A 72,089-nucleotide genomic window follows, 5' to 3' on the forward strand; every position below is an offset into this window, starting at 1 on the left:
TAATCGCTCATATCTCCGTCACCGTTTGTCCTAGATGCCCTTTCATCTGGAAGCTGAGATCCTAGGCTGTCCTAGGACCCCAAAACGATAGTGCTAGTCCTTGTAGTTCCTCTGTAATCGCGAAAAACGCACGCGTGAATTTTGCCGTGATTTGCAAATTTCTCCACGTGTGAAAACAGAAGTTTTCTTGCTTTCCTTGCTAAAAATTCGTTTGCCTCGTAAGAACCATCCCTGACATTGCTAGAGTGAGCCTGGACTAATATTAACTTGACACCACTCACCCTGAACCTCTAGAGGGTATTAAAAGCATTTTAGCATATTTTTCACTTCATTGCCAGCACATGTTGGGCCTGTGTTTAAAACTCCGATCTGTACTCTAAGCTTGCTGGGGTGAACTGAATTACATTTGATTGCATTTCTGAGAACTGTGTGCTTTCCTTCCATTTCCTTGCATTGCATAAAGGGGGGAGGGGATTGCCAGAGAAAAGTGATTACATTGTTTTGTTGAAATCATATTGAGTATTTTCTGTATTGCATTTTCATTCAACATTACAGCCATCTGAACTTATATAAAGCATTCTCTACCACCTTATTCTTCTGTTCCGATTCACAAGTGTGCTAGTGCCAGACTATCCATTATTGATTACTGCTCAGATTAAGTGTGATATTCAATTATTAATTTATTATAAAGTGTGATATATATATCTATTGTTTAAATTATCAAATAAACCTTTTAAACTTGCAAAACAGAACTACTTCTTGGCTCAGTGGGGTCAGGGGGATTCCAAGAGAGGGGTGTTATATAGGGGTAGTCATCCAGAACGTATGAACTGGACATAAAGATATATTAATAAGGGTTTCCATTCAGTATCCCAGACTAGGCGTTGATTTAGCTGTAGTGTTGAATTGAATCCCCTTACAAATTGGGGGCTCGTGCCGGACGTTTGGGTTAGATCTATCACTTGTGCAGATTAATACAGTGTGCCAGCTGACCAGATACACATATCCGGTCGGATCACCACGGTGTGTTACGCTGTAAAGCACTCCTCAAAGGAACGCTCTAAGAAAAAGGTCTGTTTTGCAAAAATAAAATACAAACTTCTGTAAGTCAGGAAGGAACTCAAATCTCTAGAATGACGACCTTAGTAGACATGAAAATAGCCAGAGAGCACTTCTTACATAAGTTATTTGTGAGAGGTGAGTGGACTCATCAGGACCAGACGGTCTGGTTGCAAGCAGTTGCACCCCAGATCACGGAAACAGGGTCAGATATATGGAGAGACCAGGGTCCCTTACATGTGGCCCTGAGTGAACTATATATGTCCTCTAAGGCCAAGGATGAGCACAACAAGATTGCCAGGGTAGCGGCATATTTATATTTACATATAGGAGCCATGCAGGACAAATGTGCTGAAGGCCAAGATCTGGCGAGTAGGCAACTGCTGGCATTACAGAAGGCCCAATCTGATCTGGACTCTTCTGAGCAGAGGCTGCAGAGGAGCCAGGAGTCAGAAAATGATAGAAGGCAGTATATCATTAAAATAAAGGAGGATATGGACATCCTGCAACAGGAAAAGGCTGACCAGGATACCAGATTTCTGGCCTTGCAGAGGGAGTACCAAGAAGGTTTGGACTCCCTACTGCAGAGCCAGAAAAAGCTGGAGCAACAATTAGACTTTAACAGGGCATGCACGGAGCAGGTAGCCACCCTGCAAAGTCATCTAGATAGAGTGAAGGCAGAGAGCAACAAGCTGATTTTGAAAGACCTGGATACCCAGGCAGAGTTTGATGAAGAACGCCAGAAAGCTGGTGCCTTTCAAAGGCAGAGGGACGACCTGGCGGCACAAATGCAGGCTCTTAGCCAGGAAAGAGACGCCTTAGGCCAGGAAGTCTGCCATTTAAAAAGAAAAACAGAAGAAAATCACTTGGCCCTCCAGGGGCTGGGTGACCTCCAAAAAGAACGCCAGAACTTGTTAGAACACACCAGGAGGGTGGAGGATGCTCTGGCAAGAAAGGAGCAGGCCAATAGGGACACAGCTCAGGAGGTAACCCTCATGCAGCAAAGACTGGCCCAGTGATCCAGGACCAATCAGGAGGCACAGAGAGAGAATGAGGCTCTCTGCCAGCACAATGAAAGACTCCAACAACAGGTAGCGATGCAGGAGAGACTGATAGAGGCTAGTAAGGCCTTAACTGAGGAACTGAAGGCGCAGGCTCTTGCATTGCAACAGGGAGCAGGGGCGGATAGAGATGAGGTTCGCTGGGAAAGAGAAACTCCTGAGCATAACCCCAGGAGCCCTAGTACCAGAGGCCTTTATTTCTCTCAGTCCCTGGACTCTGCCACCCCCCATGTCCCCTGGCGCACATGAGCACAGGGCCACAGGGATGGCAGATTACTATCCAGCCAGAAGCATGGGGCTCATAGGCCTGTACCTCCCAGGAATGGATGGGCGGGCATCCGGGTATGGGCACCCAAGCACAGTGCAATTTAGTGGGGAACCCCAGGAGAATAGGCCCATTAAGGGCATCCTGAAAACTTCTGCCCAGTTAGGTCAGTGGGGGGGGTACCCATCAAATCCTGGCAGCAAGGAGGAATCTGAAGACTCCTCTGAATGGCGCAGGACACAGGAGAACAGGTCCCCACATTCTGCCAGCCATTCCCAGGCTCGCAGAATCCGGGAAAACCTGGAAGAACAGACGGGAACCTCTGGGAGCAGTGCCTCTGAGTCAGAAGATGAATGGACCAGGGTTACCCGGACCAAAAGGGCCAATAAGACAAAAAGGGCCTTGCTTAAGGACCCCTTAAAGCAGATTAAGGCAATCAGGAGCGTCATCACGCCTTATCATAAGAACGCCAAGTATTCTGTTTGGGAGCACTTAGAGTTGTTTGAGCAAATGATGGAGACTTTCCATTTGAAGGACAGCCAAAGCTGTATTCAATATGTAAAGTGGACCTTCTCCCCGGAATACTCCAGTTTCTTTGCGGGGCTGGAGGACCAAAATCATTTAAGATGGTCCACCTATAAGGCGGCCATCTTGAAACATTTTTCTACTCATAGAAATCCTCAAGAGGCTCGCAAGGCAGGCCCCACAAGAATTTGTGCAGGAGTTAAAGCGTGCTTTTGCACAGACCACAAGAAGGGTGCGCACGGATAGCAGAGAATTTATTAATACGTTTTTCCATGCCTTGCCCAAATACATAATGACCCAGCTCGTGAGGGATTTTCACGAGAAAAGATCTTTAGACTGGGTCATTGAACAGGCGACCTGGATCTATGAGGTGCAGAAGCCAATAGAAAATAAAAATAATGCGCCCAAAAACCCCAAAGCCAAAAACACCCCTGCTGCTGCCAAGGTGGCAGAGGTAAAGATCACCCCCGTTTTAGAGTTGGAGATGGGGGGGCCTAAAAACCTACCTGCACCTAATAATGCTAGGCCCAGAAGGTCCTCGGGCCAGTCACAGACAGGGGGCCAGGGAGGCAGCCCCACAAATGGGGTCCCTCGCTCTCCTGATTATGTAAGCCCCCGGTACAAGGGAAACAGACCCATCCTGAGTTATGTGTGGACTCCTCCAGCCCAAGGGGGGGGATCCAGCCAAGCACCTAACCCAGGGAACTTCCCTCCTAACTTCCCACCGGAGGGCAGAAATTCTCCAAATCCTGGGCAGAACTTTTTCCCCAGGTATCCACCCAACTTCCAACCCCAAAATCCTCCACCCTTCTTTCCCCAATTCCCTGAGCCCAGACAACCGAATCCGGGAGAGGGGAGGCCAAGGGTGGAGGGGTATCCAAATCTTCCCAACCAGGGATACTACCAAAGAAGGGATAGCTACCCTTCCCGGGATCAGCCCAGGGGAGAAAACAGGGCCCCGTATCAGCCTGAGCGGGTTTCCCAGTTAGAGCGCCAGGTTCAAAACATGGCACGGGATCTGGGTCACATACTGAGGGCTCAGCAGAACCCTCAGATCGGCATGCCGGCGCAGAACGCACCCAACTCTGGACCTGGTGCTCCAGAACAATGACGGGGGCAGCACCCCGATAACTCACCGGTTCCCAGGGAGGAGGCACAAGGGGAAGGGGGGTGTAAAGCCTTGGAGGAAGCTTCCTTCCTCACTTGTAAACAGCCCCTGGAAACCCAAGAACCGGAAACAAAATCTCTTGCCCCTGAAAGTCTGCCTCCTAAGGAGCAGAGGGGGGGTAGGAGAAACAAAAGACCCAAACAGATTCAGTTTGAGGAGGAGGTACAGATCTTCCAATTTGAGGGAGAGGGATCCTCAGAGGATCCTGGGAAAAGGATCTTCTCCTTCAGAGAGGTTGGAACTCCTCCCAAAGAAAAATGGGTCCCTAGGGATGCAAATCCAGACTGGGGAGATGTGGAGACTGAGCTACCGCCGCCCACCATCTCATCCCAGAACCAACAGCAAAAAATCCCCTGGTTCAAACCCATCCTGATGACTGCCTCCAAAAAGGGGGGGGCGGCCCAGAACCGGAACCAGGGGAACCTACAATGGCTCTGATCTCCAGTTGCCAACTTTTTCTTTCAGATTCCCAAGGCTCTCCACAGAATTCTGCCCAAATCTCTTCGCTAGCGATGTCCAAAACCAGAAAGTTAGCCCACCAGTTGTCCAGAAATGTGCATTATCTGTGCCCCCTTGAGAAGGAGGGAAGATACTATGCCCCGGTACAAGTACAGGGGCAGGGTACAATTTTGGCACTGGTGGACACTGGATCTCAAGCTACCCTTCTGTCCAGAAGGGCCTTTGACGAACTGAATGCAGGAAGGGGAGAGAATTACCAAATTCCTCTCACCTCTCTTCCTGGACAACTGCAGAACTTTGACGGGAAGGAAATTCCCGTTGAGGGGACTGCAGACTTGGACATTAAGATCGGGCGACACAAGGTGAAACACCCGGTCATAGTAGTGACTCCAGAGGGCACCCCTTGTTTACTGGGGAATGACCTCCTGAGGAGGTTGTCACCCTTAATAGATTGCGTAAACAAGGTCCTCTGGACCCAGACTAGCCGACCAATAAAATTAAAACAGAGTGTCAACCATGTTAGTTTAAACGGCACCTGCCACATGGTTGAACAAAAATCTGACCAAGTAGAATTTCACTTCCAGAATAACCAAATTCCAGACGTGACAGTAATAGCAGTAGGACAACAGACTGGTGATGGGGGGTCCTCTCTATTTCTGAAAATCAACCTTCCTTCCAGTCTAAAGTGGTACTCCACGCTGGAAGGAAACACTCTGAGATTCTATACTAATCCACAATCAGAAACTCCCACTCCTATAGTCCAGAAAGATGTGAAATCAGCTCAGAGCCTGGCTGATATTCAGCAAATTGGAGAGCAGTTGTTCATCCCCGTTCAGTTAAATGATGGGAAGGACTCTGTTCTCGCTCGAGTGTGCGTGAACAATGGTAAGAGCTTCATCAGCGAAGCCATGTTTCGCCAACTCCCAAAAGATCCAGCCATTCCCACATTCAAACTGATAGACAAATGGGAAATGGACTTGGAAGCACCCAATTCCAAACATCTCCTGCCAAGCAGGTGTATGCTCAAAATCTCCATTGGCAACAAGAGCATAGTCCACAATTGTTGGGTCGTGCGAGACGTCCCTGCCGCCTTTTACCTAGGCAGTGACATTCTCAATCGCTTTGCCATTAGTTTGGACCTAATAAACTTCAAAGTTTGGTCCCGATTAGCGGATAATCCCATGGGCTTTGATGATCCAGAAAAAGCATTTAGGTCAGCTCAATTGCTACCTTATGCAGTTGAAATTCAGATCAAAGAGGAAGTCACCATCCCAGAAAGGACCCGACAATTCTCCCTGGAAGTGAAAGTTAAAAGAGGACAACATTTGAAAAACCCTGATGCTTACATACATCTAAACGCTTCTCTCCAACAGCAAGGGTTGGGGGTAAACCCAACTCCATTAGTCAACATAGAACATGACACCATTCTAATAGAGGTGGATAACAGCGACTTAAAGAGTATTACTCTAGCCGCAGGCACCATTATTGGAATGGCGGTTGATGACCGACATTTTTCCATAGATTTAGGTAATGAACTGTTAGGGCCAATCCCCAAGGACTGCTTTGACAGTGACAGTGATGACAATACAACACCAGACAGGATTTTTACCCGGCATGGGGGGAACTTCCTGGTGTACACTTCTTGCCCTTATGGTAAGGAAGATGTGACTTGTGACTTCAGGAGGGATGAGGTGATTTTCCAGGTCCATGAGGGCTGCCTTTCCCACCTGAAGCCTCCAGTCCAAATCAGCACTCTGACCAGGGACTTCTCCACCCAGCTGGAGGAGGCCGCTGAGATAGCCAAACCAGAAGTCTTTCCAGGCTTCAGGCAGATGGTGGAAGAGAGAGTCAACCTAGCTGATGCCTGTGTGACTCTGGAACAAAAGCAAAAGTTGAAACAAGTTTTCTTGGATTTCCAAGATCTCTTTGCGGTAGACTCATATGACTGTGGTCGCACTGACATCCACACAACAACAATCCCCACGGACCCTGGCATGACTCCTGTGTTTGTGAAGCAATATCGCTTGCCTCTCGCATCAATGGAGTCCCTTAGTGAAATAATTAAGAACCTTGAGTCCCGGGGAATAATCCGTCCAGTCCACAGCACCTTCAATAATCCGGTGCTGGGAATATTGAAGCCAAACGGCCAGTGGAGACTCTGCGCCGACCTCAGGGAGCTCAACAAACGGGTCCATACTTCCCGATGGCCTCTGCCCTACATTGACCAAGGGCTGGCCCAGATCCAGGGGTCACAGGTATTCACTGCAATAGACCTGACCAATGGATACTGGACCGTGCCGGTCAGTAGGGAGGACCAATACAAGCTGGCTTTTACCTTTGGGGGCCAGCAGTATACATGGACCCGGACTCCCTTCGGATACCTCAACTCCGGCAATGAATTCAACATTTTCCTACATAAGGCCATGCCCGACCTGGGTGCGAGGGGTAACCTGGCTTATGTAGATGATGTCCTCATCAAAAGTTCATCTGTGGAGGAACACATAGCGGAGATCCGTTATGTTCTGACCCAGTTGAGGGCCGCCGGAGCAAAACTTTCCTTTCAGAAAGCACAGTGGTGTAGAACCCGTGTTAATTTCTTGGGGCATGAGATTACTCCTCAGGGTCTCTGTCCCCAGGAAAAGAAAGTGGAAGCACTTCAGAAACTGAAAGACCCCACAACTCTGCGGGAACTAAGGAGCCTCCTTGGACTGACTAATTACAGCAGAAAGTTCATTGAGGGCTACGCAGAGATCACCAGACCCCTGATTCATCTCCTGAAGGGGGGGGTCATGTGGGAATGGGGTCCAGAACAAGCCGAGGCGGTAAGACAACTCAAAAGAAGCCTCTCACAAGCACCTTGCCTAGCTTACCCTGTCAGAAACAAGGAGTTCTTCCTGGAGACGGGGTTCTCTAATACGTGCTTGATGGCAGTATTATACCAAAAGCATGACAAGGTCAATAAAGTAATCTCCTATGCGAGCAAAACTTTATCCTCTGTGGAGGAAAAATTCAACAATTGTGAGAAGGCACTCCTGGCAACGGTGTGGGCATTGAAGAATTACCACCCGTTTATCCAGGGGGAACACATCATAGTGGAGACTCCACACCAGCCTCTGCAATATCTCCAAAGTGACAGAATCCGGGCCGGAAATGTGAGTAATTCCAGAATTACTTGCTGGATTCTGTCAATGCAAGGCTTTCCTGTGGAGGTCAGATATGGCCAAAACAAGAAGAGTCCCCTCGCGCAAGGTCTGGCTGACTTGCATGATTGTGCCAGAGAAAACTGTCTCGAAGACGAAAGTCTAAAAATCAAGGACAACACGGAGGCATACCTTAATTCCCCACACAAAGTCTTTGAAGAGGACAAGTGTGAGGGAATGCCCACCGTGTATGTGGATGGATGCTCTTACCATGTTGACAACGACGGGGAGAAAGAACTGGTGGCCGGCGTAGGGAATGCATGGGTGAATGAGTCCTCAGAACCCTCCGCTGGATACAAAATTGGTCCCCGAAGTAGTCAGGTGGCAGAATTGATGGCTGTGCATCAGGCCATCCTCACTGCTGTCCAGCATCAACTCCATGAACTGGTCATAATCACAGATTCGGATTATGTACGGAATGGGTTCGTGGAGCACCTGGTTAATTGGAAAACCAGAGGCATGTTATGTGCTAACAACAAACCCTTGAAACAGGTTGACGATCTGGTCACCTCGAATGAGATGACCATCTATTGGAAAAAGATCAAGGGTCATTCCAAAGTAGAGGGACCAGACAAAACTGGAAATGACTTAGCTGATCAGTTGGCCAAAACCGGGGCCATCCAAGGGGATCTAATTGAGATTGAGTCCCTGTTGGGGGAAATCCAGGTCACTGCTATCACTAGGTCCCAGACAAATGCTCACAACGACCTTTCAATTGCACAATGGAGCAAGGAGACCCCTGATGCTGATTTGATTACCGCTCAGAAGGGGGATCCAATAATTGGTAAATTTTACCAGCACATTGAGGACCCTGAGAACTTTCCCCTGACGGATACCGATTACACTGGGAAAGAGGACCTACGAGTGTTGATGAAATGTCTAAAAATGTTCCGGATCCAAGACGGTTTGTTGGTAAGGAAATCCAAAGCTGGCCACGATCAGTGGGTGGTTCCTACCTCATTCAGAAGCCTGATGTTAAGTCACGCCCATGATGCAGCCACCGCCGGTCATAGGGGTTTCACACAACATTGGAAATCTTAAGAGAGGTTGCATACTGGCCACACATGGGGCAGAACCTCGACCAATACTTGAAGGGGTGTCCTGTGTGTGCACAATTTCAGCCATCATCCCTCACGCATCGTGCACCCCTCCAAAAGAGGGGGATGACACTGCCATGGTCAGATTTACAAATCGACTTTGTAGGCCCCGTGATTCGCTCTGCTAGGGGGAATAAGTACATGTTGACTGTGACATGCTTGTTTACCAAGTGGGTGGAATGTCTCCCAGCCCCAAATTGCAAGGCAGAAACTGCAGCTGCCCTGATGATTAACCACATCTTTTCCCGATTTGGTCTACCTCAAAGGATTGAGTCAGACAGAGGTAGCCACTTCACCAGTGAAGTAATGACAAAGATGTGGGAGATACTGGGGGTCAAAAGGAAGTTACATATTGCTTACAGGCCAGCTTCTTCTGGAGCAGTGGAACGCTACAACCGGACAATTGTGAGCATCTTAAAAAAGTTTGTGGCAGATTCTGGGCCAAGTTGGGATATCCGATTACCTCTGGTCCTAATGGCCATCAGATCTACCCCTTCATCTGCAACCAAAATGTCACCATTTGAGTTGATGACTGGGCGCAAGATGGTGCTTCCGCAGCATTTGCTCTATAGGACCCAAGAGCAGACACTGATAAATGCCTCCACTACTCATGAGTATGTGGAGAATTTAAGGAAACACCTCCAACATGCTTTTGCTTATGCTCAGCGGAATCTAGAAAGATCGGCTGATAGCATGAAGACCCACTATGACCTGAAGACTTCCAGGAAGGAATATCAGGTGGGGGACCGGGTCTATCTATACAACTTCCAAAGAAACCATGCAAAACAGCGGAAATTCTTGCCTACATGGAAGGGACCCTTTGAGATTATAGACAAAATCTCCCCTGTGGCCTACAAAATCCACATCCCCAAAGGTCCTTTGGCAGCGGGGGAAGACAAGTGGGTCCACATAAACCAGTTGAAATGTTGCCATCCCAGGCACACTCTGCAACAACTGGAGGAATCCTCTGGAATCCTAGCGGGTACTGTCTCAGACTAATTCAGTTCCAACCATAAAACATACCACATCTAGTCTCTAAAATATTGTGATTTGCATGAAACTGTCTCTTAGCTATACTGTTTTTTTTTCAAAATAAGAATGTAATGTTTCGTTATGATGAAATGCATATGGTGCCCCACTATCTCAACAGTGGTGGAAAGACGTCTATGAGTAGGTATTGCCGCTCTTCCTTTGTCGTCCTAGGAGAAAGAAAACCTGGAGACCGGCCAAGGAGGATGCTCCGGAGACTGGGAGGATGACGCAAGGGGGCCCAGGGTACCGCCCAATATTCCCATCAGGACCGGCGAGGAGAACCGATCGATCCGACCGGATGGAGGAAAAGATGCTGAACTGTGCCATTTGAAGAATTGGAAGAAGATTATGCGGACCACCAGTGCGTGGGTCAAAACCCTTGTGCACCCGACTCCCCATCGAATCAAATTCAAAGGGCAGTCACGTGGGGGGATTTGTTGGGTGTTCTGACCCACGTTTGGACTATTAGGCTACAACATTTGGTGCTGTGGGCTTAGGAAATCCAAGATGGCCGAAAAAGCCCACATGTGCGCCAGAATCTATGAAAACCGCGCAGTTGTGCACACTAAAATGGTTGCCTAACTTGCCACCCACCAGTGCGAGCAGGATGGGCCGGGGTGCCATGAGTGAAATGTGTGCCAAAGGAAAAACCGCACTTTAAAATCACCTTTTGTTTCTCTGAATGCCAGCTCAAAATGCCTATTTGCAACACATCCAAAAATCTCACTGAACACCAGCGGACATCTGGCAGAATAAAGTCTTGTGGGCATACAAAATCTGGAAAGAGGATGAGCCTAAAACAATGTTCATCACAAAACTGGCTGAGCTATGCATGTCAGCAGCCTAACTGAAACTGGATTAAAACCACCAAAATCGAAATGTTTAAATTAAATGAGTGACCTACTTTCGAGTGTCACATAGGTTGCAATTGTTTAAATGTCATAGTTTTAAACTTAGAATCAGCATTCTAGCTGCATATGTAAAAAATTGTTAGTTATTTGAATGCAGAAAACTGGGGAACAGAAATGACATGTGGCTAAAAACTGGCTTAAAGAGATTCCAATTTTGCCTGGCAACTACCCCATCAGGAGTGAAACTTGATTCACAAGTAACTTCCCAGGCCTGGCTGTTTCCTGCTGGCCACACTAAGGATATGCCATCTCTCTGATAATTGAATTAAGGGGAGCCCCCACAGAATACAGGAGCTCTGAACAATGCAACCCCCTTCACCCAGGCAGATGGTTTATTGCAGATGTCGTAAAACAGCTTCCTCTTGGCAGAAGCTGGGAGGGGCAGGGTCTCTGAGCTTGGCAGAAACTGGAAAGACTGGTTTCTGTACCATGTGACCTGAAAAGACACACCCCTGTAGCCAGAATATGGTTTTAGAAAAAGATGGATCATTCATAGAGCGGACTTGTGAAAATTATTTAAATGATACCATAATTCTTGTGATTTTTCTGCCCACATTTTAAGACGTGTTAGGACCCGGTGGTATGTTCAGGGGGGTTTTAGCGGAAAAGAGGATATTACTCAAAATGTGTGCTTGTGAAAAATCTGACACTTCATCAACTAATGTCCATACTCCTTGCGCACATGTGTGTAAATTTGGGTTAATGTCCGAAATTGCAAAATCAGTTAAAAAGTGCAAATGTTGCCATTTCTGAATGCAAGCCCCCAGGAAGAGCAGATTTGGACAGGGTATACCTCCTGTGATATGTGATGGGTGCGTGTAATTTTAAACGAATGTGTACCTGTGCAAATATGTTTTTTTTAATCAAATATAGATTGTGTGCAATTTGACAGGGGAGGATCCTCTGACCCATAAAACCTACAGCATCACTCTGACTCACAGTTCCTTCCCCAATCATGGGAGAGGGGAGAATTGGGCCAATGGCAAGTGTAGAGGGGTAGGGTCTAGTGATGCTGCACACACACCCATTTTAAAAACAGATAAAAGCAGACAGACAGGACAGAAAGGGACATTCATTTCCATCTGCTGCGGGACGCTCTGCCGGGAAAATCCATACTTTACCTCCATCAACCTTCAGAGAGCCAACATAGAGACTTCAATCTATCCACATCCAAAGATCCAGACTTCAAATCTATCAATATCCAGAACCAGAGGCAGAGCAGAGCTGACCCAGATCACTGTGAAGTGCCGAGACCAGACCAGAGTCCAGTCTAAAACCTGACCAGATCCGTGGCGAGGCCCATTTATTTCAAAAAGATATTGTGAGTACCTAGCAAAACTGTGCAGAAACAATCTCCTAGTTAAAATAATATAATTCAATCTATTTTAATCTAAGTAGAACTGCCTCCTGTCACTTGTCCTTTTCTAGTTGCTAGCTGTCACTTGTCTTTTTGAACTTTAAAATTTCAAATCTGAAAAACGACCTTTATTTAATCGCTCATATCTCCGTGACCGTTTGTCCTAGAGACTTGCAGTAACTTCCATCTGGAAGCTGAGATCCTACGCTGTTCTAGGACCCCAAAACGATAGTGCTAGTCCTTGTAGTTCCTCTGTAATCGCGAAAAACGCACGCCCGAATTTTGCCGCGATTTGCAAATTTCTCCACGTGTGAAAACAGAAGTTTTCTTGCTTTCCTTGCTAAAAATTCGTTTGCCTCGTAAGAACCATCCCTGACATTGCTAGAGTGAGCCTGGACTAATATTAACTTGACACCACTCACCCTGAACCTCTAGAAGGAATTAAAAGCATTTTAGCATATTTTTCACTTCATTGCCAGCACATGTAAAAGCATTTTGGGCCTGTGTTTAAAACTCCGATCTGTACTCTAAGCTTGCTGGGGTGAACTGAATTACATTTGATTGCATTTCTGAGAACTGTGTGCTTTCCTTCCATTTCCTTGCATTGTATAAAGGGGGAGGGGATTGCCAGAGAAAAGTGATTACATTGTTTTGTTGAAATCATATTGAGTATTTTCTGTATTGCATTTTCATTCAACATTACATCCATCTGAACTTATATAAAGCATTCTCTACCACCTTATTCTTCTGTTCTGATTCACAAGTGTGCTAGTGCCAGACTATCCATTATTGATTACTGCTCAGATTAAGTGTGATATTCAATTATTAATTTATTATAAAGTGTGATATATATATCTATTGTTTAAATTATCAAATAAACCTTTTAAACTTGCAAAACAAAACTACTTCTTGGCTCAGTGGGGTCAGGGGGATTCCAAGAGAGGGGTGTTATATAGGGGTAGTCATCCAGAACGTATGAACTGGACATAAAGATATATTAATAAGGGTTTCCATTCAGTATCCCAGACTAGGCGTTGACATAGCTGTAGTGTTGAATTGAATCCTCTTACAACAGTCAGCATTCCCTCACACTTGTCGTCTTCAAATACTTTGTGTGGGGAATTAAGGTATGCCTCCATGTTGTCCTTGATTTTTAGACTTTCGTCCTCGTGTTTTCTCTGGCACAATCGTGCAAGTCAGCCAGACCTTGCGCGAGAGGACTCTTCTTGTTTTGGCGGGAATTACTCACATTTCCGGCCCGGATTCTGTCACTTTGGAGATATTGCAGAGGCTGGTGTGGAGTCTCCACTATGATGTGTTCCCCCTGGATAAAAGGGTGGTAATTCTTCAATGCCCACACCATTGCCTGGAGTGCCTTCTCACAATCGTTGAATTTTTCCTCCACAGAGGATAATGTTTTGCTCGCATAGGAGATTACTTTATTGCCCTTGTCATGCTTTTGATATAATACTGCAGTCAAGCATGTATTAGAGAACCCTGTCTCCAATAAAAACTCCTTGTTTCTGACAGGATAAGCTAGGCAAGGCGCTCGTGAGAGGCTTCTTTTGAGCTGTTTTACTGCCTCGGATTGTTCTGGACCCCATTCCCACTTGACCCCCCCCTTCAAGAGATGAATCAGGGGTCTGGTGATCTCTGCGTATCCCTCAATAAACTTTCTGCTGTAATTAGTCAGTCCAAGGAGGCTCCTTAGTTCCTGCAGAGTTGTGGGGTCTTTCAGTTTCTGGAGTGCTTCCACTTTCTTTTCCTGGGGACAGAGACCCTGAGGAGTAATCTCATGCCCCAAGAAATTAACATGGGTTCTACACCTCTGTGCTTTCTGAATGGAAAGTTTTGCTCCGGCGGCCCTCAACTCGGTCAGAACATAATGGATTTCCGCTATGTGTTCCTCCACAGATGAACTTTTGATGAGGACATCATCTACATAAGCGAGGTTACCCCTCGCACCCAAGTCGGGCATGGCCTTGTGTAGGAAAATGTTGAATTAATTGCCGGAGTTGAGGTATCTGAAGGGAGTCCGGGTCCATGTGTACTGCTGGCCCCCAAAGGTAAAAGCCAGTTTGTATTGGTCCTCCCTACTGACAGGCACGGTCCAGTATCCATTGGTCAGGTCTATTGCAGTGAATACCTGTGACCCCTGGATCTGGGCCAGCCCTTGGTCAATGTAGGGAAGAGGCCATCGGGAAGTATGGACCCGTTTGTTGAGCTCCCTAAGGTCGGCACAGAGTCTCCACTGGCCGTTTGGCTTCAATATTCCCAGCATTGGATTATTGAAGGTGCTGTGAACTGGACGGATGATCCCCCGGGACTCAAGGTTCTTAATTATTTCAGTAAGGGACTCCATGGATGCGAGAGGCAAGCAATATTGCTTCACAAACACTGGAGTCATGCCAGGGTCCGTGGGAATTGTTGTTGTGTGGATGTCGGTGTGACCACAGTCATATGAGTCCACTGCAAAGAGATCTTGGAAATCCAAGAAAACTTGTTTCAACTTTTGCTTCTGCTCCAGAGTCACAAAGGCATCAGCTAGGTTGACTCTCTCTTCAACCATCTGCCTGAAGTCTGGAGATACTTCTGGTTTTGCTATCTCAGCGGGCTCCTCCAGCTGAGTGGAGAAGTCCCTGGTCAGAGTGCTGATTTGGACTGGCGGCTTCAGGTGGGAAAGGCAGCTCTCATGGACCTAGAAAATCACCTCATCCCCTCTGAAGTCATAAGTCACATCTTCCTTACCATAAGGGCAGGAAGTGTACACCAGGAAGTTCCCCCCATGCCGGGTAACGATCCTGTCTGGTGTTGCGTTGTCATCACTGTCACTGTCAAAACAGTCCTTGGTATTGGTCCTAACAGTTCATTTCCTAAATCAATGGAAAAATGTCGTCATCAACCGCCATTCCAATAATGGTGCCTGTGGCTAGAGTAATACTCTTTAAGTCACTGTTATCCACCTCTTTTGGAATGGTGTCATGTTCTAGATTGACTAACGGTGTTGGGTTTACCCACAACCCTTGCTGTTGGAGAGAAGCATTTAGATGAATATAAGCATCAGGGTTTTTCAATTTTTGTCCTCTTTTAACTTTCACTCCCAGGGAGAATTGTCGGGTCCTTTAATAATAATAATAATTTGGCATTTATATAGCGCTACGAACCTTCAGGTATCTGAGCACTGCTTATTTCCCACAGTGTGTGGTGCTCATTTATCGACCTCGGGAGGATGAAAGGCTGAGTTTGGCCCTGCCGGGATTCAAACCTGCGTTAGCAGGATCTGCACGAATGTCAAAGTCGAGCGCTCTACTCACTGTGCCACTTGACCGGCTAGGGATGGTGACTTCCTCTCCAATCTGAATTTCAACTGCATAAGGCAGCAGTTGAGCTGACCTAAATGCTTTTTGTGGATCATCAAAGCCGATGAGATTATCCGCTAATCGGGACCAAGCTTTGAAGTTTATTAGGTCCAAACTAATGGCAAAGCGATTGAGAATGTCACTGCCTAAGTAAAAGGCGGCAGTGACGTCTTGCATGACCCAACAATTATGGACTATGCTCTTGTTGCCAATGGAGATTTTGAGCATACACCTGCTTGGCAGGAGATGTTTGGAATTGGGTGTTTCCAGATCCATTTCCCATTTTGTGGAATCAGAAAAAAATACAATATTACGGCTGTTACACCAAGCAAAGGAAAATACACCGACACGGGCTTGTAAAGATTCCCAGAAACTTTATTACAAAACTGAACAGTAGTCAACAGAGTACACAAATAGCTATTTGGCTGTCAATACATCACAGAGACCACCAGCAGGGTTCAATGTGAGCAGTGAGCAGGATTTGCTAGCTGGACATCAACGAATTTATACAATTTGTTATAATGATGTCCAGCCTCTTACAAGTTAATAATACATTGGGCTAGGGTCGCGCCAGGTTCACTTTCCTAATTTACATATCTCGTGCATGCAGTTTACTTTTGAATACATTTACTAACACACTCTATTATTCTTTAATTTAACGTTACACCCTTTACATACTGTTTTAATACAGACCAAACAAATGTTTCGCATATTGTATTTGGATAGCATTACTGTTCTTGTATACTTGTAGTTTAACATTGCTGATTCAAGTAATCCCCTGCTCCTGAGGTCAACAAAGGACAAGGCCTACATGACCCTAACATGTAGCCTGAAGGCAGGTTGGACATTAACTCTCCTACAGAGGTTGAAGAGGTTAAGGCAAGAACAAGAGCACACGAGACGGCCATTTTAGATTACAGGGTGACTTTGTACAAAACCCCAAAATGGCGGTTCTAACCTAAAATGGAGGCTTGATTCACTTGAGGTCACGACCTTGTAATACGGATATCCTCACAAAGCGACTGGGCATAGGCCAACCTATACGATGAGGACGAAACAATATTATATCAGTTCTAACAATTTGTCTATCAGTTTGAATGTGGGAATGGCTGGTTCTTTTGGGAGTTGGTGGAACATGGCTTCGCTGATGAAGCTCTTACCGTTGTTCACACACACTCGGGCGAGAACAGAGTCCTTCCCATCATTTAATGGAACAGGGATGAACAACTGCTCTCCAATTTGCTGAATATCAGCCAGGCTCTGAGCTGATTTCACATCTTTCTGGACTATTGGATTGGGAATGTCTGATTGTGGATTAGTAAAGAATTTTAGAGTTTTTCCTTCCAGGGTGTAATACCACCTTAAACTGGAAGGAAGGTTGATTTTCAGAAATAGAGAGGACCCTCCATCACCAGTCTGTTGTCCTACTGCTATTACTGTTACGTCTGGAATTTGGTTATTCTGGAAGTGAAATTCTACTTGGTCAGATTTTTGTTCAACCATGTGGCATGTGCCGTTTAAACTAACATGGTTGACACTCTGTTTTAATTTTATTGGTTGGCTAGTCTGGGTCCAGAGGACCTTGTTTACGCAATCTATTAGGGGTGACAACCTTCTCAGGAGGTCATTTCCTAGTAAACAAGGGATGCCCTCTGGAGTCACTACTATGACCGGGTGTTTCACCTTGTGTCGCCCAATTTTAATGTCCAAATCTGCAGTCCCCTCTATGGGAATTTCCTTCCCGTCAAAGTTCTGAAGTTTTCCATGAAGAGAGGTGAGGGGAATTTGGTAATTCTCCCCCCTCCCTGCATTTAGTTCGTCAAAGGCTCTTTTGGACAGAAGGGTAGCTTGGGATCCAGTGTCCACCAGTGCCAAATTGTACCCTGCCCCTGTACTTGTACCGGGGCATAGTATCTTCCCTCCTTCTCCTCAAGGGGGCACAGATAATGCACATTTTTGGACATGTGGTGGGCTAATTTTCTGGTTTTGGACATGCAAAGAGAAGAGATTTGGGCAGAATTCTGTGGAGAGTCTTGGGAATCTGAAAGAAAAAATTGGCACCCAGCAATGGGAGAAATTTTGGGTTCCCCTTGTTCCGGTTCTGGCCCGCACCCCCCTTTTTGGAGGCAGTCACCAGAATGGGTTTGAACCAGGGGATTTTGATTCTGTTGGTTCTGGGATGAGATGATGGGTGGCGCTAGCTCAGTCCCCACATCTACCCAGTCTGTCTGTGAATCCCTTGGGACCCATTTTTCCTTGGGAGGAGTTCCCCTGTCTCTGAAGGAGAAGATCCTTTTTCCCAGGATCCTCTGAGGATCCCTCTCTCTCAAATTGGAAGATCTGTACCTCCTCCTCAAAGTGAGTCTGCTTGGGTCCTTTGTTTCTCCTACCACCTCTCTGCTCCTTAGGTGGCAGACTTTCAGGGGTAGGAGATTTTGTTTCCAGTTCCTGGGTTTCCAGGGGCTGTTCATAAGTGGGGAAGGAAGCTTCCTCCGAAGCTTTACACCCCCTTCCCCTTGTGCCTCCTCCCTGGGAACCGGTGGGTTATCTGGGTGCTGCCCCCGTCATTGTTCTGGAGCACCAGGCCCAGAGTTTGAGGCATTCTGTGCTGGCATGCTCATCTGGGGGTTCTGCTGAGCCCTCAGCACGCGACCCAGCTCCTGTGCCATATTTTGGACCTGACGCTCTAACTGTGAAACCCGCTCAGGCTGATACGGGGTTCTGTTTTCTCCCCTGGGCTGATCCCAGGAAGGGTAGCTATCCCTTCTCTGGTAGTACTCCGGGTTGGGAAGATTTGGGTACTCCTCCATCCTTGGCCTCCCCTCTCCTGGATTAGGTTGTCTGGGATCAGGGAATTGGGGAAAGAAGGATGGATGGTTTTGGGGCTGGAAGTTGGGTGGATACCTGGGGAAAAAGTTCTGCCCAGGATTTGGGGAATTTCTGCCCTCCTATGGGAAGTTAGGAGGGAAGTTCCCTGGGTTAGGTGCTTGGCCGGATCGCCCCCCTTGGGCTGGAGGAGTCCACACATAACCCATGATGGGTCGGTTTCCCTTGTAGCGGGGACTTACATAGTCAGGGGAGTGAGGGACCCCATTAGTGGGACTACCTCCTTGGCTCCCTGACTGTGACTGGCCCGAGGGCCTTCTGGGCTTGGAATTATTCTGTGCAGGCAAGTTTTTAGGCCCCCCATTTCCAAATCCAAAATGGGGGCAACCTTTACCTCTGCCACCTTGGCAGCAGCAGGGGTGCTGGTCGGTTTGGGGCTTTTCTGCGCATTACTTTTATTTTCTATGGGCTTCTGCACCTCACAGATTCGGGTGGCCTGTTCAATGACCCAGTCTAGCGACCTTTTCTCATGAAAATCTCTCACTAGCTGGGTCATGATGTATTTGGGCAAGGCATGGAAAAATGTGTTAACAAATTCTTTGCTGTCCGTGCGCACCCTTTTGGTAGTATGCGCAAAGGCACGCTTCAACTCCTGCACAAATTCTTGTGGGGCCTGATCCTCCCCACATTGCAAATTGTAGGCTGCCTTGCGAGCCTCTTGGGGATTCCAGTGAACAGAAAAATGTTTCAAGATGGCCGCCCTATATGTGGACCATCTTGAATGGTTTTGATCCTGCAGCCCCACAAAGAAACTGGAGTATTTTGGGGAGAATGTCCATTTGACGTACTGCATGCAGCAACTGCTGTCTTTCAAATGGAAAGGCTGCATCATTTACTCAAAGAGCTCCAAGTGTTCCCACACAGAATACTTGGCGTTCTTGTGATAAGGCGTGATGACACTCCTTATTGCCTTAATTTGTTTTAAGGGTTCCTTAAGCAAGGCCCTTTTTGCCTTATTGGCCTTCTTGGTTCGGGTAACCCTGGTCCATTCATCCTCTGACTCAGAAGCACTGCTCCCAGAGGTGCCCGCCTGATCTTCCAGGTTTTCCCGAATTCTGCGAGCCTGCGAATGGCCGGCAGAATGTGGGGACCAAGTCTCTTGTGTCCTGGGATGCGCGGAGGAGTCTTCAGATTCCTCCTTGCTGCCCGGATTTGATGGGTACCCCCCCCCACTGACCTAACTCGGCAGAGGTTTTCAGAATTCCCTTAGAGGGCCTACTCTCCCGGGGTTACCCTTTAAATTGCGCTTTATTTGGGTGCACATACCCGGATGCCCGCCTATCCATTACTGGGAGGTACTGGCCTATGAGCCCCATACTTTTGGCTGGATAGTAATCTGCCATCCCCGTGGCCATGGGCTCATGTGCGCCATGGGACATGGAGGTGGCAGAGTCCAAGGACTGGGCGAGATGAAGGCCTCTGGTACTAGGGCTCCTGAGGTTATGCTCAGGTGTTTCCCTTTCCCAGCGAACCTCATCTCTGTCAGCCCCTGCTCCCTGTTGCCACGCCAGAGCCTGTGCTTTCAGTTCCTCAATCAAGGCCTTACTAGGCTCTATCAGTCTCTCCTGAATGGCTACCTGTTGCTGCAGCCTATCATTGTGCTGGCAGAGAGCCTCATTCTCGCTCTGTGCTTCTCGGTTAGTCTTGGAGTACTGGGACCGTCTTTGCTGCAGGAGGGTTACCTCCTGGGTACCATCCCTACTGGCCTGCTCCTTTCTTGTCAGAGCATCTTCCACCCTCCTGGTGTGCTCTAACAAGTTCTGATGCTCTTTTTGGAGGTCACCCAGTCCCTGGAGGGCCAGGTGATTTTCTTCCATTTTCTTTTTTAAGTGGCAGACTTCCGGCCTAAGGTATCCCTTTCCTGAGTAAGAGCCTGCATCTGTGCCGCCAGCTCGTCCCTCTGCCTTTGAAGGGCACCAGCTTTCTGGCACTCCTCATCAAACTCTGTGTGGGTATCCAGGTCTTTCAAAATCAGTTTATTGCTCTCTGCCTTTTCCCTATCGAGGTGGCTTTGCAGGGTGACTACCTGCTCTGCGCATGCCCTGTTGAAGTCCAGTTGTTGCTCCAGCTTTTTCTGGCTCTGCAGTAGGGAGTCCAAACCATCTTGGTACTCCTTCTGCAAGGCCAGAAATCTGGTAGCCTGGTCTGCCTTTTCCTTTTGCAGGATACCGATATCCTCTTTTATTTTAAGGAGATACTGTCTACTATTATTTTCGGTCTCCTGGCTCCTGTGCAGCCTCTGCTCAGAAGAGTCCAGGTCAGATTGAGCTTTCTCTAATGCCATCAGTTGCCTATTTGCCAGATCTTGGCCTTCAGCACATTTGTCCTGTATGGCTCCCATATATAAATATAAACATGCCGCTATCCTGGCAATCTTGTCGTGCTCATCTTTGGCTTTAGGGGCCATATATAGTTCACTCACGGCCACATGTAATGGACCCTGATCTCTCCTTTGTTTGACCCTGTTGCAGTGATCTGGGGTGTGATTGCCTGCACCACACCGTCTGACCCTGTTCCGTCCATTCGCCTCTCACAAATAGCTTATGTAAGAGGTGCTCTCTGGCTATTTTGATATCTACCAAGGTCGTCATTCTGGAAATTGATTTCCTTCCGGACTTACAGAAGTTTGTATTTTATTTTGCAAAACAGACCGTCTCCTTAGAGCTTACTTCTTTTGAGGGGTGCTTTTACAGTGTAACACAGCGTAGTGATCCAACAGGATTTATGTATCCTGTCAGTTAGCACACTGTATTAAGCTGCACAAGTGGTAGTTCTAATCCAGACGTCCCGGCTCGAGCCCCCACTTTGTAAGTGACTTCAAGTCAGCACTCCAACTAAGTCAATGCATAGTCTGGGATGCCCAATGGAAGCCCTTATTTATATATTTTTATGACAAGTTCATAAATCTGGATGATGAACCCTTATATAACGCCCCTCTCTTTGAATCCCCCTGACCTCAATGAGCCAAGAAGTAGGTTTGTTTTGCAAATTAGAAGATTTATTTGAGAAATTAAACAAGTTATATATATATCACAATCTTATGAATAAATTAATATTTGATAGCACTCTTATGAATATGACAGTGATTATCAGTGGATAATATTACAGTAGCACAATTCTTTAATTACTTAGGAGTTGGTATAGAAAGGATAAGGTATCAGAGAATACTTTTATGGTTTCAAGGAAAAGCAATGATGGAAGAATGCAGCACAGAAATAAACTGATATGGTTTCAACAATAGATAAGATGATCACTTTTGTCTTTATGACAACTCACTCCCCCACTATGCAATATGAAGAGATGGAAATGAGGGCACACAGGTTTTCAGGAATACAATCAAAAGCAGTTCAGTTCCCCCCTAGCAAGCTTAGAGCAACCCGTATGCTTTTAAACAGTCAACAATACTTTTACATGTGATTTGCAATGAAGTGAAAAATATGCTAAAAATGATTTTAATTTGCTATAGGAGATTCAGGGTAGGTGATAGCTACTTTGAATTAGTTCAGGTCAACACTAGCAATGATTCAGGAATGATTATGAGAGTGAAAACGAATTTCAGCAGTGGAAAGCAAGAAGCAGCTATTTTTACAAGTGGTGAAATTGAGCCAGTTTGCAATTCGCTGCACTTTTTCCGAGTGCGTCGATCGCGATTACGGAAAAACTGGAAGGAAATGGAGTGTCATCGTGATGAGGTATGAGGTATGTGATGAGGTATGTTTATGGGTCAGAGAATCCTCCCCTTGTCACTTTGCACACAAATCTATTTTTGATTCAAATGCATATTTATTTATGTACAATTCTTCTAATATTATATGTCCAGTTAACATATTTTCTGTAGCGCCAAACCATCCGATCCCTGTCTTTGTAAGATGTTGTGTCCACTTTTGACAGAATTCTGCCCTTTTCATCCAGAACACAATATCTAAATGTTTCCAGAATTTACACAAATGTGAGCAACGAATATGGGCATCAGATGATGAAGTGTCAGATTTTTAACATACAGACATTTGGAGTAATACCCTATTTTCCGCTACTACCCCCCAGAACATATCACCTAGTCCTAGCACCTCTTAAAATGTGCACAGAAAAATCACAGGAATAATAATATTATTTATATAATTTTGACAATTTTGTACTATGAATTATTCATCTTTTTAAAATTATGCTCTGGCCCAGATGAGTGTGGTTAAGTCCCAAAGCAGATGGGGGAATTTCTGATTTGTCCACTTCCTCCAAGCTCAGCTGGCTCACAGAGGCAGTGCCCCTACTAGTTCCTTCCAAGAGGAAGCCATTTACAACCTCCTGATTTAACAATTGCTTTGAGCAAAGGGAAGTTCATTGTTCTGTTTCCCTGCAGTCCCAGGTACCCCTCCCCTGATTCAATCAGAGAGGTGTAATCTCCTTTTGGTGGGGGCAGCAGAAGGCAGGCCAGGCCTGTGAATGCAGTTGCTGGGCAAGTTTCAACTCCTGTCGGGGGTAGTTGCTGGGCAGAATTAAATCCCTTTAAGCCAGGCTTCCGCCAAAGGTCACTTTTGTTCCAATTTTTCTTCATTCAAATCAAACTTACAATTTTTACACATGCAGCTAGAACGCTGATTCTAAGTTCAAAACTATGACATTTAAGCAGTTGCAACCTATGTGACACTCAAATGTAGGTCACTCATTGATTTTAAACATTTTGATTTTAGTGGCTTTAAATCCAATTTCACTTAAGCTGCTGACATCCACTGCTCAGCCAGTTTTGTTATGAACATTATTTTAGGCTCTTCATCTTTCCAGATTTTGTATGCACACAAGACTTCATTCTACCAGACGTCTGCTGGTGTTCAGTAAGATTTTTGAATATCTTGCAATGTTTGAAATAGGCATTTTGAGCTTTCATTCAGAGAAACAAAGGTGATTTCAAAGCGCTTTTTGAGCTAACAGGCACTGCTGTTTTTCCTTCGGCACCACGTTTCACTCATAGCGCTTCTGGCCCATCACGCTCGCACTGGTGGGTGGCAGGTCAGGCGGCCATTTTGGTGTGCGCAAAAACTGTGCGGTTTTCCTGGATTCTGGCGCAAATGTAGGCTTTTCGGCCATCTTGGATTTTGTAAGCCCACAGCACCAAACGTTGCAGCATAATAACTCGAACATGGGTCAATACAACTGACAATGTGGAATATTGACTTTTATGTGGAGATAGGGGTGTGGCTGCGAGGATGTCCTGGAGGTGGACAGTCCAACTGGTGATTGTCCTGTTGTACAAGTGGGCAGGTGGAGGCGCGGGTGAACTAAATGCTGTAGAGATTAAGAGAGCATGACAGGGCAAGCCTAGTGCTCCATGTACTCGGAACTCACATTGTGCACTGTGCAAAGGGTCCATTTTGGCCGCCCCATTCATACTAACTAATTACTCTGTCTCCCTCTTTCTTATGTTTTCTTCCCTGTATGTACACAATATTTTGCTGTGTCGGTAATCTAACCAATATATTTCTACATTTAGCCTGGCTCTTGGTGGAGTTTGTAGGTTTAATAGATTTCGTTACCATGGACTTTGTGGTTGTGTTTAATTTTGAGTCCCACGGTACCTCATTATTTTTAGCCTTTCCCAGAGTATCAGTAATAATTTGCTAACAGGTCTTGGAGGGCACTAGGCCATCTCTAGTGTGATTAAGCATGGTGGAAACCCCCTTTTACTTTTCTTGACTGGAGTTCGAGTTTAGTAAAGGCTAAAACAGTCTGTGAATCACCAACACTGTTTCTGTTCGGTGAGTGTGGGGTAGGTCAAAGGTAGGTAAGTCTTTCTCAATAGTCTCAAGTCTCTTTGAAACTCTATCAAACTGTTCGGAAATAGACATTGAAAAAGAAGGTAATACGTTTTGTGATTCAACTAGTAAGCATTCCCTTACGGGTTGCAGAAAAGTTTAATTGGCAACAGAGCAGTTTCTAATCATTGAGGGAATGTTGGCATTGGGCTATCTTAGCTTTTACCTTTCCTTCGGCCTTTAAGGCTATACCTTTCTCTAATGGCGCCTTCAAACTGTCTGGGCCTTGCCTTCCAAGTGTGATGGCAATCTCTCTTCCTATTCCACTCAAGTGTCCCCTTATTCCCTTATTTTTAAATCCTTTAAAAGATGGTTGGGCCCAGCTTTTATTATTATTAAGCATTCATTGATTTGGAGCATTAAGCGGGTTATAGGTGACTGTCCGAGTTGAAGGAGAATACTACAGAAGCAGTCACATAATTATTTTCCATGGGAGGTAAAATGGGAGAAAAAAAACTAGAAACAATATCCATTGCAGTAAAATCTCGCTAATTTATCAGAACCTCTTTCCAGGTCTTTGTGACCAGATTCAGGAGTGTCATGACCCTATTCAGAATTGATGCAAGATGAATACATGGGCATGATCTGTAAGGCAGGAATCTTTGGGTTAATCTCTCAAGCAGCTTGCCACAAAACAAATCCAAAGTGGCATTTGGAGTATGTTTCTTCGAAGCCGTACCACCAGAAAAATGCGAGGCAGTCACACAAGAAGAAACAGAAGCAACAACGGCGGAAGCAGTGAAGGCAGAACAATATGTTCAACCAGTCACTGGCCTTGACTATGCAGCAATCACAGGCTTTAAGCAGCAAAACAAGAAGGAAGATGAATAAAGCATCAGCAAAAATATTGTAGCATTAGACAATTAAGGCCAAGTAGAGTAAGACTTAGTTGAAAAGAAATACCTTGCTCTTCAGTGCCCGCAGTGCCTTCACCTTCCTCAGCGTAGCCTGAGTTTTAGTTGTTTCGGCATCTTCGAAGTATGCCCAGTGCTGCTGTCCATGTAACACCACACAAGGGGGCAGGGATGAACCTGGAAATGGCGGTACCATTAGCGACAGGCATGGTCCCATCACTAATGTACTCAGGAGAACGTTGACTGAGCGCCCCACAGCCACTCGCTACACGCTTGAAGAATCAGGGTCTTGTGAGTGGCAATCTGCACACGCTGCTCTTGTGGGAAGTGGTAACACCCATCCTACATGTTTTCAAATGAGAATTTAATGCCTGCACGCCTGTACATGTCCTGTACACGTGCTAAAAGATATGTTTAGACTGTTAAACAAGTTTGACATATGATTGAGGATGACAATTGAGTTCCCTTTCTAACAGTTGCAAAACCTATTTTCACTCAGTAATGGTCACATTGAGATTCATGTTAACTGAAGAAGAGTATAACTTTTTGTTTGCTAGTCGGGCCGCATTGCGTTCCCAGAAATCTGCTTTATCTCAGTGACTTACTCATACAACATACATCTTGCCGCCAGCAGCTCACAGCCTTGTGTTGTAGCTTTACAGATACACCATCACATTTTAAGGGAAACCTGGTTTAACACTACCTGTACTTATTGAGTTTGAAACAATTTCTGTATTTTAAAATTCATCTTGCTTACATCAATATCAATTCCTGATTTTTTCCTTATTTTTTCACCTTGAGCCATGCAAAGAAAATGTTTGACACTGTATTAGTCCTTTTTAAAAAACGCAGCCAATGCAGGTTTTGATATCATGCATTGGACTACTTACAAATATTAAGCCAAGATGGAACAACACATTGGGCCTCATTACGAGGTGGGCGGTAAGGGATTACCGGTACTGGTAAGGGCACCAGTACCGGTAATCCCTTACCGCCCTTTTACGAGTTCCCTTCGCGGGTCCTCCCTTAACGCCTGGTTTTACCATCCGTTAAGGACAGGACCCGCAAAGGGACTTTGGTGCTAATAACGGTACCGCAAACTGCGGTACCGTTATTGGCTCCTTCCCTATTCCCATTGAGCCCTAAGGGGGCTCAAATGGGAATGGGGAAGGGCCCTGGTGAATGGGGAATTACTGCCCCCGCCAACCTTTGAATGGGGCGATAATAGCTCCATTCACCAGGGCGGAGTCGGTAAGGATTTGGAGGCAGCCACAGCGCTAATAGCGCCATGGTTACCTCCAACCTCATAATCAGGCCCATTGGCTTTTGGTTTATCATAGAGCTATTCATTTGATGGTGCACAGAGCTTCGATTTAAAAAGAAACACACGCTGCTCATTTCATTATCCAAGGAAAAGAGCATTTTCATTTTAAACTCAATTGGGTGACGAAATATCATGCATGGAAAGCAGGTCTGGAATGGCTGCCTTATCTAAAGGACCATAAAACCTGTGGAAGAAGGGTGCATACAGCTGTTTTCACTGGAAACCGTCCACATATCTAGCTGTTAGTTGCATTTTAAGAAAACAAACCTTATTTAACTGTAACTCTGAATAGAATGAATGGATACAATCCATGCATACACATTTTATGCATCACTACGTGTATCCACATTTTGTTATGCTTGTGTGGTGGACAGGGGACACAGATTGGAATATTCGTTCCCACCTCACCCATCTGCTTTGCCATACAAATGCAACCGCCTTTATGCCAGCATGATATTTTCAGGATGACATCAATGTTGTACAATCCTATGGATTACAACAGCAAAAAGCATGCAGATTCCAGAGGCATAAATTGTAAATGCTGCCTGCCATGCGTTTACTCAATTTGCATTGCAACGTGTGAAAGGGAGGCGTGCAGTCGATTTTGGCAGATTTTTACAACTGCCTTTGCAGTTCGTAGTGTAAATGACAAAAATTGCATGACGAGGACCTTTTTTGCATGTAAGTGAGAACATATGCTGGATCCTCTGTGCAGTGTATGTGGTCTTGGAATAGAAGCCTCAATATGCTCTCAAAGTTAGTTACAGGCATTCTTAAAGGCAGTCTTAAAGTGGGCCCTAGTAATTTCCCAAATGTGCTCATGTTCTTTTAGAAACATATTAATGTCAAAGATTTTAAAACACATCATTGGAAAACAGGGCATGTTCTGCATTGTTCTGACACTGAAAGTGTCTAAAACTGTGTTTTGCATCATTTATGTATCAGGACCATGTGGTAATGTCAATATTGTTACCAAGGTTTAATAGGTAATATACAATGTCACACTGCAAAATATGCTCTCAAGATTAAACAGGTGCCGTTTCCAGTGTTTCTCTCTTCTCTGATAGTAGCTCTTCTTATAATTATATTTCACTCCAGCCTCCAAAACTTCTTTGCACTGATCGACTCATCCTAGCGCTTGACTCCCTTTCTTCTCACCAAGACAAATTACCATCCAATCTGCCATTATGCAGATCAAATCAAAGCAAGGTTTGGTTCCCACATCCAGACTTTCACAGAGGTGAACATACATACAAGCTGACAAGCCAGTTTAAACATTAGGAATAATGCAACTGCCATAAAGAGTACAATAGGTTGTGCCTCACAGGTAGGGTTAAGAAGTAGAGTACACTCACAAGCTTAGGAAAGGTTGCAGCATACCCAGATAGGGTTACACAAGTAGCATAGTGCTGAGTATTAGTAGGAGTAGGTTGCAGCATACATGGGCAGGGAACAGACGTATGGCGGCATGCAACACACAAGATACAAAGTACATTAGCATGGCAGAGAATGAGCGATAGTACTCCCATTTTAGACAGAAATGTGAAAGGCCTTAATTCTGAAATACTGAATCCTGACATCAAACTGCTTTTCTCACAATGTTCAGACAGACACTCAGGCATCAAGGCCAGTAAGCAAGGGGACTCCAGCAGGGAATCAATACCACTAGATAATGTTTCCCTGAAGTGCACAGCATGCAAATCAAAATGTTTATTGATTTGCGTTGGTAGCTGTGAGAAAATACAGATAGCTTTGATCTCCAGGTATCAATAGTTACCGTGCCAAGCATCCACTTAATAAATAAAAATACACAGCATCACACACGAGTTAGAATAGCAGAAAAAACAAATACATGGAAAAGGGTTCTGAACAGGGGTCCCCTAACCACGTGATCGGAACAATGATAATTTATTCTTGGCTCAACTAGACACCGCACCTGCTATTTCCATGGTGCTGCCAGACACAGATAAAGTGCCATGGACACAAGCAAATTGACAGATAAAGGTCTCAGGCCTGGGAATGGGAAGGGAGTGAATTTCTTCAAACTGAATTATAGCAGTCCGTTCATCTCTCCTTCCACACCATGCACTCTGGCATCACATTAAAGCTGCTGCACAACATTGCAGCCCCCACTCTTACACCATACTACAGCGACACCATAGCTCACTCAGCCAAGCCGCACCTCCCAGGTCACTGCGCTCAGGGCCCTAGAGAACATTAGAAAACCCATCCAACCAATTAGTCCTAGGGTGACCAACATTCATGGCAGTTCCCAACAACCCGACATCCACTCGCCATCATAATCAGTCCTTTACGGGCCAACCAGGGCACATTAACGCACACCCCCCCCATCCGGGCACACTAGCACACTGCAGCAAAGCACCACACTTGCACATTATTACCACAACCACGCACCCCCACTGGATCCAACAAGTACCCCTCAACTTCATATGTTTCCCTCCTCAGATGCAACCCAGCCGACCATTTTGACACCACCCAGACCCAAACGGGACACCAAAATTACCTAAGCCTGGTAAGCCTTCCCCAAACTAACTACCCACTTTACCGGCCATAGACCCAAGAATAACATGATACTTACAGAATTTCTCCATCTCTTCTTTTTCCCACTTCAAATCCTGACTGCTAATTACATGCAATTTATTGGTTTGATTTTATATGTAAATCAAAAAATGATGTAACAACCAATGACTATTTTACCTACATCGCACTATATATGTGAATGAACAATTATGTAAATAACCAATGTCTTTTATAACCACATGTCACGCACATGCAACAACATGCATGCCACACTCGCAGCACTCGATGTATCTACGCAATGTTTAAAATTGACTGGAATCAACATTGAAAATGGGTATACCTAATTTTTTGTACATCAAACATGTACCCAATGTTAACTGATTGCAATTGGTCTCGCTATTTGTATGAAATGTTTAACACAATTGGCACTACGTGTCACTGCCACTGCACCATAACACTCACTTCAATAACCTGCACAGCCTTGATCAAAACCATTGGTTGAAACACATGTCGGCACACAAATTTAAAGCATGCAGCTTATAACTGTGGTTTGAACAATGTACGCACCAGGATGTACACAAGTGACAACTATTGCTAACTCAAGAGTACAATTGACCAACTGACACATTAAAAGCAACCCTTTCTCAAAGCCTAAATGGTGTCAAATATTATTGAAGAATGAATCAACGTAACCGATATGACAACAGGTTAAAACCTGATCCAGCATCAGTGTACAACAGGGTTCCAATCCCCATAAGTACATTCACATTAAAGTGTCCATGGTCAGATGAGCACACCATCGACCAATTAGGATTTTTTCCACCAGGTTGGCTACCATAGTATGACACCAACCAATAAGGCAGTAGAAGAAAGTGTTTCTAGTAGGATGAATTTAGGAGGAGCTATCAGTTAAATAAATAATATCCAATAGTAATGGCAGTCGCCTATATAATGTTTAGATGTTATATATATATAGCTAACTAATAGAACAAGGGAATAAAGGTGTTTTCTTATCACTACCCACAATGCCATGCAGTATTTCTTTTGCATTTAAAAGCTTGTGTTTTATATTACAACGTTTGAGAATGCTTTTTTTGTATTCCCCTGGCCATTCATGTTTGAATGAAGCTGAAGCTGGCTGTTCTTGTGCACTTGTATTTGCTCGATTTTCTTGAGTTTGTTCGGTTATTGATGCTTGATTATCGAATGGGAGCAGCTTAACAGTTGGAGGCACTGCTGAGATACCCAGTGTCTGGCAGAGGGTTAAGGATTCTTTGCCACGCCTCCATTGGACAGCAGAGATGCCTGCAAGGAACGGTTTGATTGCGCACTACGAAGATGTTTGCAGAAGCCTGTTTTCCCGCAAAGTCCTACTCGGTCATTCTGGTGGCAGATAGAGGGGATTCAATGTGACATACCTCTGGGATCCAATGATTGTTCGCATACCTGTGCACAAAGACACATGTTGGGAGGGGAGAGTTGATGTTGTTTTATTTTGAAAAAAGAGTATTGGAGATGAAAAGAGAAGATACTTCTGACAGTAGTTGGGGAAGATCTCAGAGTAGGGCGTGAAGGCCAGCCCCCTTTTAGGGCAGTGAAAAAGAGATAAGGAGGATCTACCACGTATAAAGGGAAGACAGCTGTGTTTATAGAGTTTTTGTTTTATGCTGGGATTGTTTTTGTGTATGACAGAATGGTAGAGGTATTTTTGTGCAGTGGAAGCATAGCAGTTAGGTTTGTTTGGAGATAAATATGGAATAGATTGAGGTTGTGCATTATTGGTGTGGTGTCGGAGGATCTTGTTGTGTTGTGACGTTGTTCAGAAGGGTCAGGAAGGAGGATAGAGTGTATTGGAGTGGCGATTGCTCGTTTTTATAGTAAGCTGAATTGCTTATATTGTCATAATACCTGATACCCCCATCACTCATTTGTATAAGTCGCTCCCCCAATAGAAGGGGAAAATTGTCAAATATCATGTGTAATGGGTCAGACAGATAGCCAGAAAATTGTTTCAGACTTGGTCTCAAGAAGGGATATATTCAAAAAGCTTGCTGTAACACATGCATATGTACATACATGTCACATAAAAAGGGAAAACATTGCGAAACAGATTAAGCATACTTCAGCTATGGAAAATGTTTGAAAAGGAGGAGCTAGTTAAAAAAGATTATACAGAGAATCAACACAACAAAAGGCATGTACAGCTGACTGCTCCTCCTCCTCCTCAACCAGGCACTACGTATTCAGCAGTGTCAAGGTTATACCCGTTGCAAGCAGCAGCAGGCTATACAAATCCAAAATGTTCACCCCCAGACGAGCAAGATGATGTTAGCATAGCAAGCAGAAAGTGATGCGCTGTGCAGTGTAGACGTGCATCTGGCAGAAGAAAAAGAAGAACTGAAAATGGTGCTAGGCATGCTAAAAGGGGGACAAGAACCAGATATTATCCCAGACAAATGGATGGGAGGGCAAATAGTATTTAAAATATATGGAACAAACACTGAAAATGACATTTGAAGACATTAGAAAGATGGGATGTGCAAGAGAAAAGGAGAAACGAGTACATGAGGGAGGTTAATGCTAGGATTGACAGAAGGGCAACAGAGGGCAGGGAAAGAGAAGAGAATACAAGGGAGGTTCATGAAAGCATTAGCAGAGACATAAAAGGGGAATTAGAAAGAGGGGTCTATATAAGGGAAGGCCTTGGAAGTGTTTGTAATAGAGTGACAGAAGAAAGTTAGGGAGAGGAAGTATATTGGGAAGAGGAAGAAGAGGGGGGTGAGGAGGCAACACAAGCCCCCACAAGCCCCTCATGCATGCGTTTCCACAACACCAGAGGGTTTATTGATAGATCTACAAGATGACAAGCAAATACAGAGCGAGTTTCCCTCGCTCCCAGGGCTACTCTCAGTAAATTCTTGAAGGAAAATGCCATATGCATACAGATTAAGGAATTTACCAAGCTGTCGAGCAAATTACATAGCGATAACAGTGAAAGGAAAGAAGTGCATGGTTGCACATGTATGAAAGGCAGGGATTACCTTTGCTCCAGAAAGGGAGCGGGCTGGCTCAGTATATATCATGGCAACAACAGACAGAGAAAGACAACTTCATGACTAAATTACCATCACTCACAGCAGGAGCAGGGAAGTGGATTTATAAATTGGAAAAGCAAACGTCAGGAATGACATTGGCAATGGGGATATGAAGAGCTTATTTGCTTCAATATTGAGGAAACAATCAGAAGACATGTGGAAAAGGGCAGGCTACCCCGGGGTAACAGCACAGAACACTGCACATGATGGGTCACCCTTTAATAGATCTTTAACCATCTCTAATAGCATATTGCCACATAAGCGGCAACATATGTAATTTCTCTGTATATTAAACCAAGCACCTGTTCTCTCAAGAGTCTTCATGGTATTACATTTCAGTCTGATGAAGTCCCAAACCAAAGAATTACCCAAGAAATGATGCATATAATTTGGGGAAACTTCTCGATCCTGTATATAGTCAACAAATACAGTTGAGTTAGATTTCGTGGACAGGTTGACAATCAATTGCCACTTGGTTTGCTGAAATATAAATGCCTTCACTGTTTTTTTGAATTGGCTGTGCGACATTGACAGTGCTTTATCCAGGGCTAACTCAAGCCACCTGTCAGCAATCAACATGATTTTTACAATAAAACTAGCAGATATCAGGCTTGCTGTGGACTGTAACACCCCAATTGTCTATTCACTCAAAGAGTTTTCCAGGGCATTAACAAGCTTCCAGTACAACATCAGACAACATAGGTGAAATTTAGCATAAATCGGTAAGATGTTAAATTTCAAATATATCAAACATGAGCACAATTATGGTATGCAATATGGGGATGCATGAGTACTCCAGACATACATACAGGAGATACAGGAGAAGCAGCGATTGGAGATGAGAGGGAATTGGGACAATAATCACATCTTATGTCAGGGTCTCCCTGAAGATGTGCAAAAACAATTAAAGAAAGTAGTAGGGATTGAGGCAAAACCAGAGCCTGAAATACAATTGAACACAGTCCATTTTTGCAGAATGAAGAAGGAGCAGGAAATGAATAAAAGCAAAGAAAGACAGAGGGAGGAAGCGAAATTGGTGCAAAAGTAATGTTCAAAATTATCGGTGGAGGGAACGATGATTACGAACATCGGGGGAGAGCAGCAGCGGCAGGAAGGTCAACAGCCAGGAACCAGTGAATATTTTGTAGGGACACGGTGAAAGCAATTATTAACTTTTTATTACACTGAGGTAATGGGTTTGGAACCGGATTTGGAGGGGGAATTAATGGCATGAGGCCATGATTTGGGGGTGCCGGAGGATCACGGGGGCAATGTTGGACATGTGGACGAATGGGCCATTATTCACGGACATGCAGGAGCAGAGGAGGGGCGGTGCAGCAGGGATGCCAACAGTATGGCACAAGAGGGGGGTTCGTATACCGCCCACAATACAGCACTTATGTCCCAATACAATTGCAGCGAGAGCACGGCACATTGGATTATACACAACAGCAATCATTTCCAAATAGTAGTGAACAGTCACACATACAACAAATAATGTAATACACACCACAGCTACAACAGCGGTTATCACAGCAACAGCCACAAGTATTGATATCCCAGATACAGCAACAGCAAACACAACAGCCATCAAATTCACTACAGATGAAAACACTGCAGTTTGGACCGTGGGACAGGAACATATTGCTTCAAACACTTGTACCCAGGGTAGGGGGAGTAACAGTTGTGGGAGGGAGCCATTTTACAGGGATAGGAATGAGCATTTACCCACAGTAGGACAGCCCACACAGTGGCTTGATCTGTACAATATTATCAGCAACTCCCGACCCGGATGAGGAACCCCCAGTGGGGCTGAAAATAGGAGATATTAGACACCAGGGCAATGAGATCTTGTGTCAATGTCAGAAAATGTGATGAACATGCAAGAATTCTCTGGGGCTATGACAGGAGTTCCATTTATAGAAAAATTGCTCATAACAGTGGGTGAGCCATTGTTATATTCCTGTAGGACACCAGTGAACATATTGGGGAGGGATTTAATGAGCAAGCTGGAAATGATGATTTCATTCACTAAAGGAGGTATAATATTTTCAGTGCCAGGTATTTATTATGTATATGCAAAGGAATTTATACAAGTATTTTATGGTGAAGGTGAACTGAGAGGAGCACCATTGACTGCAGAAGTATTGTTTTATGCAGTACAGGTGTGGTTAAAATTGCTTCTGTGGATAAAAGACACATTGTTGTGCTTGCCTGCATGGTTTTTATTCAGGGCGGAGGTGTTCACAGATGTAATAGAAGGAGTGGTCATTACAATAAAGCTAGAAGCAGCAGTGGTACGAGAGGACAGGGTAGTACTACATGGGATGGATGAGGAAGGTGTTGGTTGCCGCACAGTGATAGCATTTGAAGCAGCACAGTGACTAAGTGATGTGATAGATGATGACTTATTTGACGACAATGACACATATGATGAACTTACTTTTGACATCTGCATTCCAGGTCAGTTGCAGATACAATACAGGGAAACACCCTAGATAATATCACTATTTAAAAGGGTACCATCTTTTTTATAAGAAGACTTGCCAAGAGTACCCTGTGAATTATGGACTAATTGCCCCTATGATGTAGGATTATTGAAAGGGGTTGGAGCAGTGAACATAAAAGTTAAAAAAGGAGCAATTTTGCCCTGGGTAAAACGAAACCCAATGTCCAGAGAGGCAGTCAAAGCCATCTATGAAACATTTGTTGCCCCGATGAAACACGGGATAATAGTACTGTCTGAATCCCCATCAGCTGTGTATCCTGTGAACATTTGAAAGGGGGTTCTTAGAGATTTATACAAGATTTACGCCTTTTAAATAACATTGCGGAGGCAGAATTTCCAATTGTGCCCAATCCAGCTATCATTTTGTGTAAAATACTACCTACTGCCACAAATTTTACAGTGATTGATTTGAAAAACACTTCCTTTTCCATCCCTTTTTTTTATTTTAAAATTTGTTTTTGGTGTAACACACCTTTACAAATGACTTCAGTAAAATAGAATACAATACAAAATTACATTAAAATACATTTTAGACACACTTCTCGATTCATCACTTTCCTTTTTTTGGATCCTAAATCGCAAAACAATCTTTTTCCATCTCAGTTCTAATATAATTCACTAAACAGACTGTTGCAATTATGGCTGTGTTACTTGCTCCCCACATACAATGCTTCCATATGCAATTTCTTGCGAAACTTGTGTTGGCACTTTTAAATACTTCCATCCCTTTACATAAAGACTCACAGTAGCTGACAGTGTTTACCTATAGATCGAGCAGACTATAGCACACGAGTCTGCCACAGTGGTACTGTGAATCCCTTGGTGTGTTTAATAGGGTGCTGAAAAAAATGGAAGTGGGTAAGTTACAGACTCCCAGTACCTTTTAAGAATACGTAGATGACCTGTTAATGTGTAGCTCCACAAAAGACGAGTGCAGGACAGACTCGGTGACATCGTTGACCCTGTTAGCTGAAAACGGATAAAAAGTGGACCAGGACAAATTGCAGTATTGTCAGGAGGAAGTACTTTATATGGGTGGGAAAAAGGTGACACCCAAAAGAGCAGAAGCAATAACTAATATGTCCAGACAAGAGAAAGTGAAATAATTGCAGCAATTTTGGGACTGTGACTACAGCACAAATGGCAGGCCCTGGCAAGAAGGACTAATAAAAGCACAGAAAGAAAACAATACCATATTGTGGACAGGTGCGAGGATAGATGCATTTGACGAATTGAAAAAAAACAATAAGTACAGCTCCCATTTTGGGAATATCAGATTATAAATAAAAATGTTACCTGTTGTCTCATTCAAATGGGTATGTATTTATAGCTACACTCACACAAAAGAATTCAATGGGACACAGACATTTAGCATATTACAGTGGGATTCAAGATCCAGTGATGAGAGGACATCACCCATGTGAACACGCGCTAGATGCCACACTGTTTGCAGTAGAAAAGAGCTACACAATAACAATTGGCTGTTCCATCACAATCTACATGGAACATGCCCTTTATGCCATTCTTGAGAAGCCAAAATCGACACTCGCCACACAGCAGGCGTCTGAATATGAGGTGATATTGTCCAACACATTGAATACAATTGTTAGGTGCTGCACAGTGAATCCAGTGATATTTATTGCTGAACCAGTGGAGGCAGGTGATTGGGTTTACAATTGCACCACATATGTTGATATATATGATGACATCCCCCAGATTAATGAGATTGCACTAGAGGAGGTAGAGGTGGTCTGCGTTGACAGGTCATCAACGATAGATCAGAGCATGGGATTGAGGCATTCAAGTGCATCAGTGATAAAAAAGAAAGATGAGGATTTTAAGGTAGTGCAAAGTGCAAGGTTTCCAGGAAATTTTCCAGCGCAGGCGGCAGAGTTGGTAGCAATGATAAGTGCGCTTGAACAATATGAGGAACATGTAGTGATGATATATTTAGATTTAGCTTATGTGATGTCCACAGTACATTCAGGACTGTCACAGTGGAAAAGGAGAGGTTTTCAATGTGCAGATGGCACTCCAGTACAGCATGCTGCATTATTAGAAAGATTGATTGAAGTACTGGCATACCTAATAGTGGCTGCCATGGTAAAATGCGCAGCCGATACTAATGGCACAGACATAATATCTTGTGGTAACGAAGCAGCAGACACAGAACCAAAAAGGGCACAATATTTTTCACAAATTTTAGAAATAACGTATACCACACATAAAAAGGAGCGCAACATGGTGATGAGAGAGAGCCACAAGCATTACCATTGACACAATTAACTGCAGGGACACACACAACCAGATGAATAACATGTATGGATAAAGAGAGGGTGTTAATTTTCTCCAATGATATGGTGTGGTGACAGGACAGTTCAGGAACCCCTGTGATGCCTCTCGAGTTACATTAGAGCAACTGTACTACACAGCACACACAAGGGAATGTCTTGCAGCAACCATTTCTGAAGAATGGTTTGTTCCTAACCTGCATGTGAATTCTATTATTAATTGCTCAGCATGCCAAAAATATGCCACTGGACATACTCTGAGAACGGTGAGAGGAGCAATACTCCATCGTAGAGGCTCATTTTGGCATGTACATATAGACTATGTCGATATGCTCCAAAGTTGCAATGGATATTGAGATATGATTGTGGTTGCATGCCCCTTTTTATGTTGAATATAAGCAGGACCATGCACCAATGCATACGTCAAGTCAGCTGATAAGTTCCTTGTATGTTTCCTTGATGGGGAGTATGTGAAGTGCTAAAATCAGATAACGGACCACACTATGCAAATTACCTATTTTCTGAAATAACACAGTGCTTGGAATTAAGCACATGCTTTGTTCTCCATATCACCCATAGGCTAACAGCATTGTGGAATGCCTCAATGGCCCTTTGAAGGAATGCATTGCAAAATTACGAGAAAATGTAAATACACGTTGGCTGCACTGCCTTCCCCTAGATCTCTTTGCCTTACACAATCAGCCAGGCTCAGACCACCACCTCACACCCCATGAAAAAAGACATGAAGAAGAATGCACGTCCCCATTGCTCTCCCATATGTACTTATTAAACGCAGAGAGCTCTGCGACTGTTTTGGGAAATGAGACACCCACAAAGCCCGCGCAGGACAAGGCCAAGGTGTTGAGCGACACAGGTCCGCAGGAGATGTTGCCTGACAATACGTAGCTGGCTTCAGTACGTTCACGCATCCGTGCCTATAAGAACTGAGGTACGGTCCTCTGTGGTAAAGCCGTTGCAGGACAAGGCAGCGGTGTCGAGCAATGCCGGTGTGCAGGGGACACTGCCCGATGATACGTAGCACCTACGTCCACACATCTTTGCCTATAAGAACCAAGGTACAAACCTTCTGCGGCAAAGCCCTCGCCGGCCGCACTGTTGATGATGCAGGTGTACAGGAGACATTGGCCAACGATACGTAGCATGCTACGCTATGTCCATGCTTCCATTCCTATAACAACTGAGGTATGGACTCTCTGCGGTAAAGCCCTCGCGGGACAAGACACAAGACCACGGTGTTGAACAATGCAGGTGCACAGGAGACGCTGCCTGATGATACGTAGCATGCTTTGAAACATCCACACATCTGTGCCTTTAAGAACTGAGGTACAGACCTTCTGCAGCAAAGCCCTCGCAGGACAAGGCTGCACTGTTGAGCAACGCAGGTGTTTGGCAGCCATGGGGTTCTGGCGTAGACAGTGAGTGCGGACAACCTCATACTCCTGTATGCGGCTGCTAGGTAAGAAGTTGTGGGGAGAGTTAGCTTTCTTAACTCCAGCAACCCCCTGACTTGGTGCCCCTTCTCACTACTGCACATGCATTGTTTTGCCCCCTGTGGCCTGACCTCCTGCCCCCTTACCTCCTGCTCCTTTCGCTCCCACACATCCTAGGCTGCATGAGTCCCCCTCACAATCCTACATTGCGTTCACTCCCTCGCATCCTAGGCCACGTGCGTTCCCCTCGCAATCCTAGATTGCCTGCACTTCCTTGCATCTTAGGCCGTGTGTGCTCCCTCCCAATGCTAGATTGCATGTGCTCCCTCGCATCCTAGGCAACGTGTGTTCCCTCTCCTCCCTGGATTGTGCGCACCTACCCGCACCTTAGGCTGCATGACATCCTTGCATCCTAGGCCATGTGCGGTCCCTTACAATGCTAGATGGCATGCATTTACTCACATCTTGGCTGATTGCGTCTTCTTGCAACTCTAGGCAGGTCTCTTTCCACTCGGCAGCACACCCCTCTGCATTCCCTGTGGGCTCTCTACTTCCACTTCCAAGCCCCCTTCCCCCTTTCCTTGCCCTCTTCCCCTTCGTAGCTATGTCCCCTGACCTATTGTGTAGTGTTCAGAGGTTTTGTTCTAGATGGTTGTTGTTTTTTTTTGCATTGCCTGCATCCCTGTTGTGGTCATTGCTTTCTTCTAGGTTCCCTTGTTGATTTTTCTGTTTGTTGGTGTTTTTGTTATCCATGGTTGTTTTGCCTGCATCCCTGCTAGGTCCCCTGTTCGATTATTCTGTTTCTTGGCATTTCTTGTTATCCATTGTTGTTTTCTCACATTGTAGTGCCTGCATCCCTGTTGTATGCATTCTTTACTTCTAGGTTCCATTGGCAACTGACGTCTATATATTGCATCTAATTTTCTGTCATTGTTCCATCCTCTGTGTGCCCCCCTCCTTCTGTGTCCCTCCCCATCCTAATGTTTCCTGCCCGCTTGCCTGATCCCTAGTCCACCCCTCTACTCTCCCACCCCCCGCTTTCCCATCTGCACCCTCTATGGTGCTCTATGGCTTCCTATTTTCTCTAACTGCTTTTCTATTGACTATCCTATGCCTCTCACTAAGTTTGGCAGGAAGAAGTTTAAAAGGGATATCCTGGTCTCCAACCCAGGCCTCCCTATCACTGTGACCTCCACCAGTGCTTCCTCCAGACAGACCCTTACTGACATCCTCTTTGTCATTCCATCTGTAGGCCTATGGGCCCACCATATCGTCTCTGTTCTCTCTCCTTTTTCCTCTTCACCCATAAATGATTATGCCTGTTGGGAGGCCCTCCTGGCCCCCTTCCTCGCCCTCAGGCCAACCTGCTCCTTTTTGATAGACACTTCCCGTGCCTTATCAACTTCTGTTCTTCTCCTGCTGTCCCTTTTCTTACCTCTCTATCCTCTGCCACCACTACAACTGCCTCTGCTGCTTCTCCAGCCACCCTGTTGCCTCTTTCCTCCACCACCCCTTTGGCACCCACCTTGTCTTCCTTGGCTACCTTTGCCTGTTATCCTCCCTCCTCTGGCCATCCTCGGGCGCCTATGACACTACTACAGGGCGTGCCTCTGACCTTTACCCCTCCACAGAAGTCTTTCAACGGGGGCAACCTGATCCACATTGCTACTCTCAACTCTGGCTCAGTGTTCAAACACTCCTCTGACATCTGCAGTCTCCTTGAACACCTCGATCTAGATGTGCTCGGTTGACCGAGATGTGGTTCACTGCCAGCTCTGTCACAAGCTTTGACACTCTCTTTCCTGATGGCTACAAGATCCTCTCTGTGTAAAGAACCAACCGTCCCAGTGAGAGTGTAGCCTTATTCTTCCCAGAGTGGATCCCTGCTTCTATTATTCCTATGCAGGACTACTCCTCCTTTGAATGCCTGGTCTGCAGACTCTCTCTCTCTCTCCTGGTCTTTCTCTCTCTGTGACCACTATCTACCAACTGTCCGGTCAGGTAGCCTCCTTTGTCTCTGAGTGGGAGGACCTCTCGTCCTTCCTCCTCGCCTCTACCTCACAACCTCTCCTACTCTGAGACCTTAACATCCACCTGCATGTTTCATGTCCTTCTGCAGGACTTGTTCTCAACCTCTGTGACTCTCTCTCTCTATTCTTCCCTCTTGCCTGACTCACCCTGCAGGGCACACCCTGGGTGTTCTGATCTCCTCAGAACTTCCCTTATCTAACCCTCTTACCACTTCTGTTTCCCGGAGTGTCACTTTGTCCTTACCTCCCATCTCTCTCTCTCTATCCCTCAGGCCAAGTCGATTCCAGCATGGCCACCTACCTTCTCGGTCATCTGACCCATGAAGTGTGTGTCAGTTGAGGCTTACACCACTACTTTCTTGGCTCCTTCTGCACCTTTGGCTGACTCACACCCTGACAAAGCCCTTTCTAACCTCCATATTTCTATCTCTGACACTCTTGATGTATTTGCCCCTCTCATGAGGATCCGCTGGAAGCCCAAATCCAAGTGCAACTCTTGGTACAAACGCAAGTGCAGGGTGGATGAGAGGAAGTGGAGGGCTACAGGTGCACCCTCTGACAAACTGGACTGCTGCCTGCTCCAAAGGCAGTACAGACTCTCTGTCCTTGCCAAGAGAGCACACATCCAAAGCCGCATCTCTGCAGCATCTAACCACTCAGCCGAACTATTCAAAATCTTCAAGGAGCTGGCCAACCCCGCTGCAGTCTCTACCTCTCCTGTACCCTCCCAGGCTCTCTGTACAGCCTTGGCTTCTCATTTCATCACTACATTTCAGGACATCTCTTCATCTTCCTCCTCCTCCTCGACTCCTGGCCTGCCTGTGGCCACTTCTCCTCCTCCCTTCTCTTTCTTTCCCTTGTTCACCCCCAAAAACGTTTCTAGACAAGTCTGATCTAGGGAAGTCTCATCAAATCAGGTTCTTCCCTCTTCTACCAGAACCATCAAGGACCACATTGTCACCCTTGCTCCAGCCCTAGCAGATTTCTGCAATCACTCTTTTGCCACTGGAGCCTCCCTCCCCCACCTTAAGCAATCCCTTGTGCACCCCCTCCTTAATAAGCCCTCTGCTGATCCTTCCTCTCCAGAAAACTCGATCTCCATCACTCCTTTCCTGGGAAAACTCTTGGAAAAGCTGGCCATCTCCCAGCTTGATCTTCACACTGAATCTGTCGGTTGTCTCCATGACCACCAGTCTGGCTTCAGAGCAGCCAGAAGCATGGAAATTGCTCTTCTGATTGTCAGTGAAGACCTGCTCTCCAACCTTGACTGTAACCTTCCATCTGTCCTCATTCTCCTCAATTTTTCTTCTGCTTTTGATACGGTCAACCATGCAATCCTGCTCAGTCACCACTGTGATAACCTTGGTATCACTGATCAGGCCCTGGCCTGGATGACCTCCTTTCTCACTAATCAACCCTCCCAGGTCTAGCTGGGGTCCTTCCTCTCTTATCTCTCTCTCTCTACCAGTGATGTACTTCAGGGGTCTAAGCTTTCTCCCTGGCTGTTCAACCAATACCTGGCACCGCTTGCCCACCACATCGCTGCTCTCGGCTCCAACTTTCAGTGCTAATCGTATGACACCCAGCTCACTTTCAGGCTCCTCTTGGCCACCTCTACTCCTTCTCTCATTCCACACTGTCTGTCTGCAATCCAGGAGTGGTGAAGCGGCAATAATCTCTGCCTTAATTCCAGTAAGACTGAGAACCTCCTCATCCGAACACCAGCACCCTCCTTTCCTCTCTCTCTGGCATCCCACTCTGGGCCCTCTTCCTAATCCTCCTGTGAGGCTAAGAACCTTGGGCTCATCTTTGACTTCACCCTCACCTTCTCTCCTAACATCTCTGACGTCTCCAAGAACTCAAACTATCAGCTGCACCTCCTCAGAGGTATTCTTCCTTTCCTCACTTTCCCCCAGAAGCTCACTGTCTTTGGTCCTCTCTAGACTGGACTATTGCAACAGCCTCTTTCTAAATCTTCCTGCCTCTACTCTCCGTCCTCTACAAAGTATCCAGAACAGGACTGTGAGACTTGTCCTTGGCCTCAAGCCCATGGATTGTATCTCTCCATCACGGTGGGGACAGAGAAATCGGATGAGAACTGCTTTGCGTGCTCTCTCATTCTGCATGCTTTGAGCACCTCCAAAGTGTTCATGGGCAAAGAAAACAAGAGGACAATTTTGGGGCAAATAGACTTATATGAAATGGTTTACAAGAGCAGACTAGCTTCATGAAGACAAGTTTATTAAACAAATATATGTGAAAGGATCAAAACAAATGGTCATGAAATATATATTATCAGGGTCAAGTAGAGGTGAGGTAAGAATGATCACCCACTGTTGAAGAACACAGAGGGAAGGAAACACCTTTTTGTTGGAATAGACAACAATTGCGCATAATAGGGGAAGTACATACCTCTGAAGGATGGGAAGAAGGGATGATGGTATGTAGAGTACAGGCTCTGATAGGAATATAGGAGGGAGTTTGGATCAATGCCAACAGCAAAGGTCTTGATGAGTGAACACAAACTGCCAATTTGCTGACTTGGATAGAGGACAGAAGAAGGCCCAAGGACCAAATAAAGATGGTAAATGCCTCCTTGTGCTTCAGAAACACTGGCCCTATGAAGGTATGAGAGAATGAAAGAATGGGGTCGCATCTTGGATTTGCCAGGTATGAAAGTAGGCTCTGCTGTACTGATGGACCACTATTGGGCCTGTGGTACAAAAGCTTATATACAGATCTCACCAGATTTGGGTGGTAGATGCTCACTGGCAGTGTTGCATGCATCAGTAGTGCCCCAGAGCAATGTGGTGCAGATAGGTGAATACCCCTTGACAGATAATAAACAAAGTAATAAATACATTTTAATGATATAGCGTGCAAAGAGACAATTATTTCTCAAATAAAAGTGTAGAATCACTGGACGAGATACCACCTGGACACAGGTTGTTCAGTAAAGCATCAATGTTTTCTATATCCTTCCTTTTCCTTAGCTTACAAACAGCTGCTAATGCTAAGTCCTTGCACATAACCATATGGGAGCTACTGGAGATGACCAATGCCACTACAAAGGTGCTTAAATAATTAGGTAGGAGCTGAGAGCTATCAGACAGATGACCCTCCAAAACAGATATATCCTTCACCTCCTCACTGCCATGGAGGGGGAGTGTGTGCATAGATCGGCTCAAGTTGCTGGTCATTTAAAGCAGCACACAATGAGCAGAATGGAAGCTTGACAGAAGCAATAACGTTGAATCAACACTTGTATACAAAAATGATTATTTGTTTCTCATGGGTGCCTACCTGCCTGGGTAATGTATTTAAAATACTAATAGCAGTACTACTGTTAGTACTGACTGACCTCTGTGTCCAACAAATTATATTGAAACAATGTTGAAGAGCAGGGTAGAAAATAGTGGAGAAACACATGTTGACTATAGTGCTGGGTGAACAGAACGTAATGCATGTTCACACTCAAACAGATGACCAACCCTGTATGCATGCCATAGAAAGGTAATTTGGCCCCCCTGGTACAAGATTTGAACCCCTGTTAGATCCTCACAATTATACACAGCATTGGGTGGACTGTGAAGGAGATGGAGAATGTTGTTTTGTGACATGTGGCCTAGAGGAGTATGTGGAACAGGGAGGTGGCTTGAGGGGGATATCTAGAGTGTGGATCCCTAATAATAGACATGAGAAGAGGACAACATAAGGGTATGTGGTCAATAAATTGACCAGAGGGGGAGTGCCTCGATGCAGATCAAATCAACACAATGTTTGGTCCCACCCCCAGCTGTTCGCAGAGGTGAACGTTCGTACAAGCCGACAAGTGTGACAAGTGAACTGTAAAGAGAAAGTTTAAACATGAGGGATAATATAACCACCCTAAAGATTAGAATAGGTTGCGACACACAAGTAGGGTGAAGAAGTAGAGTACTCTCACAAGCTTAGGAAAGGTTGCAGCATACCCAGATAGGTTACACAAGTAGCATAGAGATGAGTATAAGTAGGAATGGGTTGCAGCATATATGGGCAGGGAACATATGTATGGCGGCATGCAACACACCGGACACAAAGAACATACACATGGCGGAGATGGATCCAGAGTACAACCATTTTAGGCAGAACTGTGAAAGGCCTTTATTCTGCAATACTGAATCGTGACATCAAACTGCTTTACACACATTCCCAAGCCTCATAATGTTCAGACAGACGCTCAGGCATCAAGGCCAGTAAGCAACAGGGCTCCAACAGGAAATCAAAACCACTAAATAACATTCCCCAGGAGTTCAAAGCATGCAACTCTAAATGTTATTTAATTTCTATTGGTAGCAGTGAGAACATACAGATAGCTTTGATCTCCAGGTACAGGTATCTACCATGCCAAGCAGCCTCTTAAAAAATAAACATACAGAGCATCAAACATGGGTTACAATAGCAGAAACCCCAATAAATACACAAAAATTGGTTCTGAACAGTGGTCCCTTACCACGTGATAAGAACAAAAGTCATTTATTCTTGGCTCAACTAGACAGCGCACCTGCTGTTTCCGTGGTGCAGTCAGACACAGGGATAATGCCAAGGCCATGAGCAAGTTGGCAGATAAAGGACTCAAGCCTGGGAATGGGAAGGAGTAAACTTCTTCAAACTGAATTATAGCGCAACGTTCATCTCTCCTTCCTCACCACGCACCCTGGCATCACATTAAAGTTCCCAAGATGGGATGAGCAAACCACCAACCAATAAGCATTTTGTCCACCAGGTTGGCTACCATAGCATGGTGCCTACCAATAAGGTAGTAGAATCAAGTGTAAGATTTTCAGTAGGATGAACGTAGGAGGAGCTATCAGTAAAAGAATATTCATTAGTAGTAGTGTTCACCAACATAATGTACAGACGTTATATCTCACTAACCAATAAAACAAGTGAATGAAGATGTTTTCTTATCACTAACGATGATACCACATAGCACATATTTTGTATTTAAAAGCTCTGTTTTACATTATAACATTTGATAATGTTTTTTGTATTCCTCTGGCCTTTGATGTTTGAATAAAGCTGGTTGCTCTTGCGCACTAGTAGTTACTCGATTTCCATGAGTTTGTTTTGTTATTTATGATCGATTATCCATTGGGACCACCTTGACAAACCTCCTTCACCTCTCTACTCTGATTGTATAATTTTTACTTTTCATCCAAACAATGTTCTCTGCAGTGATGGCAACCCTCATCTACCTCTTTCAAATTTCCTCCATTCTTTGAATATCCAACTGTCTCCCCTAATGACGATACAACACTCTTCTCCGAGACGGTATCACCCAACTTCCTTTCTCTAGCCATCTCTCTCCCCTTCATCTCTATACTGGTTTATCTTTTCTCTTACAATACATTATCCTCCACTGCCTCATTCCAGATAATCTCTCTCTTGGGCACAGCATTCCTCTCCTCCTCCTCTTTCCAGATGGAACACATCACTTTATTTTCCTGCACTACCAATCCACCTTGCAGTTCCAAAAGCTTTCCTTGAAATGTATCTCTCCCTCCTCTACACTCCATGCTTTTGCCTCCTTACCACCCACCAGTTTCCCTTCCATCCTGGTCTCCGCTGATTGGATACCCTTCCTCATGTCTCCAGGACAGGACTCTGATGGGATCTCCTTCTCTCCATCTGCCTGCTCTCACAAGGACTGACAGGGACCGATTAGAATGGCTGGCTTTTAAAGGATGACCCCTCTTCCCCTTTGGTGGTGCTTTGGTACATGACTTGCATCTGTAGAAAGGATTGGTAGTCATGGTGGTTAAAGGTAGAGGGGCCCAAGTTTTCTGAAGTGCTGCCAACATTCCAGATTGTATAATGGTATTGCCACGTGGCACGTCTCCATCTCCTCCCACCTGATTGCCCCTAGTATGGCCTACCTTGTACCAGGTGTCCCTGTCTCCCCTGCATGTGAATCAATAGCCAAGGAGATGCTGGGTTATCAACCTTGACTTTCCCACATCTCCAGTCTGAGCAGGTGAAAACTGTTTGTTTGTTGAGAGACTTGTGTGTCTAAAGCACTTTGGTTTAACTTTGTTCCCCTCGTCCGACTGCTGAGACTTTCTTTCTGTGTCAGCTGCCCAAACACTAATACACTTGGGAAATTCATTCAGCAGCTCTGCTGAAGGGTTAAATATTGAATTATCCTCATGTTTGGTGCAGAGGAAAACCAAGTATCTCTGCATTAGCTGGGGGGGGGGCTGCAAATACTGGAGAACATCTTTGCTTAAACGGTAAGAGCTACTTTTCACAATGGCTCCTTTGGTTCCTTCCATTGTCACAAGGCATCTTATTGATAATCTAATCTCTCAGGCTTCTCGTCATGATATTTTTGCTGCAGGGTTTTCCCCTTTCAGTTACAGTGCATCATGGCCCATTTATTCAGTGCACGGAGACAAATGTAATCTTAAGAGTAAGGATAAAACTCCTTATTTGATTTAACAAACACAGCAACATTTTATCTGAGGCATGCCATGACTACAACTGGTAATATCTGGAATAATGCTATGAATTTTGGGGCAGTTTGGAGCCCTGATGAAGAGCAAATAACTTGAAACGTGTGTCAGCTTGTGATATCAACACACTATGATTGAAGACTTAAGACGTGGAACACAATTAATGGAGGCTTCTGGACCCTAAACAATGGTATAGATATATTTATGCAATTCTACTTGTGTAAGGTTGGCAGAAAAGTAACCCAAGTGCTTGTTAGAATTGTTGCTACATTCATGAGAATATCAAGTAAGTGTCTGAAATATTGGGTTTGTTGCAACACCTCAATATCCGTGATATATATTTAGTGACAAAGCTAGATACCTTTCAACATACTCTGATGCCCAAATGTACTACACTTCATTTAGTTTGAGTTTCCGAAAATAGTAGTGTATCAATTTGAGGATAGAGTGGTACAGATCAAATAAATGCCCTGAATGTCTTTATTTTGGATATCCTCAACTTCTCCTTCCAAACTCATGACTGTTAGAATATGATGGCTGAAAAGAGATGCTGGTTGGCGTGTGTGAAATGATAGCAAACAATGAACTTGACTATCTGCACTTCCAAATGTTCGAGAGTATAGCAGCAGTGTTTTGTATTTAAAGATTGCCTCTCACACTCTGATGGAGAAATCGCTACCAGTGATGTCATCAGTGATATCATGGGTCGCAAAATTGGCCATTCAGAGTCAAAATCAGCGAGTGTAATTGACAAGGTAACTGGGAATCACTGCTGATATAAAAGTCCATACCTAATGAGGCATACCTAGAAACATCTGTGACAGACGGTCAGATACTTCTTATCTTATCTAAATATAGATGGTTTGAGGAACTGCAAACACCAAATTCGATTTCTGAAGCGTACCAAGCCTTGCCTTGAGGACGACCTATGGTCGAAACACGTGGCGGCTGTAATCTGAAGCATATTGCATGACTTGAATAAACCAATCTGTAGATTAGTACACTATTTGATTTTTGGAAAAACTGTAACCAAAGAATAAGACATGTATGAGTCTTGCCCTGCGCGATTCACTAACCCTTGCCAAACAACATAGTGTACATCATGTGCTGAATTTAAGGTGTATGATTGTGCTAAACTGCATCTTAACGTCACATCAACTAAACCTTTTTCACACAAGTTCAAGTTCTTTTTCATATTGGACTGTTTCAACCTATATCTCTATTGAAGTTTTTTCCATGGAATTTAAACAATGTTGATATGTTATATGCCACCATCCCTGCTTTTGCAGGTTTTACTTTTTTTGTTATTGTCAACTGTTCTCTTAAGCTACACAGCAAGGGGGCTTTAAAGTTTGGAATCCTTACCTAAGGTACTTACCAACTGCAAGTAAAATAACCACATAGAGTTTGCCATAAACCAGCCCCTCAAAAGGAAGCAAGAAGGGGCTCTTGCCATCATCAAGGTTTTGTAGGATTATTTTTAGAGACAAACGTGCTCTGACTTAGAAAACAGCTCAACCTGCCCTATAGCTTTTTCTAATGCACAATGGGCCTCGTTACAAGGTTGGAGGTAGCCTTGCCGGTAAAATCGTCAAGGCTACCTCCAAACTTGCAAGAAAGTCTGGCACCCGCGAATGGGCAATAACCGGGGTATTCCTGTCCCGCCGGACCAGGTAATGGCCCTTTTGCAGGTGCCGGAATCGGATGATCCCCATTCCCATTTGAGCCACATAGGGCTCAATGGGAATGGGATGCCTGTTGCACGGGCACAGTTCATTACCGTGCCGGTGCTACAGGCAACCTGTGCTCGCGGGTGCCTTTCATTCCACCAGGTCAGATCTGGCGGAATGAAAGTCACCCACGAGCACAACTCAGAGTTGGCCGGTCCAGATACAACGGTACCGGCAAGCTTACTGGTACTGTTGTATCCGGACCGGCAAACTCGTAATGAGGCCCAATGACAACTACCTCCACCTGCAGGAGAAAGAACTACAAACATTTTCCATGACCCAGCCACACCTGAGGATGCAAGATAGGGATCTTGCCACCACCAAGCATATGATGGGTGGATTGGGAACATGCATCCTTGAAACAAGCATATGTGTTTGACCAACAACCAAAGTATTTGGCAAACAATCCTCTACAGTCTTTCACTAGACAGGCATCAGCCACGATTCAACCACTCTTCCAACACATATGCCAAGAAGTAAAAGAATGACAGAGTGACCACCAGTACTATGGCCACGAAGCACTGTAACCCATTTAAAGCACGAAAACATCCTCCTCGTGCTTTGGAACGATCCTCACAATATTTAGCAAGAACCTATACTCTATCAGGGATCTGCCACCTGTTGTTCACCAGATGTGTAGGACAAAAACTCCCTTGATCCCTCACCATTGACTATGCTGGCTATGGCTGATGGGAACTATAGTTCAAAGGTTGCAGACCCATGCACTAGATTATCAAGACAACAACCTAAAAATGAAGTGCATAAGTAAAGCTAATGTCTGTGATGACATCCAAATGAGGAAGATGAGCCGTCACAATCAAATGTAAAACTGCCCCAAACATCGGAATATTGAGGAAGCCAAACTATGGGAAGCACAAGTCATACAGGGTGGCAATATCTCTTATCAAAGAAAGTAAAAGGCTGAAGGAGTCAAGAGCTGCAACGTAGCCCTGAGGGTCAAAGAAAACAATTTGATGCAGGGTCCTCTAAACACTGATATCCCTAGGACATCGTTTCATTCAGAAACACATGCCCCCAGAAATACAGTAAGAATTCTCCTAAAGATGCACACCTCTGCTATAGCAAACAACCCAATAAATCAATGAGAGCTCAGTGACTATCTGTAAACATGAAATGTCTGAGTATGTCAATAAGGCACAGCCTTAGCATGTCAAAGAAGAAGACATAATGTAAAAAAAGACCACCCATCAGTGCATAGACTGAAAACTGGCTTCTAAAAGCAGAAACGATCACAACACACAAGGAGTTAAAACATTCAAACATCAGAGCGCAGACCCACCTGATAATATTATAGAACACGGCTCATACGGAGCCAGGATCCCAGAGACCGAGGAATGCACAAGCATAGAAAATAATCTTACAATGATAATGACATCTGGCAGCAGGAGGGCAATGGAATGCAGCAGGGAATAATATAGGTTTTCTGCAGTGTATTTATGTATTTATTCTAAAATCTTACAGCGTGCGGGCCCTGCCAGTGCAGTTCCCAAAGCTTTACACATCAGGCTGCAGTGGAAGATAGTTAATCTTTAACAACATATGTCAGAATAGCTCAAGAGAGCTGCCTAACCACAAGGCAAAGAAGTAGCAGCATATGCAATGAAAGACCTTCAATAAACCAACCCAGGCCAACAGCCCACACCAGAATTCATGGAGGCATAGGGATTCCCTGCATTGTCACCAAACTGTATGTCACCACGCAGGACAGTCCGACACCACTGAAAAAAATGTACTGGTCTTGAGAAGTTCCAAACTGCTGCCCCCAAACCCGCAGAGAGGATCAGCGGTAATTTGATGTCATGAAGGCTAATGTGGAAAAGGGAAAAATACTGAACAAACCAATCCCCATTGTTGCCCAAGGAATAATGCAATACCCCCAATGGCAAGTGTCTTTCATTATTTTGAATATCTGAAAGAATGAATTTGCAGTAGTAGTGGAGCCAGAGCACTTTACGCAAACATCTGTAAAATGTGGAGTGGAAGAATACTTTCAGCATCTGATCAGAACCAGGAACCTTCAGGTTCAGAGATGTGTCATTTCACAATGCCCCCAATGCTGTTATCTGAAAATCTGATCAAGCTTTGCCCTCCAGCCGGCTAGTGTAAAATGCGTGTCCTATTCCTCTGATTTCTTCAAGAGAAACTGATCAGATCAGAGAAAAAAGGCCACCAAGCCAACATCAGTCCATCTACCTTAAAAGAAAACAAGTGCATTTTCTGTTAAAACAGGAACAGGTGAAAATTGCCTCCAACCTCTGGTTAAGCAAGATGTAGCTTTTGTGTTTTAAAAGAGAGCCACAGCCATGAACCCAAAATAAAGTTGCATGATTTCATTATATGAAACCAAAAAACGGTATACAATTTACAGAAACCTTTAGCAGATTCTCTCAAGGAAGAAAACCACTTATCTTGAACAGCAAGACCACATCTAGTCTAGAAAAAGAAGAACAAGCCCTGGCCGCAAAAGGAGGGTCTCATTCCTTGAAGTCCAATCAAGTCGCTGGTTTATAAACAAAAAGGAACCACATTAGTAACTCAGTAATTAGTAATTAGTAATTATGAAACCCCCAGGTGGGGGGATAAAAGAAAGGATCCCTGGCGTGTGAAGCAACGCTTTGGATCCCAAAATGGAAAGAAAAAAAAAAATATCTGGTCCCCGACACGAGCCACACCGGTGACCAGGAAGAAGGAAGAAACAAGTTAGAGTAAGGGACCCTAGCACATGAGCACACGAGGGTCCCATTGCTCTAAAAAAAACAGTCACCTGCGCGAGCCGAGCACTGGTGACAGTGGGAGAAAACCTTCAACATGGTGATAGGTGCTGCGCTCAGCGCTGGTGTAACGGCTGCAGCCCAGGCCTCTATGCTATTTTGCAGCCCCTTGCTGCTGTTGCGTTGCTGAGGCCCGGCACCTATATTGAATTACTGGTGCTCCCCATTAAATGTGTTCTAGCCCTCCTGGGGGCTTCATTTAAAAATAAGGGCCTCCACCCTTACAGGTGTCCCACCTGAACTCCCTGGGCCACATCTGCCAGACATGGGCCAGGTGGAGTGAGTAGTGTGGGGCCCCCCACGTTCCCTCTGAGTGCTAGGCTGCATCTGACATACACAACTCAGCCCATATAAAGACCTTGGGGGTCCCCATACTGTTGCTGCTGCTGCATGCCACCGGAGCCATCACACAAGAGGGCAAGAAGAAAGAAGAGCAAGAGAGCAACAAGGACTGTGAGACAGCCCTGGCCAGACTGTCTTGCAAGTAAGGTATTTTTAAATATTTTTTTAATATAGTGCACTGTATAGACTTTGTGTATATTTTTAAAGACATTTTATATTTTTAAAGGACTCTTTATATTTTGTGTGTTTTATTAGTAACACAGCTGCTTAGGAGTAACTTGAGTTGTATATAGTGTCTTGTGTCACAAAACCCTGCTGGTTTACTGGAAAAGTATATAAGTAAGCTTTAACTACTAAAAAGAACCATACACCAGCAATCATTTTGTCCGCCTCTCCTTTTGTGCTCCAGTTACTCTAACCTTGTGTTTCTCCTTAGGGGTAGTTGGGGAACCTGCCTGCCCTAACCTCTTGATCTTCCCTACACTTAGCATCTTCCTAGCGAGGTACACCAGGTGATCTTGAACCCAGGATAGTGGGGTTTGGGGACAGGTCAAGTTATAAGTGAAGGGTTCAGCTGTACATTGTATGCCCACTTAGACCTGTCTCCCTATAAGGTGCATTGGAAGATCACCCCCATACAGTACCCTCTCCATGAACCTAAAATAGGCGAAAGTAAGTTCTCCTTGAGTGAGCTGAACTAGTGAACAGTAAGGCCTCATCCATCTTGCTCGCGGATCCATGTGAAATAAACAAATGAAAAAATAACAAATAAAATTTTAAATGAAGAGAAAATAACAAAATAAATAAATATATAGTTTTTGTTTTGGGGGCGGTCCCAACCCCACACCTGCATTTCCCCTTGCTTAAAACCCACCCCAACCCCCTGCCCACAAGATGTAACCCTTTACCTGACCCCCAAATATATTTATTTGAAAAACCCACAATTTCTTCATTGTTTTCGTTTCGTTAAAATTTGATTCATTATTTTCTTTCGTTATTTTTTTATTTTTTATTAATAAGGCATCTAGTTAATTACCAACTTTTGCCAATCAGTCACTATCATTTACAGTAAAATCACAATCAATAAAATCAACAATTCATCAACTACTCAACAAACCCAAGCAAAATCAAAGGATAAATATAATGAATAGCCATAAGCTTTGGGTGCAGCAAGGGTGCAAAAGAAGCAAACTGATTTGAGGCATCAGGACATGTTCTTGCTGCGATCTACCAGATGCACAATACACTATTAGTTTGTGATTAATGCCATATCAAATCATATCATTGCAGTTCTTTGAATTTTTGGAGAAATATAATCTCCAAAACCTTTACTAAAACACAAATCAGACCAGAATTTTCTCCACTATTTAAGGTTTCCCACCATGCCTCAGCATCAGTTCCAAATTTTGTAAACATTTGGTTATATAAATATAGTGTCATATGCAATTTCAACTCTGTCCAGAACAGAATCAGGTGGTTTAAGGTTTCTGCTTGGGTGTTACACAGTCTCCATTTATCATTTTCTACGTCCACTCCATATCTGCATAAGGTAACCTTAGTGTGTAATGTATTCAGCCGAAATCTGGGAAACAAGTCTCTATACTTTGCACTCGGGAACCTTCTCGGATATTGTGGAGTCACTTTGGGCAATGTAGAGAGGTTTTTTGAAAGCGAATGAGCTTTAGAATTAGCCCTTTTTGAGTCTGTTACTCTCCAGTCATCTGCCCAAAGTATTTTTTTCACACGTATTGAATTTCTACAAAGAATATCAATAGATAAACCCATATTTAGCAAGATATCTCTACATCTTTCCAAAACAAAAAGGTGATGGCTGGAAGGTTTTGAATTAATCATAACAACGGGCATAGCTCTGGGCAACCCTCCAGTTGCTGTTGTTACTTTTGTTCAGATGAGAATTGCCAAGCATTTCGGTGCTGGACTGCCCTGGGGCAGAACAAAGACTGATATGTAGTGGAAATGTCTCTTCTGTGAAAGGATGGTGAGCTAAAGAGTCTGGTTGAGACTCTAACCCAGGATATAGGCCGGTAGTAGAGAAACTCCCCGAACCCCCTTGTTTTTACATATTAAGTAGCTTTGGGTTTTCACCCTAAGTTACTAGGGTAATCCAGATGTGGAACCCTTGCTACTGTTCTTAGATAGGCACAGCTCCACCTCAGTGATGAGGCCCAACCACGCCACAACACGTTTCTGTGGTTGCTGTTGGTACTCTTGTTCAAAAGAGAATTGCCAGGCATTTCGGTGCTGGACTGCACTTGGGCAGGACAAAAATTGATATGTAGTGAGAATTTCTCTTCTGTGAAAGGATGGTTAGCTAAAGACTCTGGTTGGGACTCTAACCAGGGATATAGGCCGGAAGAAGAGAAACTCGCAGGACCCCCTTGTTTTTGCTCTATATCTTTCCAGCCACATATTTAGTGGCCAGTCTGGTTTTGCTACATTGTTTACAAGAATCTTAAATTGCGGTTGGCAGTCAGGAACGTTCAGTTTTCTAAAGAGGAGCAATGATTTCCAGACTACTCTCGCACGCATGGACAAAAGGCCAACCGCCCTGAATGTTCTCTCCATGGGGTTTCACAAGCACTTGCGCTTATCATGGCACCTAGATATTTTATTGAGGGAACTGGCCTAATTTGATTCCCACTTAGGGTGCAACTCAGTGGCTTCAATTTATGGCCCCTCAGATTTTTGAAAGTTCAGTATTTCGGTTTTAATGGAGTTAATTTTTAAGCCATTTTGGACCACATAACTTTGTAGGGTGTCTAGTTTCCTCTGTAGGACGAGCAGAGTTCTATCTAGGATGACCAAATCATCAAGCTACAGACGCCACCCTATTATGGAACAATGAATCTTCATAGAACAGCAAGGGGGGGGATCTAAGATGTCACGCACATCAGCAATAAAGATGTTAAATAGGATGTCAGCCAAGGGACATCCCTGCTTTAAGCCCTTAAAGGTCATGATAATCCTGCTAACGTGCCCGTCCTGGTCAAGCCTGTTCTGCAGTGAGGTCCCTGTATACAAATCTTTAATAGCTAAATGTAAATCTCGAGGACACCCCAACATGGTCCTTTTCTTCCATAACAGCTCCCTACTAATGCTATTGAAAGCATAATCCATGTCAATACACGCCATGTAGATCTTACAGTCACCCTTTAAGGCCTTCATCTTTATGATGCTGAACAATAGGAGGTTTAGATTGCATCCTACTCCTCTAACAAACCCCGTTTGGGGTGGGTCGGAGGCCCGGCCTCGTTCACCCACTCGTTCAGCCGCCTCAGCAGGACTGTTGCAAAGATCTTGCCCAAGACATCAAGAAGGGCAATAGGGCGGTAGTTTTTAAGATCCGCCCTATCGCCCCTCCGAGAAATTGGAACCCTACCCCTCAAAACAATCCTCTGAAACAAGGCTTGTCAAAAATCGGCCCATGCTTCCAGGGCAGCTTTTAGTATTTCATTTGTCAAGCCATCTGGCCCCAGAGCACGAAACCTACTCACTTTCATTATTAAGGATAGGATTTCTTCTCTATCAAAACAAATACCCAATGACTCTGTTGTTCACTCTGAGGTTCATCATCCAGTTGGTCAACCTTAGCAAATAAGTTCTCAAAATATGTTACCCACTGGTTTTCGGGTATTGGGTTCATTTGGAAAGGGTAGTTTGCGGATTCTCTGCCATTCAAGAGCAGCCACAAGTTCCTGGTGTTTTGCGATGTATCTCTTTGATACATTACTGATCTATGGGAAGCAATACAGTTTTTATATCGTTGCTTCTGTTTTCTGATCATTTGGCTTCTAGTAATCAATGGCAAGTGTAATTTTCTGTCTGCAGGGCATAGCACAGGAAAAGATGACTGGGTCATGGTCACTAGCTTGAGTGGGTACTACTCTCAAAGCTATCACTCTCGGCAACACGTTACTATATCTAATATCTAAGTCGTGTATATTTAGTTCCATCAATGTGATCCTTGACCTCCACCTGACTCAGTTTCAAGCAGTCAATATTCAGGTTGCCACAAATTATCAGCAGGGGTTTGTTCATGTTTATATACATATCATTTACCCCATCACAGTGCCCACAAAGCGAGGTGCTTCCTCACTCGCCGGGTTCCAATAAAGGTTGAACAGGACCAAATGATCTTGGTTACTATTAAGTTGGTCAGAGGTTTTGATAATATTCACTAAATACGCTCGCACATCGAAGGACCAGCCATATCCGCTACGCACCACTCTATGTGCCAGACTAATGCTCAGTTCTTCTTCTGAAGCTCTGTCATCTCAGTTTGTAGGAAAACAACAGACCCAATGATTTCATATGGCTTATCCCGGGGAGACTGGAGGAGTCACGATCCATCAAGGTGGGATAGCTAATAAGCTAAAGTCACAGGAATGACACTGCTCCCCCACCCATCCTGGTAACCTCTGCTATCCCCCCCATCCTGCAGTAAACGCCAGCTAGGCTTGTCCTTAATAAATCTCATACACACATACACACACACACATCCACACACATACACGCATGTGCTGATATATCACCTCGTCAAGCTTTAAGCATCAAGGTTATGGAGCATTTAAGCTTCTGAATTTCTCAAAAGACAGTTTCTGATTTCAACATACCTGTCAGAGCCAGGCGGCATACGATCTGCTGAGTCTTCATGCCTGGAGAATCCTGCAACGGTAATGCAGCATGTACAACACAGAAATGAATAGCACCGCCTCTATGTCTGTAAAGATCTGGCTAGACAGCATCATGCATGGCCCATGACATCCTCATAAGCCATGCATCTCCAGATCCATTAAACTTTAGACAAAATAGTGTCTCATTGCAAGTCTGTAACTTGAACAAGAAAAAACCTTAGTAGAATGTCAATTCAGTACATTCTTTAATCATGTATTCTCACAAATAAAGGGTGCATTATGTGCGAAATGTAGACCACTCCAGCTTAATTAGGAGAAATTCATAATTTATTCACTTTCTGAAATTGCAATATTATAAATGCATTTTCCAATTAAGCTTCTTGCTGCTCAGTGGCTGAATATAAATCCAGCAAAAACTAATTTACAGCACTTGCTGTCATCAAAATAAGTGAAAAACTCCAATCGAAAGTTCAAACTATTAACAGGAGGTTTCCACTTAAAGTAAAATTCAGGGAAATAGTTTGAAACTATTTAATTAGGGTTTTCTCTTACTTTGTTGGGATAAAATCTGTAAGTAGGTGCTTGATATAAATTGTCTCAGCAAAGTAAGTTAACATGTTCACACAGGGCCCTGTTAGAACCTCGCTGGGTTCCGTGGCACGCGCTGCGAATAAGGACACGGAGCCGAGCTCACACGCAACCTTCTTTATTTCTACAAATGCGGCAACTGCCGCTCCCCCTATCCCGCCCCTCCCCAACCCCTCTGTAACATCCCATGTCTTTCACGCCAGGGCCGCAACGACGGCACGCCCACATAACGATGTGGACATGCTGACATCTCCCCCTTTTTTAACATGTTAGTCCGTTCACTGCTTTTACCACCATTTCCTCTATGAGGCAAAGAGGCTTCATGCGGCTTCTTTGATGTCGCCTTGAGCTGTGGGGGGTCGCCCACTCGTTGTCCGTAGCGCAGTACTTTGCTCGCCTTCGGACTCTTCCCCGACTCCTTGGTATGGTTCATCTCGTATCCTTTCTTCTTCACTGTCTCTGTTCGTTCCCCAGTTCTCTCCCTGGTGCGGTGTCGCCCGCTTGAAGTATGATATATTTCGTGTCACTGACGAGCAGTCATTTCTCTGTGCCGTGACCATCGTACCTTTCTTGTGTGTCACAATGAGTGGAGTGGGGGCAAATGTGGTGTCTTCCTTTCTGTTCTTTGGTTGTCGAAGCTAGACTTCGTCTCCTTGTTGCATGGGATTCTCACAGGCTTGTCTCTTCCGGTCGGGGACCTCCTTCATTTTTGCTTTTCCTGCTTCGTCGTTTGCTCTTGCCTCTTGTTCCAGAGCCGTCGGCTCTTGGGGCATGGGATCTTCAGGTAGACTCGTCTGGATTGGCCTTCTGAACAGCAAGTCGGTGGGGCATATTCCAGTCGTGCTGTGGGGTGTGTGTCTGTATTCTCTTAGGAGTTGGTTGAGGGCCTGCTCGAAAGGTTTATTTTGGATGCAGGCAATTTGGAGTGTCCTCTTAATGCTGGCCATGAACCTCTCGACCATGCCATTCGCTTGTGGCCATCGAGGAGTTATCTTGCGGTGTTGGAAACCCATGTACTTGACGAAGTTCTGAAAATCTTGGCTTGCAAATGTGGGGCCGTTGTCCATATCTATGATCTTGGGGATTCCATACGCCGACAGCATTCGATCTAATGCAGTGATGACGCTCGATGTTGAGCTGCTTTTGATTATCTGTGCGTCCGGGAACCTTGAGTGTTCGTCCATGAGTACTACTACATGGGTGCCGTCGTTTAATGGGCCGAAGAGTTCTACTGCGAGTTCCTCCCATACCCGCTTCGGGAATGGTGACATTTGCAGTGGGTTTGGGTGTGGAGGTGGTGCTACTTGGGCACAGATGTGGCACCCTTCCATGATGTCTTCTACCAATTTGTCAAGCTATGGAAACCACAACTTCTGCCTGAAAAGGCGCTCTGTTGCCACCATTTCCTGGTGTCCTTCGTGAGCTAGGTGCACTGTGTTCTCTCGAAGCGTCCTTGGGATGATCACTTTGCAGCCCTTTAGTAATATGTGGTCGTCCACTATGGTTAGCTCATCGCTGACCTGATCGAGTCACTTGACGTCGTCTTGCGTTGTTTCCGCCTCTGATCTTGCTTGCTGTCTCATGAGTGTTTTCTTGTTCGTTTGCAGGCAATGTCTCACAATTTGAAAGGCCGGGTCTCGCTCCGAGTGTGTGGCAAGTTCTGTCCATCCTACTGGCAGTGGTTGAAGATGGTGCACTACATAGTTTATGTAAGCGTCTGCAATAGAGGGCTGTGACTCGGTTGATGCTGTTGGATGGCGGGACAGGTAGACCGCTGGATTCTCTTCCTTTCCAGGCCAGTGCTTTATTGCGAATTTGTAGTCCTGTAGACGCAGACCCCATCTGGCTATCCTCGGGGGCATTCTTGCTTTTGGGTCGCCGTAGATGGTGAGCAGAGCCTGGTGATCCGTGACTATCGTGAATTCTTTTCTGAACAGGAACAGATGAAAATACTTGCACGCCCATACCACCGCTAGGCTCTCTTTCTCCGTCTGGGAGTACGCCTGTTTAGTGGCGGTCAGGCTCCTACTGGCGTAAGCCACTATATGGATGTTGGATGGGTCTGATGGGTCTTTTTGGGTGAGGATGGCACCGAGTCCCACTGGGCTGGCGTCGACTATTATTTCAGTGTCCCGGCGGGCATCAAAGTAAGCCATGTCATCTGCTTGTGAGATGGCATTTCGGATCACCTCGAATGCTTTCTGGCACTCCTTCGACCAGATGAACGGTTTGTCTTTGCATATAAGTAGGCGCAGGGGGTTACTTACAGTGGCGTAGTCTTTCAGATATCTTGAGCAGTAACTGGCCAGCCCTAAGAAGGAGCGCAGGCCAGTCGTGGTCTTATGAGGTGTGGCTGAGTTGAGGGCTCTGACTTTGTCGGGGTCTGGTCTTATCCCTTTTTTTGAAAAAACATGACCGAAAAACCTTGGGGACCCTTTTGAGAATTCGCATTTCGCCTTGTTTAATGTGAGTCTCTCTCTCCTCCAGGGCCTGGCATACCCGGTGTAGTGCCATGTCATGCTCCTCCTGTGATTTTCCGTATACCAGTACATCGTCAGAGTAGTTCAAGCAATTTGGGACGTGTCGAACTACCCGACGTATTTCTTCTTGAAAAATTTCAGCGGCTGAATAGATGCCAAAGCTGAGTCTTTTGTACTGGAAGAGGCCAAGGTGGGTTATGAATGTGGTGATGTATCTGACTCCGGGGCAATTACGATCTGGTGGTATCCGCTCGTTAGATCCAATTTTGAAAAGACCTTCGCCCCATGTAAGAGGTGGATCATATCCGTTATTCTGGGTGCTTGGTGTCTTTCTCTCTCTATGGCGACATTGGCTCTGCACATGTTGACGCACAACGTATGGCCCCGGCCGGGGACTTCTTGGGGATGGGGACAATAGGTGACACCCAGGGTGTGGGGCCTGAGACGGTTCAATAACATCCATTTTGATGAGTTTGTCCGTTCTTCCTCCACCTGCTGCTGAATGTTAATCGGGATGCCCCGATAATGTTGCATTACGGGTTTGTCTGTCGGGTTGATGTGAAGTTGTATGTTTCTGTTTTTAAGTTTTCCGAGACCAGAGAACAATTTGGGGAAGGTTTGTTCAATCGCTTCCGGTTTTGCTAAATACTTGTGCGCCATCAGTTGATATAATATATGCACTAGACCCATGTCCACTGCCGTTCGAAAACTTAAGATGCAGCCACTATTGGCTTCTGTTTTCAGGATGTGTAGTGGAATCTTTGCTGCATGTTCTTTGTGGGTGCACCATGCCATGATCATGCCTTTGCATGGTAGAGGAGTCGTAGCGCCATAGGGATATATGTCCACGGATGCCTTCTTGATTTTTGGCGGCGTAGTCAGTGACTCATATGCTTGTTCACTAATAATGTTGACTGTTGCCCCTGTATCAATTAGGAATTTTAAGGGGGTGTTGTTAACGTGCAATGTGAGGATCGGGCTGTGTTGGGTGGCTGAGGTGTTGTTGACAGCCCATACGCATCCCTTTTTTCTCTGATCTTCTTCAGAGGATGGGGTCTCGCTGCTGGTGGGGGATCGCATTTCAATGTACCTGATGAAACGCCTTCTTTGAGAGCGTCTAGCTCCTTCTGGCGGTCGCCTGTCCTCTCGTGGGTAGAGTTCCTCCGGTCTCTGTCTTTTCTCCTTGGGGTTGTGCATTTGCTTTCCCCTCTGGAGCTAGGTGGGCTTTGGCAGGTGTTTCTGCGCCTCTCTTGAGTTCGCTGTTTGGAGGGTCCTGGCGTGTTTTTGCACATTGCCCTGTAATGGTCCATTCCCCCACATGCGGCAAATTGTCGTCCTATTGCTTGGCACTCCCCCGCGTGTGGGTATTCATATCCGCACTTGTAGCACGTGGCGTCAGGCGTTTATCACCTTGATTAGGGGTCGCGTATAGTTTGTTGATGGAGTCAGGGGTTTCTGTGGGCTGCTGTATGGCGATTTTGCCCAGGTTGTCAGTTGTGAGTCCACCGCTGCTTCTAAGCGGGCCAAGGCTAAAATTTCTTCTAGTGACCTCTGTTTCTTTAGCAGTTGTTTGCAAAATAGTTGAGAGAGGTATCCCGCAAGTATTGGGACCTAAGTGCTTCTTCATTTGAATATTTGTGAAACTCAGTGTTTCAGCTTGATGAAAAGGCGCATGTCGAAATTGTCTATGGATTCGCCTTTCTCTTGTCTGGTCGTGTGAAATAGGTGGCACTCGTAGTCGATGTTAGTGTGAGGTGCGAAATACTCTGAGAGTTTGGTGTGAAGTCCTCCATATGTCATGGTATCAACATTTAGTAATTCACCTGCAATGTCTCTTACTGCTGGCCCTACTGCCATAAAGAGTGTATTCTTGAGCCTATCATCGTCCGTTAGGCCTATGGCTCCCGCATAAAATTTAAAATCTCGTAGCCATGTTGTGGAATCAGAAAATACAATATTAAGGCTTTTACACCATGCAAAGAGAAATACACCGACACAGGCTTGTAAAGTTTCCCAGAATCTTTATTGCAATTCTGTACAGTTTACAAAACAAAGTACACAAATAGCTATTTGGCCATCAATACATCACAGAGACCACCAGCAGGGTTCAATGTAAGCAGTCAACAGGAATTGCTAGCTGGACATCAGCATATTTATACAGTTTCTTTATAACGATGTCCAGCCTCCTACAAGTTAATCATGTACTGGGCTAGGGTCGCGCCAGGTTTGTTCCTAATTTACATATCTCATGCATGTGGTTTACTTTTTAATACATTTAATAATAAACACTATTATTCTCTAGGTTTAACTTTACACTTTTTACACATTGCTTTAATACAGGTCAAACAGATGTTTCACATGTCGTGTTTAGATAGCGTTATTGTTCTTGTGTACTTGTAGGTTAACATCGCCAATTCAAGTAATCCCCTGATCCCGAGGTCAACAAAGGACAAGGTCTACATGACCCTAACATGTAGCCTGCAGGCAGGTTGTACATTAACTCTCCTACAGAGGTTGAAGAGGTTAAAGCAAGAACAGGTCGGCAATTTTAGACCACAGGGTGACTTTGCACGATAAACTAAAATGGCGGCTTTAACCTAAAATGGAGGCTTGATTCATTTAAGGTCACAACCTTGCAATACGGATTTCCTCGCAAAGCGACTGGGCATAGGCCAACATATACAATGAGGACGAAACAATATTATATCAGTTTTAACAATGTGACCCAGCGGGCCCTAGGTTCGAGGTGTCTTGTACTTCAAAAGGGCTTGGCATGTGCATGATTTGCGATGCACTACTGCCTGTCTGTGGTTGATGATCATTTCCTTGTGAGTTGTCTGCACCTCCTGACGATGACGCTGTTGGTAGCGCTGGGTCAGACATGCTTGCGTGAGATTAGTGTCAGAAAATGTGTGGTTAGCGCTAGATTCTATGCCTGTCCTGTTTGTACCTTCACTCTTCGTTATGATGACGTTATCTGCTTGCTTCCCCTCCTTGGGTTCTTTGCCTGATGTCTCTGTGATCATGATACCCACTTGAGGGCCTGTGGCTGTGCTTCTTTTGAGCCTCTCAGCTTGCTCCTTCTCGTTATTTTCTTTTAGTTTGCTCTATGGAAAGCGCTGTTCCCGTGAGGCGCGTGTGTGGAGACTCCTTTATCCCTCTCCCTCCGAGCGCTGGCACGTGGGGCTGTGGATGGGAGCGGTCAGAGAGCTTTGGCGTGTATTCGCCACTCAGCCAGTGCACTGTTCCCTTCCACGGCTGCCCTGTTCATGAGCTGTCCTGTCATGGTGCTTACTTGGCTCGGCTTTGGCGTGCTCCACAGTGTGCCTCCGGCGTGTTGAGGAATTGCAAGCCGGCGCCGGACCTTATTTGCGCGGCTTGTATCGAATTCCTTGTCTCAACCGGAGGCGTGCCGACACACTTTACTGCCCGATGGCAGACCTCCTCCTACGTGCGCTGCGAATATGGACACGGAGCCGAGCTCACACGCAACCTTCTTTATTTCTTTATTTCTACAAACGCGGCAACTGCCGCTCCCCCGGTCCCGCCCCTCCCCAACCCCTGCGTAACATCCCGTAACGATGTGGACATGCTGACAGGCCCCATTCTGAAGATCCATGTAAAACTAGGAAACTTTTGTTACGTGGATCAACAACACTTTCCCTAAAAGCACCATATTTTATGAACGAAAGAATGCGGCATACTGACTTCAACGCCTCAACGTTGGCATGTGTCTGATTAATGGCCTGACAAAGGCCCTACTGACTTACAGTGATGCGGCGCATGACTGTGCAAGGGAGTTCTCCTACGGCAAAGCCCTCATTTTGCATGTACACAAAAGAGTTAAAAGCTGCACCCGAGAGGTGCTGCTAACATCTATTGCACACGTGTTTACTTTATCAGCTAGCGTTTTCCCCGGATGACAAAACACCACTTTTAACATAAAACTTTATGCTGCATTGGTCCTGACATTATTATTTTTAAACAGTTTTAGGAGAGTTGATGGCTTAAGTGCAGCTTTAATTGTGCTACTGGTGTAACATAAAATGTGTTAACAAAGTGTGCCTTCTGCAACTTGAATTTTAAGCAGTATGTTTATCCTATATTATATTTGTTATGTGCACTGAAGTACTGTTAGACACAAGCATTGCCAAGGTATTAGATAGACATTAGCCCAGCACTAGCCCCTTATGCCCAGGTAAACACACCATTTTCTAGCTATTGCCATTTTATGGCCAGTGGGTGCCACCATGGCAGAGCCTGGAAAGTGCTTTCCCATGCCATCACAGAATGTTCAATGTTAAAGGTATTTGTACCGCGCACCGTCCCCAACGGAGCTGGTCCCCAGGTGCTCTGGCGGATCTTTAAACAAGAAGCAGGGATGGGTTAGTAAGGGGAAGAGGGAGTAAGATAGTGGGAGGAGTGGTGTTCTGTTGGCAGCTTCAACTCGGTATACACCAGGTGCTGAGCTTTGGTGCGAGTATTGGATCGGTGTCAGTCCGCGTGTGCTGTTGGTGCGGCTTATGTGTTGTTGCGGTGTGGTGAAGTGCGTGTGGCTTGTTGTGCGAGAGATGGTTGTGTGACTTTTTGAGTGAGATAAATATGCAGAGAGTTTGAGCTTATGTTGGTTAGTGGGTTATATGACATTTAACATGCTAACATTCACAGTTCTGTCCAAGTCTGGCACTTGCGACCTTCACAATCCCAGTTAGATGCAGCGCAGGTTAATGTTCATAATTCTATCTAGGTGTGGGACATGCTAACATTCCCAATTCCTTATAAGTGTTGCACTTGGTAATCTTCACAATTCCATCCAGGTGTGGCATTAGCTGGCCTTCATACTTCTATCTAAGTGTGGCACCTGCTAATATTCACAATATTATCTATGTGCGGCACAAGTAAATATTCACAATCCTATCTAGATGTGATGGAGGCTAATGTTCACAATTCTATCTAAGTGTGGGCATGCTAACATTCACAAGCCTATCTAGATGCAATGCAGGCTGACGTTCACAATTTTAATTGTGGCACACGTTAACATTCAAGTTCCATCTAAGTGTGGCAGATGCTAACATTCACAATCCTATCTAGATGTGACAGAGGCTAATGTTCACAATTCTAAGTGTGGTCATGCTAACATTCACAATCCTATGTAGATGCGATGCAGGCTGATGTTCACAATTCTATCTAAGTGTGGGCATGCTAACATTCACAATCCTATGTAGATGCGATGCAGACTAATGTTCACAATTCTATCTAAGTGTGGGCATGTTAACACTCACAATCCTATCTAGATGCGATGCAGGCCAATGTTCAAAATTGTAAGTGTGGCACTTGATAACATTCAAGTTCCATCTAAGTATGGCAGATGCTGACATTCACAATCCTATCTAGATGTGATGCAGGCTAATGTACATAATTCTAAGTGTGGGCATGCTAACATTCACGAATCCTATCTAGATGCAACGCAGGCGCTAACATTCACAATCCTATCTAGATGCAAGACAGGCTAATGTTCACAATTCTATCCAAGTGTGGGCATGCCAACATTCACAATTCTATCTAGATGCAATGCAGACGCTAACATTCACAATCCTATCTAGATGCGATGCAGGCTAGTGTTCACAATTCTATCTAAATGTGGGCATGCTAGCATTCGCAATCCTATCTAGATGCGACGCAGGCTAATGTTCACAATTCTATCTAAGTGTGGGCCTGCTAACATTCATAATCCTATCTAGATGCGATGCAGGCTAGTGTTCACAATTCTATCTAAGTGTGGGCATGCTAGCATTCGCAATCCTATCTAGATGCGACGCAGGCTAATGTTCACAATTCTATCTAAGTGTGGGCATGCTAACATTCACAATCCTATCTAGATGAGATGCAGGCTAATGTTCACAATTCTATCTAAGTGTGGCGCTTGTTAACATTGATAACTATGTTAGTATGTAATGCAAGGCAACATTTACAATCCCGTCATGAAAAGGTTGGTGGTCACAAATCTTTCTAAGTATGCCTGGTGTAAATCTATGGCAGTCTATGTTATGGGAAGGTAAGGTAAAGTGGCAGGGGCTTTCTGGAGTAGAGTAATTGCTCTACACCCCACCAATGTCACACTTACAGTTTTTGTTGGTGTCTGTTAACTGCTGGCTTTCCCTGCGGACACCTGCAGACACTTTCTGGAACCGCCTCTGTTGGAGCCGCCCTTTGCCTGGGGGCCCTTAGCCGCTGGGGCTGCCGGGCAGAGGGCTGGCCTGGGTGTCCATTATAAGGTGAGCTGCACCAATCAGGTCCAGGTGGAGGGAGGAAGGCAGGCTCTATGTATCCAGAAAGCGGGCATGCGAGAGGGGATCAGATGTGGGAATGGCTTTGCTGTGCTGTTAAAGCATGGATATTTTTTTTAAATGGCAAACGCGGGTGGCGCTGGGCACATGAGCTCTGGGCACTCACCTGGTCACTGCAAATGGTGGTTATGGCACGGATCACGGTCCGGCACTCAGGTCATTAGGCCTGTGTTTACCAGGGAGTTTAAGGCACCAGTCAAGTCCGGGGGGAAGGAGGGAGGCAGGCTCTATGTATCCAGGAAGCGGGCATGGCAGAGGGGATCACACGTGGGAATGGTATTTGCCGTGCTGTTAAAGCATGCATATTTTTTAAAAATGGCGAACGCAGTGGCGCTTGGCGCAGGAGCTGTGGGAACTCACCTGGTCACTGCAAATGGTGGCTATGGCGCAGATCACGGTCTGGCCTTCAGATCATTAAAGTTTCCCACAAATGTCAAGGCCATTTTACCGTCTCCCAGAAAGAGGTCAGTATTTCGGCAAAGCCTTTTATGAGGCTTTCAAGGGTGTCCTGTGAAAATAACTGTTGGCTTTGCTAATGCTTGCTTTGTTAGCAATCTGTCAGGATTCGAAAATTGTAAAACCCCTTTTTATGGAATTTATTTGCAGTTTCACAAAAATGGCAGACACGAAATTGCCCAATTTCTTACGTCCCAAATTCTGAGAAATTCCTCTTGTCCAAAACATGGACACTTAGAAGACAGGATCTGAACAAAGTCCTCTTACCATTCAGGCAGAAAACCATCAAACTCGACAAAATCTTCAGAAAACACTCCTCCAGAAATGTTGCAGAAATATTCTCTTGCTGCTGGTGGACTGCCTTTTCTACATATGCCTGGCCCTCCCTCAACATGGCCACTGGGCATACTGCAGTTTACTGAGGCACCAGACCTGCTTGCAATTAGTTGCCTGATTGGATCACGCTATCCCACTTATCCTAGCAGGCTCGGGGGCCAGGATTCAATGCCAGCCCCCCTCTAAAGGCCATCATCAAAGGGCTTTGGCTGCCCTGGCTGGGCCTGTCCAGGGCTGGAGGGGGGCCCTTCCCCATCTCGATGTCAGCAAACCTGGGTTTATGCATTCTGATTCCTGAAAATCTACATACCCGGTAATCCTCCTCGCTCCTCCATGGTGCGGTACGCCTTATCTGTTCCACGCCCCCAGAATCCTTAACTCTGCCCCCTGTACTTTCTTTCCCAGATAGTACTGCCTTGTAACCCGCTTGGGTGCATTGCACATCACACCGACTCGCAGCCTCATTTCTACTTCCCTGCTCTCCTCCTCCATGACAATCCTCTAACCTGTCCGCACACCATTACAGACTCACCTGCATCTCACCTGCTAGTCATAACTGGCTGAAATGTATATCTAGTTTACCCTGTCCATTCCTTGTACCTCAAAATGTACCATCTGTATTGTACACTAATCTCCTATGTTTCACTTTCCATTTGCTTCCTTGCTGCCTTGATTCTTGACTTCTCCTCCCCTTCCGGGATATGTCAATTCGATTTGCTCTTGGAATTGCCGTTTTTCATCTTGGTTGTCCTCCTTTCTCCATGAACCAGCACTGGTAGTCAAATCCATTGTCTGAAACCTGTGCCTTTCCCTAATGTTAGACCCTCATTTTAAATTTCAAATCTAGATGTTCCTAAAAGTAGCATTTTGACTGAGTGTTTATAAAATTCGAATCTAGATGTTCCTAAAAGTAGAGTTTTTAATGTGCTTTTTTTAATGAAATGTGACTCTAGATGTTCCTAAAAGTAGCATTTTGACTGGATTTGAACACAAGTCCTTGTTAATATGTGCAAATATGCAGGCTTCTTTACCCATATGCAAATTTCCTGAGTACTACTTGAAAATATTGCAATAGCATTGCTAGGCCCCCCTTTACCTGAATGTCATTCCTGGTTGCTCTTTTTACTGACTGCCCTTCCATGCCTATAACATGTTTGTGCTCCCATCTTCCTGTTGTAATTTAGGATCGTTTCCCTCTTAGCCTGTGATTTACTGTTTTCATTTGCTGCATTGACTCATCTCCCCTGATTGCTGATTGGCCACCTGGTGAGTTCTACGTGTATTGTGCAATCCTCCTGCCTGCTCTCCAGCCACCCCCCTGCAACTATGATGCTCCCTATCTATCCTATCTACTTTATTTGCTATTCTATCACCTTTCCTACCCCTCTTTCAAAGATTGAACGGAAAAAATGTTAAAAAAACACTCCTGTCTCCATAGGTGTCACAATGGCTCATTGCTGACACCTATGTCAATGCTTCCTCCAGGCAGACTATAACTGACATCCTCTTTGCTGTCCCCTCTCCTGACCTTTGGACTCCCCACATGGTCTCTTTCCTCTCCCCTTTTTCCGCCTGACCCATTAATGGTGGAACCAGATGGGAAGTGCTCTTGGCACACTTTTCATCATCCACATGTATCATTAATGCATTTCAGAATGGCACTATCATGGCCCATGGCTCTCAGCCCAACCTCCACCTTCTTGACAGGTGTCTTCCCTCTCTCATTAACTTCCTTCCTTTGCCTGCCACTCCTCTTTCTGCCACCTCCCCAGCCTTCTCGCCCCCACCGACTGTTGTACCTCATCCCTGTACCCCACCTCGGAATACCTTTAAAGGTGACAATCTGCTTCAAATAGCTACCCTTAATTCTCACTCTGCTTTCCAACACCCCTCTGACATGTGTCACCTCCATAAAGACTTTGCCCTTGACATCCTCGCCCTCACTGAGACGTGGTTCAATGCCAGCTCTGTTACTGCTTTTGACACTCTCCTTCCTGAGTGCCACAAGATACTCTCTAAAACCAAGTCCAACCTGTCTGGAGGTGGAGTGGCCCTTGTCTTCCCAGAACGGGTCCCTGCTTCGGTCATACCCACACAATCCTACTTCTCCTTTCAATGTCTTGTTTGTACACTTTGCATCTCCCCTTCCCTCTCTCTCATTCTCACAACCATCTACAGGCCCCCTGGTCTGAGCTCTGTCTTCCTGCAGAGTGGGCCAACCTCGCCTCATCTCTTTGGACCTCTACATCTAAGCTTCTGCTCCTTGAAGACTTTAATATTCAACAAGACTCATATGATTCATCCACTCTATCCTTCCGCAACCTTTGTGACTCTCTTTCCCTCATCAACCCACTCAGCCGGGCACACCCTTGATGCACTCATCACAGCTGATATCTCCTTCTCTAACCCTCTCACTACCCCTCTATCCTGGTCTACCCATGCTATCCTCTCCTCCTATCTGGAACTCCTTGGATCTCCGGCTACACCTCTGCCTTCAGTGCCAGCCTCCTTCTCTGTCATCCAACTGATGAAGCATAAGTCAGTAGCTGCTTTTGTTGCTTCCTTCAATCCTCCCCCCACTCCTGCCACTGACTCCTACACTGACTCTTCCCTTGCTACCTTCACCTCTCCATTTCCAACACTCTTGATATCGTTGCCCCTGCCATGAGGATCCACATGAAGCCTGCATCCAAGTGCAATAGTTGGTTTGATTCCAACCCAGCTTTGCTTAAACACAAATGCAAAGTCACTGAATGAAAATGATTGGCTTCTAGCACATCCCCTGACAAACTGGCCTGTCGCCTGCGCCAAAGGAAATACAGACTCTCCAACTGCTCTAAGAAACTGGCCCATATCCAAGGCCCCATCTCAGGGTCACAAACAACACAGCCAATCTTTTAAAAATCAGAAAGATTCTTGCCAATCCTAGTTCTGTCTCTACTTCTCTTCCTTCCCAGGCCCTTTGCACAGGATGGCCACTCATTTCCCTAACAAAACTCAGGACATCTTGTCCTCTCTCCCTTCTTCCGCCCTCACGTCTCCCCCTGTGCCTTGGCCTCCCTCGGCCCCCTTCTCTAATTCCCCCTACTCTCCTCCTTCTCTCCCATAGCGTCAGATGAGGTGATAATGTGCCTGTACATGAGTGTCTATGAAAGTCTCATCCAAACAAGTTCTTCTCTGCTCCTCTGGAACTATCAAGGACAACATTGACTCTTTTGCTCCCTCCTTGGCTGAGTTCTGTAGCCATTCCTTTGCTACTGGCTCCTTCCCATCACCCCTCAAACACTCTCATGTGCACCCCTCCTGCAAATCCATCTGCCAACATTTCCTGCCTTGCTAACTACCACCCTACTGCCCTATCTTCACTACCCTCTCTTGGAAAAACTCTTGGAGAAGCTGGTCATCTGCCAACCAATCCACCACACTGAATCTATTGGCTGTCCCCACGATCAACAGTCTAGCTACAGAGCAGCTAGAGGGATGGAAACTGCTCTCCTGAACACCTGTGATGACTTGTTCTCAAACCTTGATTCCAACTCTCCTTCTGTTCCCATCCTACTCAATCTGTCCTCCACTTTTGACACAGTCAATCATTCCATCCTCATAAATCGGCTTTTTGATGCCCTAGGTTCTGGATTGGTTGGCCTCCGTCCATTTGAATAGGCCCTCTCAAGTGCAACTAGGCCCTTTTCTCTCCTCTGTCTTGCTCTCCAACTGTGGCATCCCAAAGGGCTCTATCCTCTTGCTTTGCCTCTTCAACATTTACCTTGACCCTCTTGCCCAACTGATCTCCACTTTGTCTCCTCATTTTCAATGTTAAGGTGACAACACACAGCTCGCCTTTAAGCTTCCCTCCTCTGCCTCCTCTCCTTCCTCTCTCATTCCTGACAGTCTGCCTGCTATTCAGGCATGGTGTGCTTCTAACAATCATTGCCTTAATGCCAGTATGTCGGAGATCCTTCTCAGTGGGACTCCTGCACCCTCCTTCCTTTCTTCCTCCTCTCTGACCACCCTCCTTGGGCCCCCTTCCCTCACCCTCATGTGAGGCAAAAAATCTGGGTGTCCTCTTCGACTCCTCCCTCTCCTTCTCATCTCAGGGGGTAGATCTCCTACTTCCTGAGGAGCCTCCCTTTGGAATGGACTCCCTTCCCCTCTCCATCCTGAGCTGGGTCTCCTTAAATTCTGTAAGCTTCTCAAGACCTTCCTTTTCTCCTCCTTGTTCCTCTTCCACCTCCCCTGCAGGTTCCACCTGCTGTCTATGTCTGGTTGCCTGGATACCTCATGAGCCTTACTGGAGCCAGGCCCTCCTTCAGCAAGTCCTCCCCAACCCCTTTACCAGCACTTGCCATGGGGCACCCTTCGCCAAGTAGCATACTGAGTCTGGTCCATCGACCTTCCCTGACTAGCCTACTGAGTCTGGTCCACCCCCTTCCCTCGCACTAGCTGACCCCCATCCCTTGTTCCATGTCCCCTTGTTCCATGTTCCCTTGTTCCATGAGCACTTGCCCTCCTGGGCCTCCCTTAGCACTTGCCCCCCTCCCTCTCTGCACTTCTCCATCTTGTCCTCTCCCTGCCATTGCTCTTGCATAATCCGAATGTCACAAGGCCCACTAGGACTGTTACTGTTATTTTATCCTCTGTCGCCCAGCCCCCTTTGTCTTGTGGCACCTGGAAACACTTTTTAATGTATAGGTGCCATACAAATGCTCAATAAATAAAAATAGAAGATCCTTTGAGTGCCTCATGAACAGCTGATAAGTTGCCAGACGCTACGATTTGTTATTGTAGCCCTGTGCTGAAGAGGAAGTGTATTTGTAAAATATTTACGTACATCATACATTCATTAATTCATTCATTGTGTCATTTGTATAGCGCCTTTTACCATAATTATGATCCCAACGCTCTTGATGGTTGAACTCCCTTGGAGGGACTGGAGTCCAAATTTGGGAGAATTAGGAGGTGCTGTTATGCGGGTATGCATTCTAGCCATGAAAGTTAAGTGAGGGTGGCCAAGACCCTGTTTTCCACACATGGCTGAAAGGCGTGTGGATGGGCGTAGAAGAATTAGATTATGAGCTAAACAGAGTGCATTGTGTTTAAGGAGATAAAGAATTATGTGGGAAGCTACAGTTCGAATGTTTGTCATTGAAGGTAGCTTCATCCTTATGGCAGAGGTGTTGTCCAATAATGTTTGTGTTATATGTGAGTGCAGGGTTTGTGGACTGAGCCTGCTCCTTTCCACTAAATTACAAAGGTGTGGCGTGCAAGGGGAGAAATTGATTAGTTGTACAAACAATGTTTACATCATGGGTTCCGTCTATGTGTTAGCAGTGCTATGTATCACCTAAATAAATGTGGGACATGGTTTAATCCCAGGTAACATAGGGTTGTATTAGAAGCTGTAGAAGTGCCTATGGAGTGACATGTAAGTTTAATAATTAGGGGGTTATCATTTAGACCCTCCATACATGCCATGAAAAGGTTAACTGGCAGGCTGGCTGGCTGATTAGATGGGACAAGCTAAGATGAAGGGCTGCTGTCCGACAGACCTGTTAGACAGATCACAGGGCATGCTACGCTCCCTTAGA

This window comes from Ambystoma mexicanum, chromosome 10, assembly GCF_040938575.1.
Source record: "Ambystoma mexicanum isolate Mex_15411 chromosome 10, UKY_AmexF1_1, whole genome shotgun sequence".
NCBI classification, from domain to species: Eukaryota; Metazoa; Chordata; class Amphibia; order Caudata; family Ambystomatidae; genus Ambystoma; species Ambystoma mexicanum.